The sequence below is a fragment of the Protopterus annectens genome, chromosome 3.part0 (assembly GCF_019279795.1).
Source record: "Protopterus annectens isolate FY-2018-M chromosome 3.part0, PAN1.0, whole genome shotgun sequence".
NCBI classification, from domain to species: domain Eukaryota; kingdom Metazoa; phylum Chordata; order Ceratodontiformes; family Protopteridae; genus Protopterus; species Protopterus annectens.
In genome coordinates, this window is record NC_056731.1 from 877,299,809 (window position 1) to 877,371,897 (window position 72,089).

Genomic DNA, 72,089 nt, shown 5'->3' on the forward strand with positions numbered 1-72,089 from the left:
TCACCCAGGATCATAGGTTCATAGGTTCATTGGTTGGTACTAGGCTATCAGCCCTAGGGCCTATGCAAGCCTAGCCATAACAATTCCCTGGATATTTCTTCCCACAATATTTACTTCTCCAGGCTCCTGTCTAGCAGGGCGACTGACATGATCCCTGGGGTGAATTTCCTATCTCCCATCCAATCATCAAGGTTCCTTTTGAAGAGGGCCAAAGAGGTGCTCTGTTTGATATGTATGGGCAGTCTATTCCAGAGTATGGGGAGTCTCTGGGTCAGGAACCTATCCCTCCAGCATGTTTTGTTCATTGTGATGACAAGGTTTAGATCCCTGGAGCATGTGGCTCTGAGGGATTGGGATTTCTTTAAGTGGAGCATGTCCAACAGCTCAGGGTTTGACATGGCCTTGCATGTTAAGCAGAGATCACCTCTGAGTAGACAATATGCCACAGAGTATAGCTGGAGTTTTTTTAGACGGTCAGTATATGGCATCTGCTTTAGGCCTGTGATTCTTTTAGTGAGGTATTTCTGTGGCCTTTCAAGCTGTTGCAGATGTCTTGTGAGATACATACCAAATGGGGCATTATACTCTATAATGGGTCTAATGAGGGATGAGTACAGTGGGACAATGACCTCCTTTTTTCTGGATGAAAAGCCCTTAGTGATGAGGTGTGCCACATAGTAGGATTTCCTGACTGTTGTGGCAATGTGGTTATTGAAAGTGAGACCACTGTCCACCTGTGTCCCTAAGTCTCTCATCACACTTTCAATGTTTAGTGTCCTGCCACCTATGTGGTAATTCATGGGTACATGTTTTTTTCCAAAGGGGATAACTATACATTTCTTGGCATTAAGCTTGAGCCCATGGCTCTGGCACCAGGCATCTGTTTCTGTAAGGCCCTTTTGCAGAATATCCACATAATTTGGGGATTCAATAATGGCTCCCAGTTTGCAGTCATCTGCAAACTTTGTTAGCCAGAGTCCATTAGTGTTGGCCTGTACTTCAGAGAAGTAGATGCCAAACAAGAGTAGTCCCAGGACTGAACCCTGAGGTACTCCACTTGTCACTTGTCTGGACATAGGATCAGGGTAAAGGGTTGAATCCTAATAAAGTTGAACAGGTCCATATAGGCGGAATGGGCATCTTGAATCAGATTTGGGGGCCAGTAGTTAGCTATGATTTGAATAAGGGTCTTGCCAGTTGTTAACTACACCTGGAGTGTCTCCTGTGCGTCATACTGTTTGGCCAGCCTGGAGGTATGTATGTCTTTGATATATATTGAAACTCCACCTCCTTTGGCTTTACTGTCCACAGTTTGGGGTCTGAATGTATGATAGGATGAGTAACCATGTAAGACTGGGGTGCTCTCCACAGCTTTGGACCAGGTTTCTGTGACTGCACAGATGTCCGCATTTTTCATGGGTAAGAATGCTTGCAATGAGCGCAGATTCATGTTTAGACTCCTAGCACTTAGCAGCATGACCTTTAATTTGTGTTTTGTTGACATTTTTATGTTGGTAGTTTTAACCTCATCACTGCCAGGGCTGCTGGCACACACATTCATGATAATGCTCTGGGCATTGTACATGACCTGGCAGTTGATGGAGTTATCCTCCTTGCGGTTGACGTAGACTCTACCTTCCTCACCGGGTGGTGCTTTGATGTGCACATGAGTGCAGTCTATGGCACCGAGTACCTTAGCATAGTGTGCTACATGGTGGAAGAGATGCAGCCTGCACTCTCCTCAGGGGTGCAGAGTAAATAAATGTGCTCACTGACAAGTGTTTCCATGGCAGCCAAGAACTGGTGGAGAACATTGTATGTAGATGCCTGTGAGACCCGCATCATGTCCTCAGTTTGTCTTTGAAAAGTACCTGTAGCTAGTATTCTAAGGGCTACACATACCTTTGTTTCCACTGGGATGGTTTCCCCTCTGTTGGCTCTGGGTGTGAGTTGAGGGTAGCAAAGCTTGGTGAGTTCTTGTAGTATGTCCCTGTTCACCCTGTAACACTTTACAATCTCCAGCTCATGTAGCTCCTGAAATGTTACCCTGGACCTGAACACTCTTCTCCTTCTCAGTCTAGGCCTATTGTCAGCATCACCACTGACCTCAGTCTCTAACACATACAGATGTAGCAGAGCAGCAGCAGCCCCTAGCCTTCTGTCAGTTAAAATTCCTAAGTCTGTACTCCAATGGTGCAGAATATGTGGGAAAAATCAGATTGTAGGGTGTATGCATACTTCATAGTGGTGTGCTGCAGATGCAGTCTGTGTGATTGGCTAACTATGATTCATTCCATTGCCAGGTATATCACAGAGGAGTTTGAATGGCCTAGTGTCAGTGGAACAGGGCTTATCAGTAATTTATACATGATTGGATTTCCCAGGCTATTTCCTTTTTTTTTTTTGGAATGCCTTCTCTGCTAAGCATTGCGGCTTGGCACACAAACCCGTGGCACTGGTGTAAACACTGCTCAGAAGTCTGGACACATCCCATGGACAGGCATGCACAAACATTCACACATATGTACATAGCTTAAATCAGCTAAAACATGCACCCCACAGCTAAACAAACCTTAGCAGCACTAGACACACACCCCTGCTTAGCTGAGATGAGGGTACGCAAACAGGTGCTGCTGTACTCCAGTCCATTTAAGCATATACTATAGTGACACACCCACTTTAGATGTCAGCTACCTGTTCTACTAACCAACATTGCTCTGAGGCTACACGGGTTTTATCTGCAGACACAGTGGCGCATTTTTGCTATTCAGTAACCCTAGCTCATTTGCATACATATAGAGAAATACATACACCCACACACATGTACACATGTGCACACACACACACACACACACACACACACACACACACACACACACACACACACACACACACAAACACACACACATATGTACATATGAATACACACACACACACACACACACACACACACACACAGATATCTATATAAATATAAATATAGATATATACGCATGCATACACACACACACACACACACACACACACACACACACACACACACACACACACACACAGATATATATCTGTATCCCAGAATGTTGCAATTTCACTCCGCAAAACTAAATACTTGGCCATCATGCTGACCTTTGCACTTTCTCCATTGTAGTGCAATCTCAGAGTTGGTATATTTAAGTAGGGGGTGTGGGAGGTACAGCCCCCACTTCAGTTGATATAATTTGTAATGTTATCATTGGTGGTCAAGTGGTTAGTGTCCCGCAGTGAAATTGTGATGTTCCTGGAGTTCGGCATTCTGAAGATTCAACGTTGTGGTGTCCCTGATTTGAAAGTCAATGTTCTGGTGAGTCGATGTTTTAAAGTAGATCCATATGTGTGTATATGTGTGTGTGTGTGTGTGTGTGTGTGTGTGTGTGTGTGTGTGTGTGTGTGTGTGTGTGTGTGTGTGTGTGTGTGTGTGCACATGCACACACGCATGCACGCACAGATATATATATATATATATATATATATATATATATATATATATATATATATATATAAATACATACATATATGCACACACCCACATACACACAGATATATATATACATATATATATATATATATATATATATATATATATATATATATATATATATATATATATATATATGCACACATACACAGTGACTCTCTAATAATCAAGAAGCTTGAATCCTTACTACTGGCACTGGAGATGGACATTCACTTGGAATACAAATTAATACACTCAGTATTTCCAGATGCAGACCCCTCTGCTTCAAGCACAATTTCCCTTAAGAGCACACAGGAAATACAGTCAGCCCAGGGTCTAGATTTCTTCATGTCTGTCTCCCTCTAGGGCTCAAATAAGACTCCCCACAGACACAGCTGTAGAGTTAAGTCCTCAGCTGAGTGTCCAAGCCAAGTCCTCCAGCACACTCACTGTGAAACCAATTTTTTTTGTCCTTACTCCAAGTAGCTCACACACACCTGGGAAAGACTGTCACAGATTTACCCACTGTGCCCCCTTCTTCCAGATTATAAGGTAGTTATCACTGCCACCAGACACTAAAAATTCAGCTACCTAAGGCTCTTGCAAGGCTACACACTTATACTGAGTGAAATTGATATTAATACAAATAGTAATGATGACCAAACAGCCAGGCTTTCAGGAATGGCCACAGTGTTACCAATAGATATAAGTACTCTCAAATGTTAAAATATTCTCTAAAGGACCAGCCACAATGAAACGTTTGAATATATTTAATAATAAATAATAAAAAGAACATGAAAATACGAAATATCATTTTACACTAAACACCAGAGTTTCAGCCCCAGGAAAATTTAAAAATAACACAGCTGGAAAGAGTCACACAGTTATAGAAAAACAACACTTATCTATTCCTCACTATATTTTCCTGACTGATCTAGAGAATTACTGTTCCTTCTTACTTAACAGAGCAAGGCAAGATAAGTAGGTGAGGGATCCTTCTATGTCATGTTCCAAGAAACAGACTTCCCTGAAACTTCTGTCTCGCTTAATATTAAAACTTTTGTATAGAATGACATGACATACATTTGGTCATGCGACTTCTGCTTCCCATGTAACCCCCCTGCCAGGATTTAGCACCTACATGTCAATAATAGACACACAAGAGCAGTGCTCAGATCTGATGCAGCTTCTGGAAGTTATAAACAATTACAAACTTCTACTCCTCCTACAGAGACTAACAAACCATGCCTCTTACAGACAGTGCATCTCTGGCTTCATTCAAAACTGTGAGATAAAATCTTTATGACATAGGCCCAGTAATTTAATTTCTTACTATTTTCCAAAGTTAGCTGGAGCTGAGCTTAATCTCTTCTCTTCCAGTATCTTCTGTTAACATATATATATTTGATTCAGTACCAATACAGTCAAGACTCACTGTTGGTACATTTTTTTTAACACAAGCAACTTTACAAATCCATTTTCAGCACAAGCATATGTACAAATCAGTTTGATATTCAAATAACATATAATTCTTTGCTAAATTACAGCTAGCTGTGCTGGCATATGTTACACATCCACTGCCCTACTTCTCCTGCCATAGCTGGCAATACCTGACATCATCACATACACACACACACACACACACACACACACACACACACACACACACACACACACATATACATACATATATATATATATATATATATATATATATACATACATACATACATACAAGCATATGCACACACCTATATATATGGATCTACTTCACTTACCCAAAATACCATACTGCTGACATTCATAAGACCAAGCCCACAACAATGGCATTGCATATGCCTGAACATTCAGAACACCAAATCCCATTTAATCAACATTTTTCCCTTGTACGGAAGTAGCCCCTTCTTATATTTGCTGTTCAAGGCAAGAGATACTGGTTTATGCTCCTCACAGCAATAAATAAAGGTCTGCACCTTTAAGAATTTGTACTCCATACTGACACCAAGATGGCAGAACCGTGTGAGGATGCTCCTGGAGTTATCGGAAACACTTATCAGACTGTATCATCCCAATAAAGTAAGGAGCTTTCAGTTATAGATGGGTACTTATATCATCTGGAGAGATGCAGAAACTTCAGACATTACTGGGGATGCAAATATAAATCTATGCAAAGGTGTAAAGGGAGAGCCGTCATAACTGTAATGCCTGACAGAGATAAGTTGGAGAGGTCAGTTGCACATCACCATCCAGGAGACCCTGGGGAAGTGGAAAGATACATGGTGTGTCATGATTTAAAAATAAAGGCTGCATACACCAGGGACACACCATACTTACTTGTTGAGTATGCATTAACATCTACCTCTTTAGACACAATACACAATATTCCAAACAGGAAGGCACTGTTGCAGCAGATAGGATATGTCAGGAGGAAAAGGGCATGAGGGATGGTGATGAGGAGCTAACCTTACACAATACTGATTTCAATGACTATCTGCTGAAAACCAGAACTTTCATTAGCAAAAGACTGTCCGATACCACTACTGATACTACAGTAGTGGTATTTACTACTATCAATAATTTATACGACCTGGGTTGGGCCACTATATGGCTGATGGATGGCACCTTCTTTAGCAAAGGGGAGATCATTAGGCAGTTATATAGTGTCCATGGATTAGTGAAGTATGGCAGTCATAGCAAGGTTGTTCCATTGTTGTTCTCCCTGATGTCCAAGAAATACCTAAAGTCTTACAATTACATGTGGCACTGCATATTCCATTTTTTGTCTGAACATGGATTTCAAGTGGTTGTACGATATGTATTGTGTGATGTTGAGGTGGCTGTGGTGAAGAGTGTGAGACTGAATGTACCTGGTGCCCAATCTAAAGGCTGTCTGTTCCATTTCAGGCAGAACTTGTGGAGAAACGTTCAGGCTTTAAGTTTATACTCCCTGTATAACAGTAATCCCTCATTTCAGTTGGCAGTTAAAAGCTTAGCTGTGCTAGCTTTTGTTAAGGAATGTGAGGTGCATGCTGCATTCCAATTACTTAAAGAAATGCTTCCTGTACAAGGGATGGCCCTTTTGAAATACTTTGTGGACTGGTACATGTATGGTAAACAATGAAAATTTAATACACATACCTCGTCAGGTGTCAGTTTCCCAACACTATTCCCCGTCTCCTTTTGGAATGTGTCTGACCTGAATGAGGTGTTCCTGCCATGTACACAAAAGTCCATTTTAGCGTTGCATAGGAGACTTAAATGTTTGTTAGGTAGCAGAGGTATGGACTTATCTGTCTTATTGACAGCTCTGGTTAGGGAACAGGATCATGTGGATGAACTTAGGGCACGAATGGCTACAGGATTTCCCCCCTCACTGAAAAAGAGAAAGCTTATTCTAAGGCATCAACAGTTTGAGACAGTGCTGACTAATAAGGAGTCATATTCTCCCTTACAATTTGTCAAAGCAATTGCTAAATTACTAAAAATGTATTGAACCAGTTTATCTGACTTTAAAGAATGATTTTTAAGTTATATATTACTGGGGTACCATGGGTGCTGCATTGAATCACAGGATATTTGTGTTTCCTGGGAGATGGATGGGAGAGTACACGGAAGCGGCGCTGATGTGGTGCACTATAACTGATATTACAGTGCTGATTTTGGAAGAGACCACGCTATGGAACAACTGCTGCTGTTTAATGTATGTAGTTCTGCTTGTAGAGTGATACTGTGACCTATTATACATTGCTGTTGTTATGCTGAAGGATAATAAGTTATGCCAGGAAATGTCTGTTTCATGGCTATGTCAGTATTATGGTATTGCCGTACAAAATGCATACCACAGAGACGGAGTTGAGTGTTGTGCACAGAATAGGAGGAACTTTTGAATTTTGGTTGGAGGCCACATATATGTTCACTAATGGCACTGGGAAGAACGATAAGTCAAATGTCGGTATTTTGATTGTCGGTGTTGTGGAAGTCGTTTTTTTGAGTGTCGGTGTCCTGAACGTTCAGGCATATGCAATGTTGTCATTGTGGGCTCTGTCTTATGAATGATGGCATTATGGTATTTTGGGAAAGTGAAGTAGATGCATATACATATATATATATATATATATATATATATATATATATATATATATATATATACATATACACACACACAAATATATATATATATATATATATATATATATATATATATATGTGTGTGTGTGTGTGTGTGTGTATATATATATATATATATATATATATATATATATATATATATATATATATATATATATATATATACATAGATCACCATCATTATCATTAGCCCCCTTTTTCCCATTTTTCTACATGGGGTTAGGGTATCATGTTAACTGTCGCCAACTATCTCGATTCAGTGCCACACTCCTGCCCTCTTCAACACTCATGCCTGACTGTCCCAAATCTTCTTTCACACAATCTGTCCACCTCTTTGCTGGATGTCCTTGCTTCCTCTTACCTTCTTCCTGTCTGTCCCAAATCTTCCTCACCAGATTGTCTTCTGCTTTTCTACACGTGTCCAAACCACCGTAATCTGTTCTCTTTGATCTTTTCTGCAATTGGAGCTACTTAGGCTTCTGCTCTTATGTCCTAATTTCTTCATCTGTCCCACAGTGTGCATCTTATCACCTTTCTCAGGCACTTCATTTCTATCACCTCTAGCTTCTTTAACTGTTCTGCCTTTACTGCCCAGGTTTCTGTACCAAACAATAGTACTGGTCATACCTGTCTTGTACACCTTACTTTTCAACTTCTTTGGCATTCTTCTGTCATAGACTACAACTGATACTCTATGCCAGTTGGCTGCAGCCCCTCTGATTCTAGCTTTGACCTGTTCATTCAGACTACTCTTCTCCTCAACTACTCCTCCCAGATACTTGAAGCTGTTTACTTGTTCCACCATCTTCCCTTCTATCTCTATTCTCAGCTTCTTCTGATTTCCCCAATTTGCTGCCATTACTACCATCTTATCTGTGCTTAGTTTCATCTCATGTGCCTTCGGAATTTGCATTCCAATCTCCTATCCTTTGCTGAATTTCTAGCTCAGAGTCTGCCTGTACTGCCACATCTTCTGCATACAACATCTTTGTTGATTTAACCCTCCAACCTGTTTGCTAATGTATCCCATCACCAGTATGAACAGCAGTGGGCTCAGAGCTGAACCCTGATCTACACCCACAGCCACTAGGAATCCCTCTGTGAGGCTGAACACTGTTTGTACATGAGTCATTGGGTCCTTGTACATAGCCTGCACTAATTCTACCAATGTTTCTGGGACTTCAAATCACCACAGTACTGCCCAGATCAGCTTTCTTGGGACCTTGTCATATGCTTTCTCAAGTCTAGGAATGCCCAGTTGGACTCTCTCCTCATCTCTAGCTTCTTCTCAAATATCTCTTAATGCAAACATCGGGTCAATTGTGCTGCATCCTGATCTGAATCCAAACTGCTCATCTCCCATCTTACATTCTACTACTCTGCGCATCTGTTCATCGATCACCCTCTCCAGAACTTTCATGCAATGTGATAGATGTTTGATGCCTCTGTACTGCCCACAATTGTGGATGTCCCCTTTGTTCTTGTACACTGGCAAGAGTATGCTTATTCTCCAGTCATATGCGATACTCCTTTCTCTCCACACTGCTATTAGTGCCCTCAGGAACCATTTCTCCCCTATCTCACCCAGCATCTTTATCATATCTGCTGTGACCTCATCTGAGCCTGCTGCTTTCCCTGACTTCATCTTCCTTAGTGCTGTTCTTACTTCTTCTAGGGTGGGCTCCTCTTCTTCTCTCATTGTAGGCTGTTTCTGGGGCAGTACAGCTGCTGTGGGGTTTTTGTCATTCAGAAGCTGCTGGAAATACTCCTTCCATCTGCCTTTGATGTCCTGTGGACTAGTGAGCAGGTTGTTGCTGGCATCCCTTGTGAAGGGTGTCTGACTATCTTCTTTATACACACACACACACACACACACACACACACACACACACACACACACACACACACACACACACACACACACACACACACATAAATAGATATAGTCAACTCATTTCCTCCCCCACTCATTGTAACTATCGTAAAAGACGTGGTTTAATTCTCAGCTGGAGATTAGTGTCTGATTCCACTAAGTATATCTCCAGTGGCACCTTTGATTCCGTTTGTGACCACCACCCTGTATATGCAAACAGACTCAGTACCCACCACGTTAAACAACACTTACTTAGAACTTCATGTAACTTCACTAATTTTTAACCCTGATACATTTCATAGAATCTTAAGTTCCTTTAGATGGTGTAAACTGAAAAATGTTCCACTCGATGAAACTGTTTACACATGTAACGCAATTTTCCTGAAAACCTTTAATAGTCTGTTTCCAACTAGAACAAAATGGGTAAAGAATAACCATATTCCTTGGTTATCTACCCATAGCAGGCACCTAATTCATGAAAGAGATAGGGTTTAGAAAGAATGGTTAAAACATAGATGTCTCCAAAACCTACAACACTTTAAAGTATTATGTAACTCTACTAAAAAAGAAAGAGATTAACACTGACAATAAAATCTACTACAGTAACCCCTTATTAAATCAGTGTTCTAACCCCAAAAAAGTATGGTCTTCTAATAATAATATACTCCATCCTGGAAGAAATACCATTTTTAATCCTGCCTCAAATAACACTGCCTCTGAAACAGCTTCTCAATTAACACACATTTTGTAGAAAGCATTAAAGCCCTTACTAAAGATTTTCCACCTAACAATTCTATCATGCCCTCTCAGACAGCACTCACCCCATTTCACTATAAATCCCATCCAGACCTCCTACAACAAATTGCTACTCCTTAAACTAAAACCTTGTTCCCCTTCACCAGACCATCTCCCAGCAAAATACCTCAAGCTATCTGCCAGTTCCATAGCCTATCCTGTGTCTATCCTAATTAATAGATCAATCATGGCATCATATGTTCCTTCTCTATGGAAAAAAAAATTCTTCATCCCCTTCATAAAGGAGAAACCTCCAGTTTCAGACCTATTGCCATATTATCTCCTTTGTCAAAGCCTCTGCAGAACTGCATTCACAAACAGCTGCTTGAACACATCCTTCAAACATCCTTCAAAAGGTCCTGACCACCACACAGTGTGTGTTTAGAGCCACCCCTAGCACTACCGTGCCCTTACTAATTTTCCCAGATATTATTAACAAAGCTATAGACAAAGGCAAACTCATTTCCCCTGTATTCCTTGATATCTCTAAAGCTTTTGAGCTAGTCTCTCACCAAAAACTCCCGTCAACTGTCTTCCCTAAGACTATCACAATCCATACTACTCTAATTTAACAACTAATTAACCGAAAGATACCAGTCTGTTAAATGCCCTTTCCACTGTCCCTCACTTCTTGTCAATACTGTTATGCCACAGGGCTCCATTCTTATCCATCTACCCTTCAATATATTCACTAACAGTCTATATAAATCCTCTCTGCAAACTTCCTTCATAAAATGTGCTGATGATTCAATATGCTGTTGGACAAACTCCATTTAAAGAAATCCCAATCCCTCAGAGCCACACATTCCAGGGATCTAAACATTGTCATCACAATGAACAAAACATGCTGGAGGGATAGGTTCCTGACCCAGAGACACCCCATACTCTGGAATAGACTGCCCATACATATCAAGCAGAGCGCCTCCTTGGCCCTCTTCAAATACCAGACTGAGTATGTTTGCACCCCTAGTGGGTGTATGTACTATCTTGTACAAGGTGTTTGTGTTTACAAGTCCAGGAATCTCTGGGCCTGTAAGCTTGGGGTCACATAAGTGTAGATCAGAGTGTAATGTGCGTGTGCTATATCTTTAAGAAGCATGTGAAACTGTGCATGCACATATAAATTACAGACACATGCAATCCCTATTGCCATTTTGTAGAAGCAGCCAGAGAGTAAGTATGTATGCATGATCGCAGTTGTTAGTTTGTATATATGTTGCTTAAGTTATAGTCAGTAAGTCTCTATAGTGATGTGTTTGTATAAAATAAAGCTGTTTAAACAGAACCCATGAAGACTCGTTTATTCATGTCCTGACATGAAAGCGCATGGTGTCAGAACCGGGATGGAAGAGCGAAGAATATTTGGAGCCATGAGATGTAAAGATGACAACGAAGGTAAAACCAAGAGAAAAGAGTACAGATACAACCAGAAAGAATCAAAGGTAAAGAGAAATAGTACAACTTGTTTACTCGATGTGAAAGAAGGCAAAAAGGGGCATTACAAGAGCTCAAACCCCATTATCAGGCAAGCAGAAAGTACAAAAAATTTTGTTAACTAAAGAAAATTTTTAAGATAAAAGTATCTGATGAAACAACTAACAGTAAAGCAAAAAATGAGCATGTTTAAAGCAAAACGATTGTGTTTAAGGCAGAATTGGGTATGTTTAGAGTAAAACAACCATAAGAAAAGTATATTGGGCATAAAAAGGGCTTAAAAGAGCAACATTAATATAATAAAAGAAAAGGGCACGTTAAGCAAAAATAAAGCAAGGTGACTGTTTGTGTTTCGACAAAGTGCTGTGTTTGGGCATAACTACGACTTCGTCTTGCATCAAGGGCGTAATTAAAGTTATTTGAAGTATCTCAGAGTGTGTAAAAGTGCTTACAGTATGTGCTTATTACTATGCATGTATTTCAAAGAGTTTGTTGTGTGCAAAGTGGAACTAGTTCATGCAATTCAAAGCATAGTTATTTGAAGAAAAGTTCTTGTGCTGGGTGTGTCCATTCGCAAAGTGCCACGATTACAGAGTGCTTCTTGTACTGTAAAGAGTTGCCTATCAAAGTACCACCATTTTGGGGACATTTCAATGTGCTACATGCAGTTGTTTGCAAAGTACAATTACTTTGAAAGCTATTGAGTTTTGGGCAACAGATGCTCAATTTATTCACATTGTACAGTTGCTTGATATGTTTCTTGCATTGATAAGAAGTGTTTTTTACAAAAAACTACAAGAGTATTATAGTGCTCGTGAATTACTCAGTTGCATCGTAAAGTTCTTGAATGTTTCTTTAAGTGATGACTTTGACAAATGATGGCATTTGACTTTAGCATTTCTGCCTTTATCGATAAAATTCCAAGCAATTACTTTAGCATTTCTGCCTTTACTAATGCTGAGAGTGTAGCAAGTGATGATAAATGACTTTAGCATTTCTGTCTTTACCAATCAAAGATTCCGTAAAATATCGAAAAGCCCAAGAGATTATTTTGCAAAGCTCCGTAAAGCATCAAACAGTCTGAAGAGTTATTTTGCAAAGCTCCATAAGGCATCAGTCTGAGAAATTATTTTGCAAAATACAGTAAAGCATTGAGAAGTCTGAGAAGTTATTTTGCAAAATACAGTAAAGCATCGAAAAGTTCGGGAAGTTTATTTCACAAAATCCAGTTATTTGAAAGTACTATGACTGCATTCATTCACATGATCCGGATAAGTTTAACAAAAGAAAGTAAAAGTTCAGAGCACAAAGGCATTGAACAAGTACTGTGTATTGCCAGTTACTTATGCATGTGTGTGTGTGTGTGTGTGTGTGTGTGTGTGTGTGTGTGTGTGTGTGTGTGTGTGTGTGTGTGTGTGCGTGTGTGTGTGCGTGTGTGTGTGTGTGTGTGTGTGTGTGTGTGTGTGTGGCACGTGTGTGTGTGTGTGTGTGTGTGTGTGTGTGTGTGTGTGTGTGTGTGTGTGTGTGTGTGTGTGTGTGTGTGTGTGTGTCTGTATTTGTGCATAGTTGCAAGATCCTTCACTGGTATGTGTTAATATAGCAGACAGATTTTGAAAATCCCAACCACTTGTCTTTGATCATAATATTGTAGAGAACTGGAGAATATTTGAGCAAGAGTAAGATATTTTCATACAAGCAGCTTATGCAGATAGAGATGCATGTACCAGGGCATTAATTTTGCTAAACCTAGCAGGGTCTGAGGCCATAGAAAGAGACCGTTCATTTATACATGCACCATCAGTGTATGAAGGAGAAGGTGGAGACTGCCATACTGTTGTGCAAGCTGAATCAAGGGAGGACCCTGAGTGAAGCACATGTTTAGAGAAATGTGCAACCCCCAGATGAATATTACATTAGAGAGGCATTTGTTTTACACAAGAGACCAGAAACCAGGAAAAAACATTTGGAGCTTATATAACTGACGAGAAACAGAGCTAAAATGTGTCAGTTTGGTAATTTAAAAGATAAGCTGATAAAGGACAGACTTGTATGTGGTATTAGTTGTGCTGCTGTGAGAAAGATTTTGCTTCGTGACAGTGACTTAACATTAAGCAAGGCAATAGAGATTTGTCAGATCTGTGAGGTAACAGAAAGACATATAGTATGCTTGCAAGTGACAAAGGCATGGTTTCAGTGAGCTCCAGAGCAAACGTAGACAGTATGCAGCATGTGATAAACAAGAACAGGTGTAAGTACATGGCCGCTACAAGGTTTCCATAGAAGCCGCAAGGTTTTCTAGCAAGTTCCAGAAAAAGTGCAAGCTCAACCCCAAGCTCAGTGCAACATAAACATGAGTCAGCAAAACCCAAATCTAGCTTTATTGTTAACTGTCGCAATTGTGGTGCAAATCATGAGTCTAAAAGAGAGAAGTATTTAGCATTTCGTCAGCAACGTCACAAGTGTAAAAAATGGAACCATTTTCAAAAGTTTTGCAAAGCAAGTAAGCTTCACACAGTTGCAAAGAAAGATCACACAACAAAAGCAAGTTGATCAAGTAGAGCCAAATCAGTCAGCTTTCTATGTTGATGGTGGTAAACTTATTAACAAGGAGTGAAGTGCTTTTTATGGTCCAGATTAATGGAAAATCCACAGAGCTCAAAGTGGACACTGAGTCAAAGTGTAATGCTATATCAGCAGCCATTAATTTTTGGCTTTATGCGGTCAGTAGAGAAGGCATAGATGAGTAGGTGAGCAGGCACTGAGTAGAGCTGGAGTTTCTTTTAGTCGAGCTGCATAGGACATCTGTTTGTAGCCCATGGTATACAACTGAGCCCTCCCGGAGCTGAGCCACGTGCTACTGGATTTGGGTTTGGATTAGATGGTTGATTCTCTGACATGGACCATGTGGGTTCTATCTCTGGGTTACATCCATCTGCCATCTTTCTTGTGATAGTTGGGTTGAAAACTAAGGTTAAGATTATTTATTGGGGGTATTTGTGTCGAATTGAGGCTTGAAGGCGGAGGTCAGTAAGGTAGGGTGGACACTCCCCTCATCTTTGGCTTTGGCTTTAACTGTTTCAAAGAAATCAACTAGGTTTTAAGGCAAGATCTCTCTGCTTACACAGCCCCGAAGGTAGGGTCAGTGTCTGGAGGCTCCCAATATCTCTATTTATGAGTTCCCATGATAATACGGCCCATAGGCTTACAGACAGACTGACGCCATTCTTTGGGGTACATTATCCTGTAGTAGCTAAGTTTGAACAGTGACTTAATGTGTGAGGGGTTTTCTTCTTCTTGGAGATCATCAAAGACAGCCTGGGACACCGTCGGTCCCATAGATGCTGTATTTTGACTGGTCTTTTTGGAGGAGTGAGTCTTGGTTTGTTTTATTTGGATACGATCCATGCATTTCTCTGCAGGTGCTCTGTAGAATGCATTTGTAAAAGGCTTTGAGGAATTCAGTCACCTCAGTCTGAGAAAGTTGGCTTTTGCTTTTGAGTAATTTCAGTGATTTCCTTGGCTGGGGTGGGTGGTGGGACATTTGTTCCATTTCCATTCAGTTAGGTTATAAATTCAAACACCGTGGGTAGGGTGTTTTGGGGTGAGTAGTTTTCCCAGTCAAAATTAGGGGGTAGTTGAAGTCACCCAGTATCATAGTGTTTGGAGAGACCTTCATATTCTCCAGTGTTCTCAGGAATGCCACTGACAGACACTGGATTTTGAATGACACTAATGCTTAGCCAATTGTTGAAACTGATCATTTTTTTTTTATACTGTGGGGCATCATTTGAGTGAGGGCAAGATGCTACTCAAGGTCATACCAGCCTGGGCTACATGGTCAGAGAGCTCCTCTGCTCTCTGTCTCTTTGTATCAGGAGGTCAGTGTCGTCAGGTCATTCACACCAGCATGGACGACAGGCAGCACAGTGACCTTCTCCCTTGTTCAGTGGTGAGCGCGGGACATCAGTGTTCTGGATGATAGAGTCCCCTATAACAAGTGTATTTGGTGTGTTCACTTGAGCAGGAAGAACCACTCAGGAGTCTAATACTTATGAGAAGTCAAGGAGGGTGTAGTGCTTTAGTTAGTTAGTGTTTCCTTATAAGAGCTGAGCAAGTGCAGGGCTTTAGAAAGAGAATAGAGTGATTACTTTGAGAGTTTGAACAGTTCAGCCTGGAATAGTTTAAACCTGTTTAGGCGGCACTGCCCGACGCTGCTCAGTGTGCAAAACTGCGCAAAAAGAGAGTTGTAGGGTTTTAAGAGACACATTTGCAAGCATGAGAATTAATGAACAACTTAATGTAATCAGCAGTGTGAGACTTGTTTCTTATGGAGGTGAAGAAATTCAAACTGAAGGTTCAGTGATACTTTCAGGTTATCTGGCCAAGAACTGCTACAATTTGTTATTCTATGTAGTCTGACAACCAGTGCAATCTTTATTGGGTCTCAAAGATCGTTTAAGAATGAATATGCTTTCTTTTGCTAAAGAAGTTCATCATGTGTGTGCAGTTCCAAGTTTCAATTTTTCTGAAGCCATTTTCTCAGAATATGCTGATGTTTTTGATGACAAATTGGGCAAACTTCCAGTTGTGTATTCCATAAAGTTAGACCCAGAGATCACTCCAGTAGTCAGACTAGCAAGAAGAGTTCCAATAACTCTTCAAGATAAAGTCAAAGCTCTGTTGGATAAGATGGTGCAGCAAGGTGTGATTTGTCCACAGAACCAACTGAATGAGTGTTGTCCATGGTAGCCACTCATAAGGAAGGCTCAGATGAAATCAGAATATGCATTGACCCAAGAGATTTGAAAAAGCATTAAAAGGACCATATCATCGAATGCACACAGTTAAAGAAGTTGCAGCTCTAATACCGAATGCCACAGTTTTTTCTGTTTTGGATGCAAAGAGTTCATTTTGGCAAGTGATGCTTGACCGCAAATCCTCATTTCTAACTACTTTTGGTACTCCATTTGGCAGATACAGATTCCTAAGGATACCATTTTGAATAAATTCTGCAAGTGAAGTTTTTCAGTGTACAGTGGAACAAATTTTTTCAGGTTATCCTTGTGCCATAATAGTAGATGATCTATTAGTTGGAACAAATGGTGAAGCAGAGCATGACAGAAACCTCAAGAAATCTCTAGACAGTGCATGTGAAGTAAACTTAAAGCTCCATCCTTTGATGTGCAAATTTAGACTTCCAGAAGTTACGTACGTAGGACATTTGTTTACAAGTGCAGGCTTGAGACCTGACCCGACCAAGCAAGCAACTATTCTAGAGATGTCAGCACCAGACGATTTACAAGGTTTACAGCATTTTCTGGGCATGGTCAACTATTTAGGAAAATTTATACCAGATTTCATTGAGTTGACAGCACCTTTAAGAGAGCTAACATGCAAAAATGTTGCATGGTCCTGGTTGGAACATCATCAGTAGGCATTTGATGACCTTAAGCAGAAAATTGCCACTCCACCTATGTTAAGATATTATGATGTGAATAAACCAGTTGTTCTTTCCTGTGATGCTTCAAAATTTGATCTTGGTGGAGTTATTCTTCAAAAGGGCAGACAAGTAGCCTATGCATCTAGGACATTAACTCAGACTGAAATGCAGTATGCTCAAATTGAGAAAGAGCTTTTGGCGATTGAATTTGCAAGTTCCAAGTTTCATGATTATATTTATGGTCGAGCTATTCAGGTTGAAACAGATCATCAACCTCTAGTTACTATTCTAAAGAAGTCTACGCATTCTGTTCCAGCAAGATTACAAAGAATGATGCTCAAATTGCAAAAATACAATTTCAAAATGGTCTACACAAAAGGCAGATTGCTTTATCTGGCTAATACCTTATCCAGATCACCTAGAAGTACAACAGAACAGCTTGATGCTGAGACTTTTGATTTTGACATGATGTCAGTGCATAATTTTTTCACCAATAGACTTGATGAGTTAAGAGATCACACTGACTGATCCAATTTCACAAAAGCTTAATCACTACATTAATGTCAGATGGCCGTCAAAGCAATTGAATGTCTCACGTGAGGTGCAAGTGTATTTTCCTTACAGAGATGAATTGCTGATGGAAGATGGCATTATTTTCAAAGGTCCTAAACTTGTTGTTCCTGCTACCTTACAACAAGAATATATTCAGATTTTGCATTGTGGTCACCCAGGTTTATCATCCACTAAGAGAAGAGCAAGAAACTTAGTATTTTGGCCTTCATTATCAGAAGATGTTGATAGAGTTTGTTCTTCTTGTTTTGTATGCAATACTACTAAACCACATTTGCAAAGAGAACTGCTTCATCTAAGTCCAATTCTTGAACTACCTTGGTCTACAGTAGCAACCAATATCTCCGAGTGGAACAATCAACATTACTTTGTTTTTGTAGACTCTTATTCAGATTGGTTTGAGATTGATCTGCTGCCAAGCATAACATCAACTGCTGTTATTACTAAGTTGAAATGCCATTTCTCAGTTCATGGTAGTCCACACAAAGTTCTTTCTGACAATGGTACTCAATTCACTAGCCAGTTGGTTCAGAAATTTGCAAAGGAATGGGACTTAGTACATGTTATTAGTAGTCCTGAATATCTTCAATCCAGTACTCTTTGAACGTGCAGTGCAGAGTGCAAAACAATTACTTGAAAAGTCAAAGCATGATAATACCAACGTATTCTTGAATGTGCTTAATCTCAGAAACATACCTCGTGATGATATTCTTGGCTAACCTGCTCAAAGACTTCTTTCCAGCCAAATCAGAACTACGCTACCTATTTCATCAAGTTTGTTGCAGCCTAAACCTAAGAACAATAAAACCATCAAGGCTCAATTATTTAAGAAAAGCAATATCCAGAAATCTAGTTATGACAGATTGTGAAGATTGCTTCATCCATTGGGGGAAGGAGAGATGATACAAATCTAGATGACAAAAGGTTTTGATCGAATAGGACAGATTACAGGCATCTGTGCCAAGCTGAGATCCTATTTGGTAGACTCCGAGGGTGTGGAGTGTAGGAGGAATCACATATATCTTCTTCTTGTATCAGAATCATCATCATTGTAGTCACAACATTGTATCTGTGATGCAAACTCTAAATCAAAGAATGAGTCAGACATTGTTTCTAGACCAGAATGTGTTCAAAAGTCTGATTCTGTTCCAGAAAGTGATTTGGACATTCCACGGATCAACTATTTTGCAGAAACTGTCCCAGTTGCTAAATCTAATTCCCAGTTTTAGGTCACATGATATGGATGAGTTTCTAAGCCTAGTGTGAAATGTGCAGCAATGTGGACTTGATTGTGTATATATACATATATATATATATATATATATATATATATATATATATATATGTGTGTGTGTGTGTGTGTGTGTGTGTGTGTGTGTGTGTGTGTCTGTGTGTGTGTGTGTGTGTGTGTGTGTGTGTATACACTTAGTATTGTATAATGCATGTCTACAGATTACTTGTGATTTCTGCATGCCAAATAATCTCATGACAATTGCATGATCTATATCTCAAAGAGGGAGGATGTAGATCAGAGTGTAATGTGTGTGTCCTATATCTTTAAGAACCATGCGAGGCTGTGTGCACATATAAATTACAGACACATGCAATCCCTAGTGCCATTTTGTAGAAGCAGCCAGAGAGTGAGGATGCATGATTGCAGTTGTTAGTTTGTATATATGTTACTTAAGTTAATGATCGCAGTTGTTAGTTTGTATATATGTTACTTAAGTTATAGTCAGTAAGTCTCTATAGTGATGTGTTTGTATAAAATAAAGCTGCTTAAATAGAACTCACAAAGACCCGTTTATTCTTATCCTAACATGAAAGCAACAGTAAGTATCCCAGTTTATAGAGAAGTAGGTGAAGTTGCCCATGATTATGGTATTGAGTTGAATGGCAAGGGTCTCCATTAAGTCCAAGTATGATTTGTATGTTACTTTGGTCATAGAGAGTGAACTATAGCTTGGAAGGATATAAGACTTTGCCCATGGAAATCTGGGCATAAAGAAACTGAAGTCTGTCATCCTGTTTGACTAGGCTTGAGGTGAGTTTGTTGCTGATACTGATTGGGACACCTCCAACTTTGGTCCCTGCCTGTGCAGTGGCTTGCCTGAATGTGTGGAAGACATTGTAGCACTGCACTACCAGGGTGCTCATAACACCCTTAAACCATGTCTCAGTAACTGGACAGACATGGAGTTTCTTGTTTAGACTCCTAACATTGAGCACTAACACCCACTGCATTGCCTTGGGTTTTCTTTTTTTTTTTTGCTACATCAGAAGGCTTGTCATTTTGGCATTTCCTAAAAAAGGCACTATGGAGGAGGACAATTTTTTAGCCAATATTCAAAAGTCTAGAGGGGAGATGTGCAGACCATTCTTGGCAAAGTAATGTGATCTTATGGCCATATCCTGCCATGCTGACAAATATTCTGTTCCCTTGGAATGATTCCAGAAACTAAGTCAAGTTTTGAAGTCAATCATCTTTTGTTCATAATGTAACATCATCCTTGGTGAAGGTAGAAGGGTGCTCAATGGTAGGCATATGCCAGCCTGGGACACATAGTCTGAGGGCTCCATAGTGTCTCTCTTCATATAGTCCAGGGAGGAAAATCTCAGGTCATTTACACAAACACGGACTTGAGTGTGTGGGTGATGTGGCAGATCCTGCCACTTGATAGACAGCTGACCATGATTTTCTCCTTATTCAGCCTGGTGGGTGAGACATCAATATGTCTCACAATGGGTCCGCTTCTAAATCTTGAAAGCTCATAATCTTGAAATTCAAAATACTGAGTCCAAAATCTTGAAAGTTCAAAATACTGTTGTTGTGTCTTTCGGCTTTTCCCGGTTAGGGGTCGCCACAGCGGAACCCCGGCCGCTAATGATTGGCACTAGATTTTTACGTGCCGAGTTGCCAGCCCTGATGCACAACCTTCAACGAAGGTACACCCATTCACGTATGTCTGCACTCAGAAGACGCTCTAGCTGAGAATCGAACAGGACAACGTCTTACTGTGAGGCGACAATGCTACCGCAGCACCACCACCACAGTCTGAAAGTTCAAAATACTGAAAACTCAAAATACTGAGTTTCATAATAAAACAGAGTACACCAACACTTACAATATTCCAACACAACTACATAGCAAAACATATTACTCTTCTCCAATCTGTGCCCCCCACACCCCCTGCTGCTTAAATATATCAACTCCGAGATCGCACTCCACAGAAGAAAATGGGAAACATTCCATCACGTGCTTCATAAGTGCCTGTGGTAACCTTAGTCGTGTTCCCTTTTAATTTCCTATACAACAACATAACTCATCTTACTGTAGTAAAGTGCGATCTCAGAGTTGATATATTTAAGTAGCAGGGGGTGTGGAGGGCTTGATCCCTGCTAATAGTTGGAGTAAACTAATATGCTTTGTCTTTTATTTGTTTCTCTATGTACTTTTGGTGGAGTATAGTAAGTGTTAGTATCCTGTAGTTTTTTCAATATTATGAAATTAGGTATTTTGAGTTTTCAGTATTTTGAACTTTCAAGATTTTGGATTCAGTATTTTGAATTTCAAGATTATGAGCTTTCAAGATTTAGAAGTGAACCCCTCACAATGCAGTCTCCTTTGATTAAAACATTGGATAGTGTGCTGGCTTGCCTTGTTGGTGTGGCCATATGTTTTGTACTGAGTGTTGTTTTGGTAGAGTGCTTTTGGGAGTTACTGAGGATTTTTTTTTGAGGGACAAATGTGTAGGAGGTCTTTGAGATTTATAAGGGTTACTTTTAAGTGCCTCAGCATACATTGGCCTACATGTTGTGTCAATACTATGTGGTGTATGTAATGTTCATAATACCAACAACCAGATTTTTATTTTGAGTACTTTTGTGTGAGAGCCTTGCCTATAGTGCCATTGTGTAATTGCATCTCTGACATACTGTATCAATTTCTCGCCAGCTGAGAAACTGTAAAAGTGTCTATCCATGGTGTTTTTAGGTGAACTACAAAGGTGTGGTACAGCAGGCTAAATTGAGCGATATGAAGGAAGCATACAAACAAGTTGCTCTTTGCTCAACTAAGTAGTGGGTAAAGTTACAGGAGACATTTTATAGGAAAATTTTAGTTTTTAAGTTGCCTGCATCTATGCAATATACCGATAAACACCAGTGTATGATGGGCAGTGGAATTTATAGCATCAAACAAAAATGACTAAACCAATTAAAAAGCCCTCAGACCATTGACATGATCTCATATTAAGCATTCTTATTTGTTTTCTGACTTAGAGAGACCAAACTCCCTTTCTACTGCAACTAGAATTGCAGTCCAAGTCTTCTTAATCTAAAAACACCCTTTAGTGAGCCAAAGTAAAAGTTAGTGACTATCTATAACAAGTAATTCTCATTGTAAGCTTCCCTATGTGCTTCCCAATGTGAACAGACCAGGATATCTTTCTACAGCCACTAGAACTGCAGGCCCAGTGTAAAAACAGACTTCACTTAGCCAAAACTGAAAAGGTATCAGAAACAAAATCAAATAATTAGCTATGAGTAATTCTTACTTGAAGTCTCCCAGTATGTTTCCCAACTTGGAAAAACAGACAACCTTTTTACTGCCAGTAGAAATGCAGTTCCAGCCTACTTAATGTAAAACACACTTTAATTGGCCAAAAGTGAAAAGGTATCAGAAACAAATCAAACAACTAGCTACATCAAGTAATTCTCAATTAAGCCCGATATCCCAACTCAGACTGAACAGATTACCATTCTAATGCCACAAGAATTGCAGTCCCAGCCTTCTTAATGTAAAAACATACTTAACTCAGCCAAAGTGAAAAGGTACCGGAAACAAATCCAACAACTAGTTACATATAATTACAAGGTGATTCAAATATGGACAACCCAGCAATGAGGAACACATACTTTGAGGCAATTTCAAATCGCATTAACAGTATAAGGGAAGGGTTTTCTCAGTTTCATCTGTCTGTACCTAGTAAGATGAGCAGAAGAAATACGACTGAAAGGTGTGTCTAGGGCCAGATATGCAGAAGATGAAATTGGGAGGAGTTTCCAAAGCCAGATGTAAAGTAGAGGCAGGCAACTCAAAAGCCTCCAAGTTTAAAACCTTAGAAAAGGGTGGGCGAGTGCAGAATACCAAAACTGATACAAATGGTAAGATAAGTGCAGTATTTTAAATGTAATTTAAATGTACTTCCCTAGATACAAAATATAGTTCAAATGCTTTGTTTCCAAACTTTCAAGAGTCCTAAGACTAAGATGGCTGACTGCTCTTGTAATATAAGATGCCAGGAAGCCAGGTTTAATTCCCACAATTTCTAGTTACAACTCACATATCTGGCCAAAGCTGGCTTTTTGTTTTATATTTGAGAAGTGACTAAAACACAGAATTAGATAAGCAATGTTGATAATCCACTTATGATTATAGAGAAATAACAATGGATACTGGAAAATGAAAATCAATTTACAGCTGTAGCTTCGAATTCAGAAGAGGGATAGAAATAATCAACTGCTCTTCCTGTTAAAAGTGTCATTTCTTCTGCTTTCATAATGCATTGACTATTTTATTCCAGCTTGCTTTTGCTCCATTTTCTGTTTTATTGTACTTCATCAAATTCATTAAATCTTGTGTTGGTAATCCACCTCCTTCTAATTCTGTTACAATAATTTCCTCAGTTCCAATAATTTCAGTCATCTCTCGATCAGCTTCTTCCAAAACACAATCTACTCCATATCTCATGGCATCCTCCATCATGGATTCTCACAAGCAAGTCAGCAGCTATCTTCTGGTGCCACCTAATGGCTGTGATACAAACCAACAAGACAAAAGTGTTAGGGAAGTTTCCAGGTGCTCTGGCAAAATTTCACCACATTGGGTCTCCCCTGAAAAGAGTGCAGTGGCTTAGTGGTATTAATGATTCTTCTTAGAGTGTTTTAATTTCTGTAGAAGCATTTTTACGTTAACAAAAAGTGTAGCATCTGAATTTATTTCTTTATGCCTACACTTAAAGACATGGCTAACTATAAAACAAAAATGCAATAACACTGTTTTGTGAGCATGATGTTATTTAGCCCAGTGTTGTCTTCAAATATAAAAATGTTCAATAGACAAATGTCTTCTAGTTGTTTTATAAATCTGCAAGTAAATGCAAAAATGTTTTCTGTCATTGAAACAAATCTAATTCCAGAATAAAAAATAACAGTTGTACAATTGCAATTTTTTTTCTATTTTCATTAGCCCCATTGTATAGCCACTCTCTCTGTCTGTCTAGCTGTCTCAAACACAGCCATGTGTGCACTCACGCACACACACACACACACACACACACACACACACACACACACACACACACACACACACACACGCATAAATATACTCACAAACATGAATGCACATGCATATATATATGCATATGTGTTTATGCTTTTACTTTTGTTGCTAACTGCAATGCCACTCCCTTTTTATTTCCATATTTTATGTGTTCAGTCCTTATATCTCACATTCATTCCTTTTGTTTTTCTTAATGTTTAAATGTTTTTGTCATATAAGAAATGTCCTCCTAAATGGCTGCTCATTTCTCAGTGTGGCTCTTGCTTTTCATTCTACAGTTCTTAACAGCATTTTATTCATTTACACAGAATTTGACTTTTGTAACATCTGACTGTTTTTCACATTAAATTTACTTTTGAATTCAGTTTAATCCAGAGTTTGGAGACCGATCTGTTGCAGAGCCTCAAATGGGCCTTATGCCTCACTGGCTTTTCTGTGAGTATGTCTACAGTATATTTAGTTGTATTTAATGTTAGGTTGATAAACGAATTGCTGTTACAGTCAGTATCTGTAAACTATTGCAACTGTTTGCTAATGCCATATTTAGGGCTGTCAATGCTGGAATTTCATATTACCACAGTCTGGTACATCTGAACCTTATATTTTACTGTAACGGAACCACACAGTTTTAAATTTGTATTTATGTCTTGCCTATAACCTAGGTTATCCCTTAAAATGATTCCCAGACCAATTTACTTAATCTGTTAACAAACAAATAATTAATTGTTATTGAAATACTGTTTTAATCTATGATTTTAACATTGCTAATATTGCAAATGACACCATGGCACTGACTTTTTCACTGGGACTAGGACAGGCATCCAGTGGATCATGAATCAAGTGCTTTTTGGACAGTATGTCAAAACATCACATTGCTGAAGGTAGGTCACTAGGATCTCCTCTACCCTTACATGTCAGTGACCTCCTTTCCCAGAACTGATTATGCTAGTTGCATGGAGAAAATCCAACAATGGCCTCACATAGAAAAAAACGCACATACACACCTAGTTTGTTAATTCCATCAGTCATACATTTAACTTTTTATCTAATGTGCATTTAGAAAGTGCCTAATGGCCACGTCTTAGATCCCTTACTAAATCTTCACTGCTCAGGAGAGATCTGGTCATTCAAGTAAAACTATTATTGCCTGCCTTCTAAGTTCAGCATTTGCTCTTTGGCTGTAAGGCCTAAGATGCAGCTGTACCCAAATCAACCAGAGTGGTCACTATGTTGGATCAGGTTACACCTTTAACCCTTTCCCCCTTCATGTCTTTCGGAGGTGCTGACTACTTGGGATATTTCTACCAAGTTTTGCTGCTGTCAACCAATGTATTTATTGCATTTATGAGACATTTGTTTTCTCTCATAACATATAAATCTGCTATGAAATGTTTGCTTAATTAAACCAGTTATTGCTATGATTTATTATGGCCATTGCTCATATCATTTATATTGGCTGCCTCACACACCTTTTTATTCTGACACTTCACTTCTTTATATTTTATACATTGTTGCTTGAACTCTGTTGTGGTAAAATACTTGCTCAAAATGTTAAGAGATCTCTTCCTTTTATTGTCTTCTCTTGCTCTAATTGTCTAATTTATTTGAAAATGTCAGGAGGTGGCAGGAGACAGTCAAATGACAAACATACATGTAGTTATGAGTACTTCTGACAAATTCCTATTTTAAGACTTAGACATCATGGGGTGAAATTAGCTGAAGACTGTTACTCTCCTTACTTTGTGCACGTACTCAGGGATTCTAAAATTCAGTCCTGTGAAGAGTTATGCTGGAATTCCAAGCCTGTCATCCTCAAAGTGTCAGGGTTGTGCAGTTGCATGTTAATCTGCAATCAGCCATAAATATTTGTCATCATGATATGACCTGATACCAACTCTAATAGCCATTTGGAAGCCTCTATTGTACTGGTTTGGCTTTCTTTGAGACTCAACTGCATGAAAAACTGCATTGCTTGTGGTGCTGTTTCAGATCATCGCTCAGATATGAAGAAGTTCCAAGAGGTTTTCAGACCCACTGAATACATTTAAGAAACACCTTCCCTTATCTGTCATCAGCACAGAGATGAATATTTTTAGGAATTCACTGATTCTGGGTTGACTCACTGCTGAGTGATCCCAGAAAGCTCATCTTAGATGACTGTAATATCTAGAATGATAGAATAAAGTTTATTTTATTTAAGGAATTCCTCTATTGCTTATGTTGTGTAATGATTTTATCTCTGTACCACACAAGAAAGGTCATGCTGTTAGCTCAAAGTCATAGAGATATGAAGCCTTAACTATAACCTGGCCAACCTGGATTTAATTGGTGACCCAGATGTTAGAAGAGACAGCTAGGAAGGGAGCAGAAATACAAAGTGGATCCTGCTCAGCTATCCTAAGAGGTGGGCTGAAGGCATGTGACTAAGAATGCATAGTCTGCCTACAGTTTCTGGTGGAAGCCAGAAGATGGATGGAGTATGTATATACCATCAAGGGGATAGGATAATGGCTACCACTTGTAGAAATGGATAACATGGCCTCTAACAGCACCACTGCATGCCCATGTTCTACGACCTTGGGATCCTGATGACATGCAAAGGGAATTGTAACATGCAAAATAAGATCACCTGATGGCTACATGGATGACAGCCATACCTCAATCAGCCTTCCACTAGGGAATAAATGGGCAGATTCACACTGACTGGCAGAATGGTTGACAGGCCTGCCCCCCCCCAAAAAAAAGAAATAAAAAATACCACATCCTTGACATGGTCATCAGACACAAGTGGAGATCATAGGCAGTGCTAAGGGGACACCCTCCTGTTAAAGTGTGTGCCCCACTGAGTGCCCCAGTTCCTGGAATACTAAAAGTCTCTTGCCCAGCTGAGTGCATGCAAGCAGGGTTAAAACTTTCTGCCCGAGCACACAAACAAGACTGAGTCTTTCCATAAGTGTTCTTACTTTTGAAAAGATTCCAGGATGTCTTTTACTGCATTTTAAACAGCACTCAGGGGAAGTACTCTGAGACATCTTTTATTACATTTTTAATCATCAAACAGGAGATTTTTTTACTACATTTTAAGCAGCAGATGGGGGACTGTGTGTGTGTTTTTATGTGTGTGTGTAGGGTGGTCCCTTTTGGAGCCCCCCCAATTATTTTTGGCTTTATCCAAAATTCTTTAGCAAAGAAATTAACAATTATTTTGGTTTGATCCTTGTAAACTGTGTTGCTATCTTGCAAACGGTTGTGGATTACAGTGACTAAATACTATCAGATATGTGAGTTTCAGACTTTGTATCCTTCAGAAAATGCTTGATAATGCAAAGCTTGTTACTCTAACAACTTTCTAAATATGTAAGAGAAATATTGTTGTTTGTTTTTCGACTTTTCCTGGTAAGGGGTCGCCACAGCAGAACTCCGGTCACTAATGCCATTTATTAGAGTTTTATACTTCTTATTGTTCAAAAATGCATAACAGTACAAAACATATTATTATATTAACTTTTTAAGTGAAATATAGTATTTAAAAACTGTTCCTGATTTTATCTACCAAACCTCCATTACTTTTTACTTTGCCCAGAATTCTTTACCAAATACTTTGACAGATATGGTGCTACCCCAAAATATTTAGATCTAATTTATTTCTGTTGATGACATTTCAGCAAACCAGAAATAAAGTACTAGGCTCTCCAGGTTGCTGCATTTGCTTGGTACTATTTGTTTTCTTTATCAGGGCTGTTTTCCTTGGAGGGGGATGGAAAACTGACATCCTCATTTGCAGTCTCAGTGGTGAATAGATACCACATTTTCCTTTGTTGCAGAAGACTGTGGGTTCTCTTCCTGTGTAAAGTACTTGGATTAATTGTTTCCAATACTGACACTGCCATGCAGCATAAGAGAGGTGAGGCACTCCTAGAGTTGCCATCCTTTGGATGAGATGTTAATCCAAAGCCTCATCTGCCTAAGTTGCTGGTAGTTCAAGTAGATGTAAAAGATCTCACACAATAATCAAAAATAGTAGGGGTCCTTTATTTATATACAAAAAGACTCTTATTTATAATATATTTACAAATATTTACAGATATATAAATGTACAGATATACAAATCTGTTTACAAATATTCATAATTTCCTTTATAATCATACAAAATTTTCATTCATATTAGACCCCCTCTCCTTTTTCCATAACCACCATCTGTTTTTACTTAATATTGTTGCCAAAATCCATTTACCATTAAACATAATTTAATTTATTCTTTCATTCCCTATAACCCGCCTGACATTAACTTTTTATCTATTCTTTGAACATATTCTTTACTTCTGTTCTTATAATATCCATATTTAATTATACTCATGTTTATTTTACCCACTTCTTTTATATCTTAAAAAAATTTTCTTTACATAGTTTTCCCCATAACTTTTTTACTCTATTACATTTCAAAAACACATGTTCTGTAGTTTCTTCTTCTTGACAATGTAAACCTATTATATAACTTTTCTTTTTCTATTGTATATTTGATTTTACTGGCAATTTATCTATTATCAGTCACCACAAAAAATCTTGACATTCTACTTTCTGATTAAACCATTTACTTATTTTTATAACTTTAATTTTTCCATCTGTCAGATTTTCCCATAGTTTTACATAGCAATATTTTATCATGACATTATCATTCTATACTTTTCTTTTTCTGTATCATAATTTTTTATTTAAAACAAAAATATTTTTTATTGGTAACATTATATTTCTTCATTTATACACTCTTTTTTTTACCATACCCCAAATCTATCATACTTATATTTATACAATTTTACTACTAATCTCTCTTTTTAATTTATCCACTTTAACACTTTGTACAAATATAATAAACAGCATATAACACTGTGTAAATTAACGCTAAACCTCCTTCCTCTTTACTTACACACAAAATTTCTCTTTTTACTGGGTATAACCTAAAAACACATACAAATGAAAAAAATTATCAGCAATAATTCCCTTTCAATTACTGATAGCAACATAAATGCACTTGCTAAGTATGCTATTTTCCATCAGTACTGAATTTATCAAGTAAGCCTTTTCCTGAATGATAATTTATATGCTCTCCAGTAAATACAGGTTTGTTTTATTTCTTCCCTTGTTATTTCCATTAAATTCTTCTCAGTCCTCTCTAATAATGGCACCAGTATATCTCTAGACCCCTCCACTAGGCTCCTGGGAGTTGAAATAGATAACAACCTATCCTTTGATTCTCACATAAATAACACTATTAAACAAGTCAACAGAAAACTAGGCTCACTTTATAGAATCAAACCATTCCTTACTCCACTGGCCAGAACCTCCATTGCCCACTCCCATCTGGTTTCAACCCTCCTTTATGCCTCACCTATTTATACAAACCTCTCCAAATCTAACCTCAAGAAACTGTCTAGTGCCTATAATAGTATCACCAGATTTGCCTCTGGTTCTACTTACAGAACTCACCATTGCAAAAACCTAAAGGAATTAGGATGGCTAGAATTGCAAAAGCTGATCTTGTTTCATCAACTCTCCTTAGCCCAAAAAATTCTGTACAAGCCCACTAATACCCCTATACTCACTTCCCTTATAACTCCATACTGCAACCTCAAAAGCCTACGTTCCTCTAACAAACACCTCATAGCAACTTGAAAAGCCAACAGCTTGGCAGGTAGCTCCTTGTTCTCTAATACTATTGGAAAGTCCTGGAACTCTCTTCCTGACAATCTCTCTTCCATCTCCTCTCCTCACTGTTTTAAAACCCAGCTCAAAACTTTCCTTAGAACCCGCTGGCTCTGCCCTAGCATAAACCCTGACTAACATTTCCAACTATTTCTACTACTTTACCTTTTCTGCCTACTAATTTTTTTTTTTTAGTCCACAGGTAAATTGACTGTTAGTATGTTAATGTCCTAACTTTTGCACCTGACAGAACTTGATACTTTAAATGCTCATTAACTAAAGCATTACTCTCTGTAATTCTGTTTATAAATAAAAGTATTTTTGGAGCCTTTCCCCCCGGGCCTCCACTGAAAATGGATTCAATATCCAGTTGGACCAGCCCGGTCAACAAATGTAAAATAAAAATAAAAAATAAATAAAATAAAAAATAAATTCTACTTACATCTTTATTCCTACATTTTATACCTAACATAGAAATTTCATTCATTGTAAAATATATACCCCCTATCTTTACTACATCATCTAAACCTTTACTTTTCTCTTTATTTAAATCCATCCCTATCACTTGCAGAGACTCATTTGTGCAAATTATTGCTTCTTTTATCGAAGATTTTTTTTTGCAGTTATTATAATGTCATCTGCATATGTTACCAGAATTGGAATTCTTAACACTTCAGGTGTTATATACCCCACTTCCTTCATTTTGTAATTTATTTTGCATACTATCACATTCATAACTAATGCTAAGAGCATCCCTGTTTTACACCACTCTTCATGTGTACCTCTTGGCTTAACCAGCCATTTACGAGTATTTTCACTTTCTTATTACTATACGCTATCATGCATAATTTCCTAACTTTCTCATTTATGTTGCATTCTTTCATTATTACCCATAAGATTTTTATTTATTTATTTATTCATTTATTTGCATTTGTTTACTTGGATGGTCCACTGGGCCAAAAAGTGTCCATTTTCAGTGGAGGCCCGGGGTGAAAAGCTCCATAGTGATTTAAGCAAACAAAAACAACCAACAACAAACAAATGTACCAAATACAGCAAATACAACAACAAGAGCTGACAATGAAATAGGTTTTTAACAAATTAAAATTAGGCAATGAGACAAAGACTATCTACTGATTCTACTAGTATAAGTAATTGCAGCAAAGGATTACTAAAATTATATACCAGTCGCTGTAAATGTAAATCCAGTAAAAACCACCAATGCTGAGCAGGAAAAAAACCTTTATATCAACACACAAAGCTTTCAGGTAATAAACCCTTTCTCAATGCTCAAAGGATTACTAGTCAGGAGATAGGAAGGATTAAGGAGGTAGGTAGGATGGAGAAGGTGTGAAGAGGAGGTGGTAGTGGGAGAAAGAAAAAGTTAAGTTATGGAGTGTGAGGAACTGGCACATGAGCATAACCACTGTGAGGACAGATGTTGTTTTAAGGATTTTTTTTTAAGAGAGATGCGCTGCTAGTGGATCTTGGAGTTTGTGGGAGAGTTCCATAATTTAACAGTGGAGATGGACTGGTGCATTTGGCCAGCAGAGAGGTTAGGTTTGTTGATTTCCAAAAGCATTTGATTCTCAGAGTGGAGGGGTCTGTTTGGGTGATAGGATTTAAATAGAGATGAAAGGGCAGGGCAGCTGGCAGGGTTGAATATTAGTTTATGGGCTGCTGTTAGTTGTATGTATGTGAGATGATGGGGACGTTCTAGCCAGTTTAGTATGTAAAGAGAGGCACAGTTGTGGGATGAATTTTTTCTGTTAGTGACAAATTTTGCAATTTTGGTATAGCAGGAGTTGAGCTTGGATTTTAGACTGGCTTGTATGTTAGTAAAGAGATTGTGTTAAATGCCTTATTAAGGTATCCTATCATGATTTTCATTTCTTTTTTTCTATTCATAATATCATCTACAATTTTTCTAGCCATCGTTAATAATGATTTTTTTTCTGCAAAACATTTTTATTTTGTTTTCATGATAAACATATGCAAATGTACATATAACAAATTCAATAAAACAATAACAAAACTATTTACAATATTTACATTCATCCATGATAAACAATCATTTTATCCATGAGAAGTTATCAGTATTTGTTCAAAAGGTTTTCCAATTTTTGCCATGTATTTTGTATGATTAATGTTATGAGTTCTATAACAAATGGTTTGCAGTTCTTTTTTACAAACAACTTTAGCCAAATTAATAAATTCTTTAAATATCAAATCTTGTTTACTTTTCCAGTTCAAAGTAATAACTTTTCTGGCAATTGCAAGAATTGACCAGAGTAACTTAATCTGAGATTTAGGTATTGCATTAGGTATAGGAACATTGAATAGGATTAGTGAGTTAGAAATATGACAGTTATCAGACCATAAAGCCTTTAAAAAATATCTGAAGTCTTTCCAGTATTGAACAACGTTTCTACATTCAATGAACATGTGAACCCAGTTGGCCTCTAGTGATTCATCACATTTCCAACATTTACTTTCACTGTTTTTGAGTATAAGATTTATTTTTATGAGTAGTATAGAAACTCCTATTTATAAATTTCCATATATACAATCTCCAATATAATGAAGAAGAGGTACCATACGTAGATTTCAATAACAGTTTTTTGGATTCATCAGAAATTTGTTCTCCATAAATCTTTACATAGTAATTCCAAAAATCTGAGTCAAACTTTAGAGTGTCTTCTCTTAGTATCTTATAGATAAGTGAGATACTTAATTTTTGATCATCTGTCTTTTCAAGACACCTAATAAAAAGCTGGATCAAACTAGGTATAGATTCAATCTCTACGTTGATTGATACTCTCATTTTGTTTTCTATAAACTGTCGTAATGAGCGTATAAACAACCAGCTGTCTTGACTATTATCAAAACTACATAGAAGAGAGTTTAGTGGTTTAATACTCTTATTTTCAGTAAACTGATACCAGAATATCAAGTTATTTTTCTTTAATTTTTGCATTGCATTGATGTTGAAAGAATCTAGGCAATTAGGGGAGTATGCTATAGGGAATATAAGAAATAGGAATTGTTTAATGTTGTACTTACAATCAATTATATTTTTAAAGTTATTAAATATTTGATTAATGCCATAAGAAAAATTATCAAACTTCTTATTAAATAAACAAAATTCACGTAAAAGCCAATGAACTCTACTTATTCCGTATGGTTCCTTAAACTGATTTTCTGTAGTTCTGACATCAGTTATATGAATCTTATGTATTATTTTCCAGCCAGATATATAGGTAGGTGAGATTCAATGTAATATTACATTAATTATAACTGATTTGGAATAAAGATCTAATCTAGGGAATGCTATCACATTACTGTTCCAAGCCCTAATGTGCCATTTACATGCAATCCTAGGTTTTAAGGGGAACCATAAAAATGTTAGTAGCATGGAATCTAATTTTTTAAATAAGGTTTTGGGAGGGGTAGTATCAATGACTTTATCTAAAACAAAATTTTAGGTAAAATTATCATTTTAATTAAAAAGAGCCTATCATCCATTGTGAAGAACATTTTATTCCATCTTTTGATTAGTTCACTAATGGTGGTTATGAAATTATTGTAGTTTAGTTTAACAGACTCTTTCCATGTACTCTTTATACTGACATCCAAATATTCTAATACATCATTCTCCCAATTAAACAGGCTATTCTCTTTTAGGTTTTAGTTGATCTTTTTATTAATTAGCAATGTTTTGGATTTATTATGATTAAATTTAAGCCCTGAAATTCTTTCAAACTTGCTTAAGGTATTTATAACATCATGCAAAGAACCATCAATATCACCCAATGTTAACAACATATCATCAGCAAATAATTGTATCTTAGGACAATATACCTTATTAACTTGAAAGCCTGTTATATTTTGCTTGTTTCTAATATATGTAGCAAAGGGTTCCTTTGAAAGAGCAAACAACAATGGTGACAAAAGACAGTCTTGTCTAGTTCCCTTGAGGATTTCTAGTGGTGAGGGTAGACATGATCCGATTTTCACTTAAGCTTGTGCCCCACTCTAAATTTTCATTAATAAGGTGACAAAATCTGAGGAGAATTCAAAACCAATCAGAATTTTTTGTAGATAAGACCAACTAATAGAACCAAAAGCCTTTTCTATGTCTAGGTTGAAAATAATTAGTGTTTTTTGTGAATCCTGGTAACTACTCTGTCCTGGTGTTCCATGCACCTCCTGCTTCTCTCTTGCTTAAATATATCTGCTGAATTTTTTACTGAAAATATTACTCTGCTGCTTTGCCTCTCCCTCGGGACTCTACTCTATGATCTGAAGCTGTGGTGGTCTACTACCTGTCCCACCATCTTCCTCTACAGAACTGCAGTAGCTTTAAAATCTGTAGTTATTTTTTCATTAAAGTATCTTATTTGTTGATCTGAGTGAGTAGTGTGCACGGACACTAAGACCTGCCATAGAACCCCCTTTTTTTCTTTGCAACTGACTTAAAATTAACAGCATCCCTTAATTGACAGTCGACTCTGACTTTCCTCCTGATTTACTGTTAGCTACTCCCCATAAAATTTGCAGTGGTGTTGCCAGTCACAGTTAATATAATCGCACTTTAACCTGTACCTTACCTACTTTAGTTCACTATTTCAGTTCTTTGCTGAGTTTCTTACCTTGTAGAGAGGGATCTGTGTGCAATTCAAAGTCTCACCACCAGTGCTCTTCTGTCCCACCCCCACCCATCACCTGATCAGAGCTTTCAAAAGCACTTATCCCAGCTGCTTGGGAGCTATTTTGTGAATCCTGGTAACTCTTCTGTCCCACCCCCCACCCATCACCTGATCAGAGCTTTTAAAAACACTTCTCCCACCTGCTTGGGAGCCGTTTTGTGAATCCTGGTAACTGCACTGTCATGGCGTTCCATGCACCTACTGCTTCTCTCTGTAAGTACTGAAATTCACTTGTTGAATCTAATTTACTTAATATAACTGCAATATCATCTAGTTTTTGACTTGTAACAGAAGCTACTTGTGTACTGTTTATGCGGTGACCCTGCAGAAGACTCCTAGTGATATATTAACTTGTTGCCTGATATTTCTGCTACTGTAAAGCTGCTGTAATGTATTTGTGAGCCATTTTAACCTAAAATGAGTTTGGAAGTATGCCAACAAGTTACCATCTTTTACTAATGATTGTATGGGAAGATATGAATCATTTATATCTATAACAAGAGCTATATGATGCTGAAACACTATTGAACTAGATACTAAGAAATATAATAACTGTCTAACACATTACCTAACTACTGTTAGGCATTTCTGCTGAGCTACTCTGTATCTGGGACTACATAGGTGTGTTTTAAATATTCCTTAACGTACCATTGATAATAGAGAGCTAAATACTGTTTTCATTTCTGCTATTGCATGACTAGCCTTAGTCTGTGTAGTTGTTACCCAGTATTTTCTGCTCTGCTTAATACTGCCCACTCCCCATTTGCAGAGGTTCTACTCACCTCCCCCCTAACCCCTATTTCTCTACTCTCTTTTACAGTGCTTAAATATACCTGCTGCATGTTTTTACTGAAAATATTACTCTGCTGCTTTGCCTCTCCCTCGGGACTGTAGTCTGCGATCTGAATTTGCGGTGGTCTACTACCTGCCCTACCATCTTCCACTACAGAGCTAGTTATTAAAACCTGTAGGTGTTTTTTTTCCATTAAAGTATCTTATTTGTTGCTCTGAGTGAGTAGTGTGCACGGACGCTAAGGCCTACCATAGAACCTCCCCCTTTTTTCTTTGCAACTGACTTAAAATTAACAACATCCCTTAATTAACAGTCAACCCTGACTTTCCTCCTGATTTACTGTTAGTTAGCCCATAAAAGTTGTAGTAGTGTTGCCAGTCACAGTTAAATATAATCTCACTTTTACCAGTACCTTACATACTTTAGTTCACTGTTTCAGTTCTTTGCTGAGTCCCTTACCTTGTGGAGTTGATTCAGCCCACTCTGTTCGCTCCCCACTCTCCCCCCTTATCCCACTTGCCCTGCCTATACCCACATTTATTCATAACCACAATCACCTGACTTCCCTAACACCTCCCACCAACCTATCACACCATCCTCCAACCACTCCCCTCTCTCTTTCCTTTCACCACCTGCTAATTAATTTGTTCTGTGGTGCTCTGCCACATCACACTATCCTTTCTCCCTGTAATATCTCCCAAACCAGATAACTTAACTCCACATATACTAGCCCTTTAACTATCACCATGCTTGCACCTTCTGTTTTCTTTTGCAGTTCTCCTCTCTCTGGACGACCATCTAACGTCATACCACTCCACTATCACTCACCACAATCACGTAAACTCCTCCACACTAACCTTTTCAAACACTCACCAGCATAATTGCATATACATTTTGCCTACCATCTTCAACCACACCCCCTTTGATCTCACCAAGCTCACCTACAAAGAAACTAATTATAAAAAAAACTACCCAGCTTACTCATACATAATATGATCACCAGTTACCTACTCACACTGACCACTGTTACTAACCAACTTGCACTCAGTGGCGATATCCACCCTAACCTAGGCCCCTCCACTACTACACCAACTGCCACAAACATGCATGGGCCTAATATCCCTTGCAAGCAAAAAAAACCCTGACCTATTAATACTCAGTATAAACATCCACAGCATCATGAATAAAACTGAAGAGCTACATGCCTCTATATCCTTCTATAACCCTGACATTGTACTCCTAACTGAGACCTGGCTCAAGCCCCACATCAAAGATACCACCATAGCCCCTCCTGGCTACAACATCCTTAGATGTCATTAAATAGCTAAAAGAGGTGGGGGTATTGCCTTACTTTACAGGTACAACCTTACTCTCCAACAAATATGTAAAGATATCCCCACTTTCAGCTATGCAGAAACCCTGTTTGCAAATATAAAATTAAACCAGCAGAAACAACTCAACATTATAGGTGTCTACTTACCACAAGGCAACAATATTACCACTCTAGAGTCCATTTTACATTGGACTTTCACCACTTTCCCTCAGGGGACACTTGTCCTCGGGGACTTCAGCATTGATTGGGCCTCTATTACAGCATCCCCTCAAATGTACCACTTAAACCTATTTAACTTCACACAACTTATCCAAACCCCCACCCGTATAGACAAATCCACCAAAAAAGAATCCATATTAGACTGGATCCTAACCAACAAGCCTTCATCTGCCAATATATCTGGTACATTACCAGACTCCCTCAGTGATCACCTACCCACATTCATACTAAGATAGCACACAAAAGCCATAAACCCCCATCTTACTTTCTATTCGTAGTTCCAAAAATTTCCTACCAGACCAATTTATCAACACCTTAAAAAAATAAATTGGTCACTACCATTAGATAAAGCTATGGAGTAATTTAATACTACCTTTTTAGGTATCTTTAATCTTTAATCTTATGGCCCCACATTGTATAACTTGTACTAAAACCAACCTAGCCCCCTGGATCTCAAAGGAGACAAGATCCCTACTCAAACAATGAGACATAGCTTGGGCAGACTATCCTACCAACAAAACAAGTACAAATCGACAATACTTCCTAAAGCTCAGAAACAAAGCAAAATAACAAATACGTAATGACAAAAAAAGTTATTATATCCAGCTACAAAACACTCACTACAACAATCCACAAAAATTATGGTCCACAATCAATCAAATTCTCCAACCAGGCAAAATCACCTCTGCTAACCCTAACATTGAAGGTGATAACAATGATATTGCAACCCAGTTTAATGACTATTTCACCTCCTCCATCCAAAAGTTATTCAGCAATTTCCCCACTACTACTACAAATACCCCCAAAATACAAAACTGTTGCCAGAAGACCAATGCCCAATTCTCTTTTAAACCAGTTCCATCTGACCTAATTCGTAAACACCTTGCCAAACTGAAACCCACCATTCTCGCTGCTGATAAACTCCCCGCTGATTACCTCAGGATTGCCACCTCTGCCATAGCCTACCCTATTTCCATACTCATCAATAGATCCATAGTTGAACACACCGTCCCCTCTCTCTGGAAAATTTCTTACATCATTCCCCTACACAGAGCTGGTTCCTTGTCGCATAGCTATACTATCTCCCCTATCAAAAATCTTAGAAAAATGTGTACACACCCAACTACTGAATCATCTTCTTCAATATAACCTGCTAGCAAATTCCCAACATGGATTTCGGCCAAACCATAGTACCACCTCTGCCCTTATATCCTTTACTGACCTCGTCAACCAGCAAAGAAATCTCGGTAACTTAGTATCTGTTGTCTTCCTAGACCTGTCAAAGACATTTAACAAGGTATCCCACTGCAAATTACTATTGACTCTCTCTGAGCTTAATCTGGATAACTCCTCTCTACTGTGGTTTAAAAATTATCTGTCCCTATGGCAACAAGCTGTTAAATGGCTTAACTGTCTCTCCCCTCTCCTCCCAGTGGGGCAAGGTGATCTGCAAGGATCTATTCTTGGTCCCTTACTATTTTTCATCTTTACCAATAACCTCCCATCGGCTACCCAACAAACTAATATAGTACAGTATACTGATGACACCACCCTTTTTTGCTCAGCGCCCTCTCTACAATTATTCCAAGATAAAACTCAGGAAGCCTTCGCTACTATAGAAAAATGGCTAAATTCCTCCCAACTCATACTAAACCCATTTAAGACCCAACTCATAATCTTCCACCCATCCAAAACTTTCACCCCTACCTTGTCACTCTCAATAACATCCCCTAACAATACCCTTATCACACCAATAACTCAAGCCAAGCTACTAGGTGTAACTATTCACCAAAACCTAAATTTTGATAAACATATAACACTAACAATTGCCAAAGTTCATAAAAAACTAGGTTCACTCTACTGCTGCAAGAGCTTCCTCACATAGGAATCCTGAATCACTATCTCTCGTATCCATCTACTCTCCACCTTACTATACACTTCCTCAGTTCTAACTAACTTAAACAAATCTGACTTTCTAAAACTATCTACCTGCTACAATAAAATCTCAAAATTTGCAACCAATCCTAAGTTTCGTTCTCACCATTGCTTCTCCCCAAGATAACTAGGATGGTTAGAACTCCCTAACCTATTAAAATACAATCAACTTTTCCTGACCCATCAACTGCTATACCAACCAAATAAAATACCTGCCTCTCTGATCTGCTCACCTTCCATACTACTGTGCATCAACTAAGATCTTCCAATACCACCCTACTGACTGTTGCCAATTGCTTACATAGCTCAGGCCAATCTCTTTATTCCTATGCTGTTGCTAAGGTCTGGGACTCTCTACCCCCTGACATTAGATGTCTAAATAGTAAACATGCTTTCAAATCCCTACTAAAAGATCTCCTATTCAAAACTTGGATATGTTCCTGTACAGATCCATATTAGTTTCCCCTTTTCCTGACTTTCATCATCCCTAGATCACAAGTATACTCTGTAGTTTCACTTAATGCAGGTGTTTAGGCCACCTTTATAGTTATGATTTCTAGTTTTTGATTCTGTTTATGGAAACATTTTGAATTTATGTTCAAGCAATTGTATATTTGTTGTATAATATCTTGTTTAATTTTCTCAATATTCTAACCACTGTATGCTGCATCATTTGTAAAACTCTGATTTTACTCCTTTTATATATTCTATGCTCTTTGTACAAAATAGGTATGTTTATATGATTTTTTACTATGTATCTGGAGCTTTTCTCCCCGGGCCTCCGCTGAAAATGGTCACCTTGTGTCCAGTCGGACTATCCCGGCAAACAAATGGAAAATAAAATAAAATAAATAAAATAATTTGCATGCTATGTCTATTAATGATAGTAATTTAATAATGTTATCTTGCACTTTTCTATGAAGAATGAACACTGATCATTATGTATTAGATTAGGTAACATTTTCTTTATCCTATTAGCCAATATTGTCATGAAAATTTTATAATCAGTGTTTAGTAATGAAATTGGCCTATATGAATCACAAGATTTGGGGTCCTAACCTTGTTTTAAAATGGGGAAGATAATTGAAAATTTCCACGATGGGGGTGTTATACATTTTTGCTTAACCATAGAAAAGGCACTCATCATTTTCTTTATTATATATTCAGAAAAATCTTGTATAGTTCAGGAATTACTCCATCCAGTCCTGGAGCTTTATTATCTTTTAATTTTTTTATTTGCTCTTTCACTTCTCTTAGTGCTATTTGTTTATTTAATGTGTTATTTTGTTGCATTGACACCTTAGTAGTTATATTTTCTTAAATAAAATTATTTATTTCATTATCTGTCTCCAAAAGTGGTGTGTTATTATTTATATCTTTACAGTAGTTTTTGAACACTTCTACTATGCCCATTAAGTTAGATGTACTCTTAAATGAACTACCACTTTTAGATTTAATCTCACTAATAAGATTTTGTTTTTTTTTTTTGGATCTTACTGCTATTTTATGTAGATATTTAGGATTTACAGCATAAGATTGTAATCTCAATTTTTCCAGGTTTATGGCTGCATTATGATTCAGAACTTCTAAGTATTTTTTATTTAACTTAGTCATTTTGTTATGTGCTACTTTGTTATTTGGTTTTGTGTCTATTTTTATCTTGTCTATGTTTTTTTGTAAGTCTAAAAGTTCTTTGTCCCACTCTCTCCTTTTTTTAAGGTACCAAGATTTTATTCTACCATATATATAAACGTCAAAGGTGCCCCATAGTATAGTATCAGTCATTTCACCATTATCATTTGTTTCCATAAACATGTCTGTTTCTTTCATAATCCATTCCCTAAAGTCTTTTAATTTAGTTATGTAAGCAGGAATTTTCTGAAGAAATCTTAAATCATCTGCATGCATAGTTAATATAAAGTTTATAGTATTATGATCTGAAAGTGGACAAGTTATTATAGATACGTCACTTATTTCTGAGTATATATTATTTGATACAAATACCTTATCAGTGTTTGTTTTTGTACCAAACCAATATGAATAGTGAATACAGAATAAGGAATAATGTTCTCTTAGACCATGTATATCTTTAAGGTTCATCTGGTTTGTAAAGTCGATTAACTTCTTGGCTTGAGATGTTAGTTTTATTTTACCATTTTTAGAAGTATCATTGCCTGATAATAGGCAGTTAAAATCACCTGTTGCTTTAATTTCCCCTTTTGCATTTTAAAGTAATCAGGTCCAGATATTTATCAACATATTTAGTACTTAGTCCTGGTATCCAGCATGTATAAATCAAATTATAATACTTCCTATTGATTTCCAAAATAACCATGCTTAGCATCCCATCTTTATCTGAAATTGTAGCTATAATTCTTGGCATAGTATAAGTATTTCCATAGAATAAGAGCGCCCCTTCTCTTAGTCTTAAAACATGAATCAGCCAGAATGGTATAGCCATTAAATGAGTATTTTGTAGGCCTTTTTTTAATGGATGGGTTTCCTGTAAAGGTTTCCTGTAAAAAGATGATCTGGGATTTATACATTTTGATATATTTAAGCAAACCAGCTCTTTTGACATTATTGTTCAAACCATTAATATTTAATGATAAACATTTGTAAGCCATTGACTATAATGTACATGTTGTTACTTACTGAAATACCTTTCTTCTGTGTTGACTTGAAATCTACTGAAAACTTACTTATCATGGATGCATAACGTGTATTAAGCACTACTTTCAAAAACCCAAAACTATTTACAAACACATACATGAAACATAAAGTTACTGGTTTAGATAAAAACTTAACTAAACCATCCATCCACCACCTCTCCAACACCAAAAGACACACATTATCCATCACTGCTTAGAATATAATATAAAAACCAAAAAGAAAAGCATTATGACAGCAACTAAAGAAATCTGAGTCCATGAAATATACCTTAAAATAAGAGTGTCCAGTATAACTGAAGCTATATGAATATGTCACATATAATATAATAATAAAACCTCTGATAAGTAGATATGTCAGAAATACACATCAGATCAAAGTATGTATAAGCATTAGAAGCTGAAGGTTAAGAAGATTGTCAATATTTCCAAGACTTTTCAAGAAACATCAGATGTTTTAACCATTTTGTCAGTCATCTAACATTTTTCATGTAAGGATCTGTTGAATATATATATATAACACTTATTACAAAAAAGCCTCACAACCCTCTGTTTAGTTACTAAAGGTTTAGTTATGTAATATAAGTCTGATGTTAATATGCATAATGAGTTTTCTGATGCAGCTCCTAGTTCAATTGATGTCATTTAGTTACTAAACATGTCATTGAATCTGCAGAATGTATGCAGCTATAAAAGAACATAGGTATTTTCAAAGGAGTTAAACACTTTTATGAGAACTAATTATTTACCATTTAAAGTATCTAAGTGAAGGATAACAGAATTTCAAGAGAAAAGAATTCTAATTATACCATGCGATGTTCGGAAAAGCCGATAAACGTGCACGCTGATTGGCTAATCCAACCAGCGTGCACATAGTAAATCGTACAACAAATAACGGAAGAAGTCCGGTCGCTAAAATATCATGCTGCAGCGACAGCAAATAAACATAACCAAATGTAACACCAAAAACACCTAACAATTCCACCTAATCACACAAAACTAACCAATTCCCTTATTACAGTCCTCAGTCCCTCACCTCGAACACTAATAAAATAAAATGTCATGCAGTCGCAAATACACCACACACACTACATAACCACCACTTATAATACAATAAAAGCAAGCATTCTGATAAAACCATTCACTCAGCTATATTCCCTACAATAGCTATACACAAACAACTCCAAAAATGTACACACTAAAAGTAAACACAGCACACATCCCTCGCAAAGTCAAAACACACACCATACCTAACTTCCACATCAGCATACACCTTCTAAAAGCGCATACAACACCACCATCTAGTGACCAATTAGTAAAACTACATATTTAAAAAAAATTAATACAAATTAAAACTACACCACATTTCTAACATACCTATAAGTACTAAAACATAACTACACGTTATAAAGTTCTACACTGCTTAAACTATATTGTACCAAGCACCACCTAGCCCTTTTGATTACATCCCTTCAAAAACCTGCATGAGCCCTGTTAAACAGAAACACTACAAACTCAGACAGGAAAAAACACCCAAACAAGAGACACCATAGATAGAAAATAATAAAAAAAATGGAAGTAAACTTTGAACTAATAAGTGACAGTGAAATAGAAGAAATATTTAAGAACATACCACAAACCACAATGAAACCATCAACAAGCAAGGAAATTCTCCAACCACAAGAACAGGAATTACTACAGCATAACACGGCCCTTATAGAAGACAACAGTGTGACAAGCCATACTCTTCAGAAAGGTAAAAAAACATTAAAAGCCTATTCCACTCAGAAACGTAAAAGACATGCAGAAAAAACTCTTAAACAAATAGAAACACTAGAATTAGAAAAAGAAGAATTAAGTACAAGAAAACAAACATAGTGGGCTATAAACATATTTCAAAACTGGAAAAAACAAAAAAACTACAACATAGATTTCACACTATTACACCAGAAAAATTAAACACAATACTTAGAGAATTCTATGCTACAGTACGAAACACAAAAGGAGAAGAATACGTAATAAGTGCATTTGTAACCTTACGTGCAGGACTAAACAGATATATAAACAACCCACCATTAAATAGAAAGATTAACATCATAACAGATATATCTCTAACAAAGGCAAATAACGTATTTAAGTCAGTAATTAAAAATTACAGAAGACAAGGAAAAGATACAGCAGAACACCACCAGCCACTTACAATGCAAGAAATAACACAACTGAGAAACAGCCAAACACTTTCCCCAAACACAGGAGACGGACTAGTAAGAAAAGTATGGTTTGATATACAGTTACACTTTGCACGACGTGGGAATGAAGGAGTACGATACCTCACAGAAGACAGTTTTACAATAAACAAATATACAGATGGCACAGAATATGTAACAAAAAATTTCAACGAACATACAAAAAACCACAAAGAACATTATGATGTTACAAAACATTTGCTAAGAGGATTCATGTTCGAAAACCGCACAGACCCTTTATGTCCTGTAAAAAGTTTCAAAAAATACTTACAAAAAAGGCCACCTAATACAAAACAACTGTTCCTCCACCCAAAAAAATATCCACAACATGTACTTGACAAAATGGATACATGGTACACAACACAACCAATGGGAAAAAACTATCTTGCAAACATGTTACCACAAATCTGCAAACAAGCAAACCTATCGAGATACACAAACCACTCCTTAAGAGCAACAGCAGTAACATTACTGTCACAATCAGGGATGGAAGCAAGACAAATAATGACTGTGACAGGACATAAAAGTGAAAAATCACTAAGATCGTATTATCAACCTTCAGTAGATGAATTTAAAACATGGGGAAAAATAATATCTGGAACACAAGAAACACCAAAAAATCCAATACATGAAGACAATATCAATAACACAACAGACAATGGACCAAGAAAAAAAAAATGAAAGTCCATAACACAGAACATCCATACCTGGAAAATGAATCAGAAAAACCACAAGACAAACAACAGATTATAAACTATGGAACAATAAACGTCTACAACACAGAAACCCAACAAAATAAGTAAGTAAACTCTAAATTTATACTAAAACCATATATATAAATAAATATATATATATATATATATATATATATATATATATATATATAGATAGATAGATAGGATGCAATATATAAACATAAAATTAACTATAAACACAATTTCTCATTACAGATACTACACTAAGAAGAACTCAAGCCAACATATGAACATAGACAACCATCAAGACAGAACCAATACAGAAATATAAAAGAAACTACAACAAGAAGACATACCAAAAGCTTTAAAACTATTAAGACATACCAAAAGCTTTACAACTATATCTACTAATATAATTATTTCCTAACATTTCCTGAAAAATTAAAAAATAACATGTATTTAAATTAAAACAGAAATAAACAATAAACACAAACTGAAAGTGTGGACTATTTTATCTCACAAAAAGTGGAAGAATACAAAGAAAAGCAAACAAAAACCTAAATAACAACAATACAAAGATAATACAAAACAAACTAACACCATAGTATAATAGCAATAGCCCACTTCTGGGTGTGGGTAATGCTGAATTTACCCACGGTTGTCTTTGTTTGGTCCTTCGGGCTTCACCCTCGGGACCAAACCACGCCAACCGTGGGTAAATCCAACATTACCCACACCCAGGCGTGGGTTATTGCTATAATACAGGCAATTAACAAGCTCAAAAGGTCAAGTGATGTCATCACTGTTGTTTCCTCAAGCTGCAGTTTCATAAACTTGTTAAAAAGAATCTAAATAGGTTTATGCACAGCAGGGTTTGTCTCTAGTGAGGAAAAAAGCATTTTTGGTGGGAAATCAAATCGTGAAGCTTTTAGAGTTTACAGAAAACAAAAAAAAAAACACTCAAGCTGCCTTGTCAGTGCATGTCATGAATCTCCACAACACCAGGCTCCTTGTAAAGCATCGACATCATGAAAAAAATTAACCCTTTCATATAAAAATAGCTATTTAGATGTAACAATAGCTGCCTCAAATCAGAAATCATTTTATAACATTTCATACATTTACCCACCAATTAACCAGACCAGAGAAAAAAATAACCTGACATGGTCGACAGTTCATATGGTCGACAGTTCATTTGGTCGACAGTTCATTTGATCGACAAGCATTTTAGGTGGGGCTTCCCACACCCCTAATGTGGGGCTGTGCCCCACACCCCTAACTATATATATCAACTCCAGGGTCGCACAACATTGAGGAAGGGGGCAAATCTGCTTGTCGACCAAATGAACTGTCGACCAAATGAGTGTCAATCATATGAACTGTTGACCATGTCAGGTAGACCCATATATATATATATATATATATATATATATATATATATATATATATATATAAATATAAAACTTATATTTAGCTATCTTTAAAAAAACATTAATGCATTAATGTACTGTATTAATGTTTATATGTGTCTAAACAAAGAGTCTAAAACATCTAGTTAGAAACATTAATCAGAAACAAGTTGCCCCACCACTGACCCACTAGAAAAATGCACTTTGGTATTAAGTCAAATTATACTATTACTGAAGAATTCGAAGACATATATCATTTATATTTATTTAAAAGGGAAAAGTATGTAAAGTACTTATAGTGGGGAAAAGAGAGAAAAGGAACATTAGTAACAAAAAGGAATAGGAAGAAAGAAGAGAGGTAGAGAAAGAGAGAGAATGTTATTTTAATACTTAGTACTAAATGTAATTAGAAGAAGTAGATATAGAAAGGAAAAGAGAAAGTTAATAATAAAGATGATTCACATTACTTTATAGTATAGAGATTTTCCGGAATCAAATATATTATGATTCATAAAACAAAGCATTTAAAATTAGAAGGAATGTATTAATTTGTCCTTTAGTTTCTTAGTTTTGTTTTCTCCTTCCTTCACAGACCATTCATTTCTTGTTGCCTGTCTCTTCAAACTCTGGGATGACCATTCCATTTCTTCTATGCCCGACAGTATTTTCTTCTTTTGGATAAATTGTACTGCTTCTTGTAGGGAATCAAAGATCTTCACTCCTTCTGGCAAGGTGATTTTTATTCTTGCAGGAAAAAGAATTTGACCTTTAATATTGGCTTTTTTCAAGGGCTTAATTAGAGGAACACACTCCTTTCTTCTGGATATGACTGTAGAGGTGTAGTCAGTGTCAAAACGAATAACTTCTTCACCCATCTTGATAGGGGAATTAGTCCAAGCTGATTTCAGCACTAAGTCATTGTCTTGTTTGGAAAGAAATATAACTATTATAGACCTGGGGTTAGATGAACTAGAGACGAAGCTGGATTTGCCAGGACCGATGAGCCCTCTCAATTCCAAAAGAGAGGGATTCAGGCATGCTTAGTGCTGATGAAAACCACTTGTTGAGAAATTGAATAATGTTAGCATCCTCTTCTTTCTCAGGAATTCCATATATTCTTATGTTATTCCTCCTCAATCTACTTTCAAGGTCTTCCAGTTCCTCAGTCAGCCTGGTGTTTTGTTTCAGAAGAAATTCATTGTGATGTTCATTTTCTGTCACTCTAGTATCCAGGTCAGTTACTGTTTCCTCTAAGGCAAGAATCTGTTCAGATTGTTTTCTTACTATTCCATTTAGAAGTTCCAGTTGTTTACTGCATTCTTGTTTGATAATATCCATTTTGTTTTCAAATTTGTTCATTTTTAGTGACAGTTCTTGGATGTTTGTTATTATAAGATGTAGTTCTTTCTTTAATGCACTCTCCTGGTGTGGGTTCTTAGAGTTGCTCATGTTGAGATCTCCAGTAGAAAACATCTTCACAGGAATAATTAAAAAATTCTCTTGACTATTAATTTTTAGAAAATAATAAAGAGTCTGGGTTAATCTATCTTTTAGTATACTTTTAGTTAGATTTTTCTAAAAATTAAAGTATATTTCCTGTCAGGATATTAAAATCTAAGCAGAGCTATGGATTTCTACTGCTATCAGACTGGCATCTTGGCCACGCCCCCTCATTAATAATGCTTGATAACCCTTCCCCTTTATATGATATATACTATCTTCCATAATAGTTTTTATTTTAGTTTCAAGTCTTTTTTATATTATTTTCATAAGGATCTTATAATCATTACTATTCAATATTATCAATCTCCAGTTTAATTGTCTTCTGTCAACCTTCTTCCACTATATAATACATAAAACCTGAATTTAACCATTCATTCAAAATCTTTAAAAGTATTTTTTGCCATGTCCTTAAATTTGTTTACATTTCATCCATTATTTCATCTGGTCAAAAAAAAAAAGTAGTGGAAGCTCTCCAATGTCCTGCCCAAATTCCCCTAGTCAGTTTTAATGCCACCTGCAGTTTCCCATAAAAATAGGCCAAAGGCCAAGTGGAACTAACCCAGTCAACAAAAGGTATAATAAAATCAATAAATAAATACATTGTGCTTGCCACAATATCTCGGTTATTTCATTATATCTTTGTACTTTGACTACTTTAGTGCATCAGAATAATTAAGTGGTTATGATTATTATATCTAAATGGAACTGTCACTGTAAATTGATCTTGGAAATTTTACCAAGAATCCATTTCAAGTCCCTTTTATACGAGTTATGCTAAACATAAGGAAACCATTTTTTAACTTCCGTGTAGATAGAATCACAGTAGTGTGAGTCACAGGCATCTTGTAGAGTTTCTGGAACCTATTACTGATTTTTACCTTTTGCTTGAATTACTCTGTTTTGTGGTTGCAGAGCAGCTCTGACCTCTTTAACTGTAGTTGTAAATGCTCAGCAATATAAACTAGTTGAACTGCATGTTTTAATGCTTCCAATTTTTATCCCAAGTGTAGATAGACCCTGTCTCACATTCTTCCTCAGGTGTCCAAACTATCATTATAACCTAGAGCTGTTAAACCTGACCACAGCTGCTTTACTTCAAGGAACTTTAACAGACATTTAAACTACTTTGCTATTCACCAATGTCTGCAATTGAAAGATGTGTGTTTCGTCTTGAATATTGCCAAATTGTGCAATATTTGGTAAAAATGTTTTCCTGACAGTGCAGCACAGAATAAAATAAGTTCAACTTTCTGTTCTTCAGTTTGTACTAATGATATTTCTTCTCTTTCTACTGAGGCACAGATGGTTTTGTGCATAACATTTTCCCACCTTAGTTGCATTGGTAGCTACACCCTTCACTTATTACACTGTAGCATACCAAAGTTCCAGTCAATCCAAATTCCTTGAGCATAACAAATTAGTATATTTTTTGTTTAATTTATCAAAATCATTTGGGTTTCTAATGCCATGATGGGAATGGACCCCATTCCTAAGTCAAGGTATGATTAAAGTTTGTGAAATTAGTACTGTTTCAATCTTTGATGTTAGCCAAAAGTGCTTTTCACAGCACCCAAAATGTAACAAGAACCAACTTCTTCTGTAATTCATATGGAGTTACATGTATCAGTAACATATCTCAATACAACTGTAAATTTTTTTTATGAGACCCATTGCTACTACTACTATTGGAACTGTCTGGGTATTCTTCTTTCACATTGCTATAATTTCTGCCTGCAGATCCTGGTATTTTATGACTTTGTGTCTCTCTGTAAGTAAGACATTATCATCACTGGGTGAAGTAATTTCAATGACCAATGCTACTTTTTTCTTCTTTTCATTGGCTACAATACCTAGTTTTCTTGCATCTATTTTCTGAACTGTTGGTAATTGGTGATCCCATATTTTATAAACTTCATCATTCTCTATAATGTCTTGTAGCTCATGTTTTCAATGTTTCTCAGCTATTTCAATATTTTGTTTGCACAATCCCCAGCACAACAGTCTTATGCATTATTATGCCTTTTAGTTTACACACCCTCTGCCATAGTGTCTCACACCTAGCAACAAGATGTGACTGTTTCCAGTTCTGTTTCACAGAGCTTGCATTTGTCTGTTTTTTCAACATGCTCAATGGACTTTGTAAAGTCCACTATTCTCGGCTGCCAATATTAACCTTTCATCTTTTAGTTTACATTCACCTCTCCTTAACCATTCTTGCATCATATCCTGATCAACATGAGGCTGTTCCTGGAGTTTTCTGTACTATCACAATATGTATGCCTTTTCCACATTTCTTACCTTCTCATCTGTTCCTTTTCCTTATAATCTTTCTTTTGTTTTTGGTATATTCAGTTGCTTCCTGATTTTTGTCTACTTCTGGTTTGATATCCATTTCTGATTGATACCAATATGTTTCTGCTAAACTAAGCAAGGAAGGAATGTTGGCACTCAAAATATCAAATACCCAAAAGTAAAAAAAAAAAGATCAAAAACACAGGAAAGAAGTGACTCTCGAAAATCAATCTTTTCCTTAAAATTTATTTTTGCGAGGGGGGGCAAGCTCCACCTTGCATCCCCCCACACCCCTGAACTTATATATATATATATATATATATATATATATATATATATATATATATATATATATATATATATATACCACTCTAAGATCACAACACCTTGGAGAAATGGTAATATTCCAAGAAATGGCATCATGGACATAGTATATGTAAGTCTGTTCTTTCAGCCACTCAGTCTTTGCTTTTCAGGACTCACTGTAGCAGGTCTCAGCATTTCAAATGGTTGCTGTGAAGTCTTCTTAGACTTCTTCTCCTCATGTTTTAAAATGTTCACTCTGTTTTGATCTGGTGAGGTCATTAGATATTTATGCAGTCCCCCAATTGCAGATCTATACATGTAATCAATTTTGAGGAGTCCATACCTCCTTCAGAATAAGGAATATATAATCTTGGGATCCACTAATTTTTATATATCATTTGATAAGCGTGAAGAATTTTTTTTATTTTTCTGTCCAGCTGATCCAATATCTTTTGGGGCCAGTCAATCACAGCAAATCTGTAAGTTATAGCAGGAAGAGCAAATTGGTTTAAAGCTTGGATTTTATTCATATCATGTCAGGGTGGTTTTCAATATTAGTTTTAATCTTCTGAAGTATTCCTTACTGAGTTTTATTAGCATTTGTTCATGTTATATTTCTGATCTTTCATTATTTCCAAATATGTATATACTCCTTCCTGCTCAAGTTCCTTTATATCACATTCCTGTCCCAGATTGATATTTTCTTGGTGCTGCAGCTTTCCAATTTTAAATGTTGCTTTCACACATTTATCAAGTCCAAATGTCATTTTTATATCATCTGGAAATGTTTTAACCATTTGCAGTTGTGCTTTCTACTCCCATTGTGATGAACTATGCAGTTTTAAGTTGTCCATAATAAGAAGACGAGAAGGGTTTACACTTGGATGCTTTCTGGAGCCAAATTGCAACCATGGCCTAATCTGTTAAGTAGACAGATGAATGGGTCAAGGGCACAACAAAAGAGCAGTGGTAACAAAGAATCACCCTGAATACCCCCCCTCCCTTTGAATTTTTATCCCTGGGATAATAATTTGTCCTTTATCATGGCTTAGCTGTAAAGTGGTTTGCCACTGTTTTTCATCAATGTAATATAATTGATCAATGTAGGCTGTATCTTATACATCTGCAAGCACTCCTTTATCCATGAATGTGGGATGCTGTTAAATTCTTTTTTGCAATCTCTCCATGCCATACTTAGATTTTTCCCCTTTTTGCAATTCTCCATTATGACTTTATTTAGCAACATGACCCTTTGTCCCATATGACTTTTTTTTTATTTTACCATTTTGCTCTGTTGCCCTGATTGAGTTTTCTTCTAAATGGCTATAAATTCAGTATATAGTTTGTACATCATAGGTTCATAGGTTCATACTAGGCTATCTGCCCTGGGGCAATTATAAGCCTAGCCCGATTCTGTATGGCTTACGCCACCCCTTGATTTGAGTATACTGTGCCCTTTTTAAGGTTTAGTTTACTGTGCCTCTGTCTAATAGTGACACGGGAGTAATCCCTGGGACAAACCTACGATCCCCCATCCACTTATCGAGAGTCTTCTTGAAGAGATTCAGTGAGGTGCTCTGCCTCACATGAACTGGAATTCTATTCCAGAGCGAAGGGAGCCTCTGGGTTATGAACCTGTCCCTCCAGCAAGTTCTATTTATTTCTATGCTGAGGTTCAAGTTCCTCGAGCATGTGGCTCTAAGGGATTTAGATTTACTGAGGTGGAGCATGTCCATTAATTCTGGATTTGACATAGCTTTGTATGTCAGGCATAGATCGCCTCGAAGTAGGCGGTATGCAACTGAGTAGAGCTGGAGTTTTTTTAACCGAGCAGCATATGGCATCTGTTTGAGACCCTTGATCCTCTTGGTGAGATACTTTTGGGGTCTTTCTAATTGCTGCAGGTGTCGGGTAAGGTACATCCCAAAAGGGGCATTGTATTCTATGATGGGCCTGATGAGGGATGAATAAAGGGGCACGATTACCTCTCTTGATCTAGATGTGAAACCCTTTGTGATGACGTGGGCTATGTAGAAGGTCTTTCTAACCACTTTGTCAATGTGATTTTCAAAGGAGAGATTGCTATCAACTTGGGTCCCCAGGTCCCTAATAACTTTCTCTGTACTTAATGGGTTTCCGCCTATGTGGTAATTTGTGGGCACATTGTTTTTGCCAAAGGGTATGACTATACATTTTTTGGCATTTAGCTTTAATCCATGGCGCTGGCACCAGTTATCTGTCTCTGTGAGACCTTTTTGAAGGATGTTTGTGTCAGCTTGGCGCCCAGTTTGCAGTCATCTGTGAACTTGGTGAGCCATAGTCCTCCCACGTTTGCCTGTACCTCGGAAAAGTATATACCGAACAAGAGTAGTCCCAGGACAGAACCCTGTGGGATGCCACTTGTGAACGGTTTCGAGTCTGACATGGCTCCAGCAACTCTCACTCTGTGGGTTCTGTCTTTGAGCCAGTTTGTGACCCATCTTGTGACATAGGGGTTTATATTTAAGCTGGATAGCTTATCTATGATACCCGAGTGGGGTATTGTGTCAAATGCCTTTGCAAGGTCCAGATAGGCTGTGTGGACTACCTTCCCTTCATCTATGGCTTTGGTGACTGTTTCAAAGACGTCAACCAGGTTCAAAAGGCAGGATCTGCCCTTGACAAAGCCGAACTGGGTAGGATCTAGTGTCTGTAGGTCCCCAATGTCTTTGTTTATGAGCTCCATGATGATCCTCTCCATAGCCTTGCAGACTAAGCTAGTCAGGCTTATGGGGCGATAGTTTCCAGGGTCCGTAGAGGCTCCACCTTTGTGGAGTGGGACCACTGTTGCTGTACGCCATTCTGTGGGCACATATCCTGTAGTGAGGCTGAGATTGTATAGCTGTTTTATTTGAGGGATTAGTTCTTCTTGTAGTTCATGTAGGATGCAACCTGGGACACCATCTGGTCCCATGGAAGCAGTATTTTTTGCTTTGGAGAGGGCAGCCTTCACCTGAGCATCTGAGATGTTTGGGAGACAGCCCTCTGCTGGGATAGATACTTGCTCTTTTGGGGGGGAGGGGGTGGAGAAGTTTGCACTGAACCTGTCTGCCAGGATATTGGCGATGTCTGTGGGTTCAGTGTATTTTTTGTCATTTAGAATCAACTCAGAACAAGTCTGGGAGTTGCATCCCAGGTTTCTAACATAACTGAAAAAAGCCTTATGATTGTCTTTGGTGTCCTGTGCAATTTTTCTCTCGAAGCTGGCCTTGGAGGACTTTATGAGGGATCATAATTTTTTGCTAGTACTGATCATAGATGCCTTCCCTATTAGGGATTTTGCTCTATCATGTAGTAGCTTCCTCCTTCTGTTGTACAGTTTATTTATGGCAGGGGTCCACCAGACTGGATGCCTGCCTTTGGATGATTGGGTCTTGGTTTTGTTTGGGATAGCATGATCCATGCATTCCTGGAGATGTCCGTAGAATGCATTTATATAGGATTCTGCAGTTTGGGCTGTAGTTTCCACTGGCCCTGGGGCCTTGAATGATTCCACTTCGGTTTTGAGAAGTGAGAAGTTCGCTTTTGAGAAGTTTTTCACTGTGGTTTTCTGGGCTGGGGGTGGGGTCGGGATGTGGACATCCAGTGAAATTAATTTATGGTCTGATCTTACCAATAAGGGATATACTTCTGGTATGGAGCATAGAGTCCCCATGTTGGTAATGATCAGGTCTAGTATTTTGTCCCCTCTTGTGGGAGTGGTGACTAGTTGTTCCATAGCATTTGAGTTTATAATTTCCAGGAATCTTTGGGCTAAGGTGCTGGGGCTTGAGTAGTGCTCCCAGTCAATGTTTGGGTAGTTGAAGTCACCCAATATAATGGTGTTCAGAGAGATCTTCATGTTCTCCAATGTTTTCAGGAAAGCCGAATGGGATTCCTGACTTTGAGAGGGTGGTCTGTAGGATGCTATAAACTGAAAAGCAGTCTTGCCAACTGTTAGTTGCACATGGGTGGTCTCCGATGCCACCAACCTGGAGGTGTGGATATCCTTGATAAATATGGAAACTCCCCCTCCTTTTGTGGTTCGGTCCGGGTTTTGGGGCCGAAAAGCATGATATGAGGTATAGCCTGGTAGTGCTGGGGTGCTCTCTGGAGCCTTGAACCAGGTTTCTGTCACTGCACAGATATCGATGTTCTCCATACTGAGGAGAGCTTCGAGTGCGTGCATCTTGAGGTTAAGACTTCTGGCGTTTAGCAGCATTACCCTTAGTTTCTTGTTCCTTGTGCTGTCTATGGGGTGGGTTTGACTTTTGAGCCTTGCCTAAAAAGGCACTATGGGGTGGCAAGAGCCTTTGCCAATATCCGAAAGCCCAGTGGTGACAGGTGCAAGCCGTCCCTAGCGAAGCAACGTGGCTTGTCGAGCATGTCATCCCAGGCTGACAGACACTGGATCCCCTTTGAATGACACCAAAATTTTAGCCAATTGTTAAAATCGATCATTTTGTCTTTGTACTGTGGCATCATTCTAGGTGAGGGTAAGATGCTGCTCAAGGTCAGGGTCATACCAGCCTGGGCTACATGATCAGAGAGATCCTCTATGTCTCTTTTCATGTAGTCCAGGGAGGTACGTCTCAGGTCATTCACACCAGCATGTACAATGACTGAGTCATATTTGTATTTGCTTTGGAGTGACCTGAGTGCTTGCGTTATGTGTCGGATCCTAGCACCCAACAGGCAGCTCACCGTGACCTTCTCTTTATTCAGCCTGGTGAGCGGGACGTCAGTGTGTCTGACAATAGAGTCACCTATAACAAGAGTATCAGGTGTGTTATTCAGCCTTAGGGGCTGTGGCTGCTTGGCACACTGACTTTGTGGGTTATGTGTTGTGTGTGTTTTGTTTTGAGGTAGCGTTTGCTTGGATGTCTGCTTTGGAGGTCTCTGTTGCTTAGGTAGATTTTTATTTAGAGCCTCCGAGTATGTTTTTGTGTATTTATGTGTTTGGTTCGCTGATGTGGTGGGACTATGTGATACTGGAATGGTGTTGTGTGAGGTTACCTTCTCCTCCTGACTGGTTACACCAGTTTTGAGATGAGAGAGCTCAGCCTCCAGTTTGGCTAAATAGTTGCATCTCTCACATATATTTGAACCTGTTTGGAGGAGGAGAGGGTTGTCCGTGTACATGAGACAGTTGTAACATTGCCTCAAAATTCCCAGATTCACCAGCTGGACTGGAGAGGAAACCATTGACTGACCTTTGGACATGCTAGAGTAATAGGGAAACTGAATTTAAGATGGACCAATAGAGGACAGGGTAATCGTAGAGAGTATAAGAGTAAGTAGGCAAGTTATTGGTCTATACGTTTTAGGATAGCTGACAGGTTCCCTCTTTTTTTTTTTTTTTTTTTTTTTACTTCTTCTATCCATTCAGCATCTTTGTTTTGTTCTACAGGGTCTTCATAGGTATTTCTCAAAATATTTCTATTTCTTCAGTTTTTGGTGGTGTTTCTATTTCTTTTGTTTTGTTTGCCAATTCTCAATAAAACTTTCTGGGGTCATCAATGAATTTCTTATTTTGTACTTTTCCTTTATGTTTTTCTGTAGATCTTACAAGTTTTTGTGCCCATGCTGATATCTTTAGTTTATTATTTACAATAGTGTACAACAGATATTGGTCTGTTATGATACTGCACATTGCTTTTATCATGTCTATCTTTCTAAGTATATCTGTTGATCTGTCCCCTCTTCTATACTCTTCTAACAGTGACACTTTATGTCTTGGTTGCTTGTTTTCTCTGTTTGATGCTTCCATGATGGTACTTGATTTTTTTCCCTTTCTTTCCCTTATTGCTCTCTGCTTTTGAGGTAAAACATTATCTGTTATTAATTTAGATGCACAGTAATATATCCTATTTACTTCTGCTATATCACATTAATTTCTGTTAATAGTCTTGATTAATGTGCTCATCTCTTTCATCAGACTTCTAACATTTTGGGCCTTGTTTACTTTCTGTAATCTAGTTCTTTCACAGATCTTAATATGTCTATCCATCAATATTAAATCAAGTAACAATATAGCACTACAGAGAGAACACACCACAGCCACTGGGGAGAAAAAACATCTTCAGTGTAAGTGCTTTCGTGTCCTACCTGGAAACTTCTTCAGACATATTTAAAACACAATGCCACTCAGTTTAAATGCCTACAACATCTATTAATCATCCAATCACTTTCTTCTCACTTGGTTTTAAAATCACAATATATTCACATGTTCAAATCAAATATTGTTATTGCATTGAACATTATATTTAAAAATCTATTTGTCATCTTTCTAACAATATATATATGTATATTTATATATCAAACGTCGAAGTAAATTCCCATATTTAAAAAAAATATAATATAAAAACAATTGCATTCCTATCTCCATCTATCAAGAACATCCTCTTTCCTTAGTTAATTTTCTTCTAAACTGAAGGAACATTCTTTGCTCTGTTTTTCCTACAGATATTCTACAGAAAGTTCCAGAATGTCTTCCTCTGGCATACATATTCAGCTGCATCTTGTGTTAGCCATTGCTCTTTCATATGGGAACTCAATGGCTCTTCACTCCACAACATTGACTGTGAAAAGGTTGATACTTTTTCATGCTCCTCTTGCTGTGCAACTCCAGCTGAACTTTTGTACTGGTTTACTACTGAAGGCTCCAGAGCATCTTCGCATGGCAAGTGATCATTTACTTCCCATTCCGCCTGTTTCTCCTTCATTTGGGGACTCATTATTCCATCATGCTGTAACATTACCTGAGTTGGGTTTTCTACACTAAGTCCTTCACTTCACAGGTAATCCATAACTTCAGTTTCTATTTCTTTAACTTCTCCATTACAAATTTTTGAAATCTAGAAAAAGGAACCTTGAGCCATACTGGTGGAGACTATTGGACTGTTGATGGAACCAATACCTTTTGTTAATTAACTTAATGTTAAGTTCAGCTTCATCAGCTGTTAGGCCTGGTGATACAAGAATTAGACAATACTTCCTATTATGGGACATTATGACTTATACTCCCAGGGCACATTATTGTATCTTTTGTAATTTGTGATACTATATGTAAAATTTGGCATTCAAAATTATGAAGGAAGGTCTCAGACATGAAGATATTTGTCACCAGGTCTATGAGCTTTGCTTTCTGACTGTACCGTAGTGTATATAAGAAGGCTCCTTATCTAAAGTTCACAAACTGAAGAAGAGACTGTTGAAATTTTCTTGTTCTTGTGATTAGTCTTAGAGCACCTGTTATTGTCTCTTTTGTTATTTGTGATAGTATATGTAAAATATACTTCTGAAACTCACGTCATCCAACAATCAGAAGCATCAGTTTAAAGGGGAACAGCCTAATAAATGGCATAACCTACTATTCAGTTCAGAAGTTCAGAAGAGAACTTGTGCTTAGTGCACTAGGAAGTAGGGACATAACTTGAATGTAACAGATGTAACTGATTTTCTTAATGGGAGACAGAAAATGTGAGTAATTTTAAATGTATTTAATTCAAATGCTTTATTGTTATCATTATGGTCTGAGAAAGCCACCAGGATGGTGGTGAAAGCACTAACGTATACTTGAGAAATTAACTACATTTTTTTATCGCTGTACATCTTACAACTGTTTTCTTATATTTTTTTATTAAGAACTGTACCCACCGCATTTTACTTCATACGTTCTCTTAGAATATCTCCCTAGCTTTTTAATCAGTCTTACATATCTTGATGACGTCAGTGAAAGAGACATACATTTCTGTGGTCAAACTTGCAGATAATGTCTCTAGATCCCTCTACTCTGTTAGAAACATCATGGACAGAATTGCTGACTGTTAAAATTTGCAGTATTATCTTGATCGGGTCCGTCTTGTGTTTTATTCAGCACTTTGCCATCTGGTTGTTTCTCAATATAATTGAGGAACTCTCAGTGTATTCTCTTCTTTCAAATTAGAAAGAGGTCTAGAATTCTTGTTATAGTAGAATCTTAGAAAAGGCAGATTGTGTTTGTCTCTGTTGAACATTATTTTGATTTAAAGGGGTAACCAAAGATTTTGACTTTCAGAACTCAACAAATAAGCAGACATAGGAATCATTCATTGTAATTAAATACACAAAAGTAATTGAGCAGAAAATACACAACACCTTGCAGTGGAGTATTGTTATATTCCAGCCAAGGTAAATGAGAATCTACGTAAGTGCCTGTTAATTCATGACATCTTTATTAAATGCGTTACAGTCTGCAATCCTCTTTTGACTTGACTGTTAAGACCTTGCATAGTTGAAATTGGATGTAATGTGCTGGAATTCCCATTGCTTTGAAACACCTTTGAGACAGTAATTCAAGAATGCAGTTTTAGTGCATAGATCATATCTCTGTTCATAGCATCTGTTAACATCATGACCTCTGGAACCCTTAAATAATGGTCACTACAGATCACATCACATATCATCTTGGCACTGAACAAATGTGTCCAAGCTTAATCCACGGATTACCCAGATATGGATAAGGCAACATGCCTTGCCTTGAATAATTACAGTGATAAAAATGCATGTAACACAATTCTAAATTTCTTTCTGTCATCTGTACAAACATTTTGGCCAACATAACACATCATGAGCTTTTTCTTTATGCTTGCTAATGCCTAAAAGAGGCTCATGTATTCCTATTAACATTTATTTCATTAACTGATTTGATAGTATCAATCAAACCATCTGCATTAAACAGTACAACTTATAATTATTTTCCTACTTGAACTAAAAATCACACCACAGTTATATCTTTATGACAGTCTTTTGTTCTGGCTACTCCTTTATAGCAACATTTTCAAACATTTTAATTTGTGTGTCATTCTCAGTACATTTATGAAACTCTTAAAGTTTATCTTCTTTCATGGGTAGTTGTAACATAATTCAGTTAACTTCCAGTTCATCTCCAAGCAGACCTTCTGTCTGCTCTAGCAAGTACAGATGATTCCTCAGATCTGAAATAAGCATGTATTTTCTTTCTACTAACCCACTCTCAAGTCCTATTACACAACATCATTCTCAGCAACCTGGATGGTGCCTTGTGCAATGACGTCTTGACTGTACCCTATATGGCTATGATCACTTTCTTCTTGAACTTCTTTTACATAAATATATTGAAGGAATCTTTCACAGCTATATGTCAGGAACTCTATTTGTAACAATGCCTGTTCTGCCAATCCCTCAAGGTTTTTGTCCCACAAGCAACTGGTATATCTTCCTTCAAAATAATGTATCCATTTCCATTCTGGCTCACATTTAAATGTAATCTGACTAGATTACTCACATCATATGGTTTATAGGTTCCTACTAGTCTTACAACCAAAGACACCATTGAACGACTCAGTCATCTCACTGAATATTTCATTACTAGTGTTTTTGTCACTGTGAATAATTTAAAAACGTTTTTGCTCCTCTCTCCAGTACAATATCACAAAACTTTGAAAGATTCTGTATCATTCCTAGACATTTCATTAGTGCTTGTTTAAGCTTTGGTGGAATTATTTCTACCTCTGTTCTAACTTCGTGATTGTCTGGTTTCAAACCATCTGAGTTAAAACAAGGCCCGTGTATCTCAGTACTGTGCATGATTTTACATTTACGGTTGTCTGTCTTGAAGTAATGCTGTTTAATTTTATTCAGTAACTGAATCAAACCTTTTTGTGCTCCTCTCTGGACACACATCTTTTCAGTACATAAGTATATCATCAATAGCAACACCATATGTGATGTAAAATGTTTGTAAATGTGAACTTGTTAATATGGTTTGATTACTTTGATATGAATGTAAGTTTGCCTGTGTCACAAGTAAAAATTCAATAAAAGTGTTTTAAAAAATACATTAGCAACACCTTTGAGACAGTAAGTCAGTTTGGCAGCAACTCTCTGATATATGTCAGGTACTGATGAAGTACCAAATGAATATCTAAGGAATCCATATCTTCCCACTTGTATATTAAATGTATATAGCATGACACTTTCTTCAATTTAATTTTTCAGAATTTATGGCTAGCATAAATTTTAGATAAATGCTTTACATTTGGCATAGCAGAAACAACTTCTTGCTTTATATATTGTGGACAATGTTCTTTCTTTAAAGCTTTAGGATTTTGTAGATCTATTTATGTACACATTTTTGTCAGACTTCACTATAATAAATATACTACGCTCCCAGTCTGTAGACTTAAATTGACTCATAATCACCCATGTGCTCTCCATTCTGCTCAGAGGCTTTTCACTTCTACTCTTGAAGACTATTGGAACATATCTGGACTATGAGCAGCTGGCAGACTGGAAAAATATGTCAAAATATGATTGGCTTTTCTCAAGAAGCTTAAACCAGTAAATACATGTATTTATTTATTTGTTTGTTAGTTTGTTTGTATATCTATAATCTTTAATGTATTTATGAGTTCATTTCACATTATCAAACTTCTGACAAGTCCAATGACTAATTACAGAAACATGTGCTATTCCATTTATGTGAAAATTACTTCTCTGTATCATATTCTTATGCTCACAGGTAAGCTATTTCTCTCCCAATGATAATAAACAATGATCTCTATGTCAGCAGTTTTCCAATAAATGGCTTTAATTTACTCTCCTGTAATTTCAGTACTTCAAACATTTCAGCAAATATTACATTGCACTCTGCACCTATATTAAGTTTAAATACCACACTTTTGTTATTCTTGAGCTGTTGTGCTCATTCTTTGACTGGTCTCTTTTTAGAATTATCTGTGTCACATTCTCACAAGTATTTACTCTTTGAATAATACATAGTTGCATAGTGTTTGTCCACCACATGCATTTTTCTTGGTTGTAGATTTGTTTCTCACCTTTTAGGCTCTTTAGCAAAATGATTTAATTTGCCACAGTTTCTATGCAGCTGATTAATTGCACAATATTTATTTTTTATCATGCCTAGAACCACATTCCATGCAGATTCAGTTACTAAGTGTGCATTCTTTAAGTTCCTCATGTATGGTTTCCAAAGGCAGAGTGCATATATTAGTTACCTATTACATACTTTATAAATATGTTTCTTGTTTGTTAAGTGGGTAAGGGCCTAGATCATTTTCAGTCACAACCTAAGTCAAATGTCATCCCAGGGATTAAGAAAGGTCAGAAATCTATATAAAATATATGCACAATGACCTCCCAGACTCATTAAGAATGTATGTGGCCAGAGAGGTATGTTCCTGATGAGCAGCTTCTTACCCTACTAGAGACCTGAAGGAAGATCATATTGTACCAAGTTGTGGCTGCAATCAAATATGAGCAACATTAATACTCATACATTGAACATAACCCCAGGTTACTCAGAGCAAACCAGCATGCACAGTTATTTATATAACTTGTTTGCCGATCTGTTTTTTAACCCAAGGGTCCAGATATGCAGATAAGATACTTTGGGTAGGCTGTAAAATAATTATGGTTAAGGTTGAAAGGTAGTGAAGCTAGTAGGGCCTCATAAACATGTATAGAACATAGACAAGACTACAAAAGGAGGTGTTTCATAATCATGGATGTGGAACATTACAGAAAGGTTGGTATAACACACACACACACACACACACACACACACACACACACACACACACATATCAGTCTCAAATAATTGGAAGTTAAAAAAATGTAATAAATGCACATGATGGGCAGGATGGGTCGGATAGATAAAAGTCACAAATTATAAACATCAAAACCAGTTATGATATCAGCAGAGTGTAATCACTATACCTATTCTATAATCCAAATATCATGAAGAAAACACTCAAAAACCCTGAAGGGCTTGAAGTCTCAACTATCTTTACTTACACTCTAGAAAGCATTTCATTTACAGACTGATCCATGGAAGCAGTAACATTGAAGGTGTCCATGAAGAATATATTAATTGATTCATTGTTACGCATTTTCAAACTGAAAGCATAAAACACAAAAAGCATTCAACCCTGCACAGTGATGAACCCTGAATCACAAATGGCTTCATTTACAGACTGAGCCATGGAAGCAGTCCTACTAATGATGTCAATGAAGTACATAGCAGGTGATTGTTACACATTTGCAGAATGGAAGTATAGAAGACACAAAAAGACATTCCACCATGTGCGGACTTGAACCTTCATCTGTCTTTACTTACACACTATGAAGCACTTCATTTACAGGCTAAGCCATGAAAGCAGTAAACTGTCAGCTTTATCCTATGTTGGATATGCAGACTGCCATGCAATGACACTCAGCTCCACTTGGTTCATTTCTATGTTCAATATCAGCTTAGACTACTATGCATAGGAAATTACAGTGTTTGTACTTAATCATTTCTATATGATGAGCAGTGTCACTTATTATTGGTTGCACATGGGCATTGATGATGTTCTTCATGACCCATTATACAGTATGATCACAAAAGGTAGGGGAATACCAGGTTGAGGGAGAGGATGGGCTATTCATGGCTGCAGTCTCTGTAAGTTGAGATGCAGTGAGAGATTACTTGCCACCAAGAGTTTCATCACCACTGAGTGTGTCTCAGATAGTAGAGACAGTGCTTGGCAGGGACACAAAAAAATCACTGGAGGAGATTCTCCAGCTGAGGAGCATCTAACTTCCTGTCTATGATCTCCTCCACAATGTCTGCTAGCTGCTGATAGTGTCAAAGATGTCACCTTAACTCACACTAATACCGCTAGGTATAACTGTACCAGCATCCATTGCAGAGGTACCTGAAGGTGAGGCAGGAAGTGTAGAGGTGACTATGGAAGGTGGGGATGAAATGTGCTGGATGCTTCTGGGGGTGGTGATACTGCTGTTGCTGCTGCTATCTGTGGGAGGGGCTGACAGGCCTTGCTGGTAGAATGGGTGCAGGTCATTGTGCTGTTGCATATAATAGTAAAAGAAATGTAGAGAAACAAGACAATAAACAAAATAAATGCATGTAAGAGAGAGGATAGTGACAAGTGAGGGTAGAGAAGTACAAATAAAATGAAAAACTGAAGCCTCTACATAAGTTGGGTATGATACAGCTAAACATAAAATAATTCACAGTGTGGCAAGGTTGTTCATATATACAACTAAGAGGGAAACCTGAACCAGCAGCCATCACTACCTGTAGTCTAACAGAGAAATAATGTGACTAGCTACTTAGATCAACATGTGTTTGTAGTCCAAGATGCAATAATGATGTCTAAGACAAATGTACATATGCAAATAGAACATGCTGCTCAGACATAAATTTCACTAATAGGTTATATGCAAAGGAAACAACTTTTTTCCATACTGAAACATGTCCACCCAACTAATAATAATTGTCATATTTGTCTGCTTTGCCTAAAGCTGCAGTTATAATAATGAGACAGAAAAATAAACCTTAAATATTTTCATGGTAATACAACTGGGTTGAATGAACCCCCAGGCATCATCACAATGTAGAAGTACAGCCTTAGCATTATGACCCACTTATCCACTTATACAAGAGGATGCAGGCACAAACACACTAATAACATTGAACAGTCATACACTACCTTTGAACTATGGCAGTAATGACAGAAGTGGCACTAGTTATCTAACTTATACATTTTTGGAATGAATCTCTTCAACTGTTACTATTAAAAGCAAGGCAATATAAACTATGCATGTTGGGAGGGTGGTTTAATAGCTAAGGTGTTTGCCTTACAAACACAAGGTGCAGGGTTTGAGTCTCACAAGGGATAATTGGCTAGGCTTAAAATGGCTTCCAAGGGCAGTTAGCTTAGTACTAAACTATGATCCTATGAGTCACCCTGGCACTCTGTTACCTGCACCAGTCTTCTCCTGTGCAGCTAACAATTCCTGTTGATATCTTTATTTGCCATAGACATAAAATGATCACTATGTAATATTTATGGATGACATGCAGTATCAGTTTAAATGTGAGGCCAATGTAAGGTCTACTTACAGTACATAGATACTGCCTGCCGCTAAGCTTCATCCTCCCTTTGATGTAGGAGGTTAGGACTGTAGCACCTCATGTCACTGGAATGATAACGGCACTCTTCCACCTTGCATGGGAATCAATTTGCTCAGGTGTCAGCCTTGGCTAAACCATTCCAGGTGTATACTGAGGCCTTTCATGGCTCTCCTTCAAGAGCCTCTGACACTAATCCTGATAAGGGAGAAAAAGAAAGAGAAATATTTTTTGCTTCTCTACACATCACCTCTGCACTCTAAAAGGAGCACCAACCTCTCTTTCACCTGCCATGATGAATCACTTTTCAGAAACTCGGGGAAAATGGTAGCAAATCAGTGCACAGATCAGTTCTGGAATCTTCCATCTGTCACACACCAATGCGGACTGATTGGCACCTCATTTGCATGATGCATGGTTTACTTGAAAACATAGGTACTGTGTTTCTATCACTCACAATGGCACATTAAGATGTGAAACATGGCAGTCCTCAATCCATGTGTATCCTGTCAAGAAATCAGGCTCTACGCTGACTCTATGTACAGGTGCTTAAATATGGAATGCAGTACACACACTGTGAAAGCATAGCTTGGACTGCACATGTGCAGTGCTGCCCACAGGGACCCAGACATGTGCACAGTATCAAGAAGACTTCTACACAATGGTTAGCAGGTGTGTTTTTCACTCAGATTGAGCAATTCAGAAGCAATAATGAGCTCAGCCCTAATCATCATACTCAGCATGACCAGACAGGTGAATATATATACAATATAAGCATGATGAGAAACAGATAATCTCAATGTTCTACAGAAGAAACATCTGGAGCTTAGAGTTTGATTCCTACATAAGGTAAATTTGGAAAGAACCTTTCTTTAGCAAAAATAAACTTTTTGTATAAGTTAATCGCTTCTTCTTACAACTCCATTCATTGGTAGTACAGCTGCCTTTAAGTGCTATTGAACATATTGATAATAATACATGTAAGTTTATTATAACTTTTAAATGTGTTACCCAACAAGTTAGCATATTGGGGAGGGGGCCGACTGAACTGGTACAGAAATTACTGGGCTGCAGGATTGTTAACCTTGATAGGAGACATAGCCAACAGCTCATACTCCAAGTATTTCTCGATATAAAATTTTAGTTTTGTATGCATCGCACATATCCCAGTAGCCCACAGTTTTTGTAACAGTGATAGGAGCAGTCATGCCCCTTGGTCATTAGCAATTCTCTGATTATTTTGTGATGAACATGTGCTCAGTAAACCTAGATGCATGGCATTACCTAAAGAGTGTGGATACAGATATATAACTGCCAGGCACAGAACAACATGCAACATAGCCACGGAGGATAATAGTGGTATTAAGATTTGTAAGGGCCACGCAGGAACAAGGCTGTTAGTTCCACTATTTTCCATACCAACAGAGCAATGTCTAAATAACAGGACAAGCAGAAACAGTGCAATACATTTGCTGAGACTTATTATCCACAGCAACCAATAGAATAGTAGAAAAAAAGTGTAAATGAGCTTTGCGGTAAAAAACAAAGAAATATGATAAAACAACAGCCTGGAACTTAATGCCAGTGAAGATGAAAAGTAATTTATTCAGTAATGTGTAACAAAACGTTTGAGTATTCACCCTTTATCAATGTAAAATACATAACTTAACAATGTGTCACTTAAAAAGAATTTTAAATTCATCACATGACTTAACCTACCAATAAAATCTTAACATCAGTTGATAAACATAACTAGGACTTAAAGATGCAGCCTAACAATAATATAAGCATTGAAATCAAATGCTTTCTAAAAAACAATTTCACATATTATTTAGTTATTTTTATAATCTCTTGTTATGACATCCTAGCCGTCAGAGAATTTTTATGTATGAACAATAACTTTGATGCTAGAAAAATTGAAACTATTTGCTATTTGCTGGATTTAGTTTTAATCAGTAATGTATTTCTATTTGAAAATGAGATTTATCATCCAATTCCTGGTGTAGCCATGGGTACCACAGTACAGAATGTGTGTCGGACACAAGAAATTTGACCTCCGCATCCCCCACATAGATCAAAGACACAGCCTTTATGCTTATGGAAACCTAGGCTACCCAGGCATCACAGAGAAAATAGGTTTTTGCATAGTCTATCAATCAAGGAAGTATGCTGGCCCCAGTAAATAGATGTCTGAATCTGCCCCAGCACTCATAGGTAGAGTACTCCACATGGTAGGTTGGTAATGGTACTTGCAGTAGACATGATTCTGGTCCTCCCCCAAAGTTGGTATGCCAGTGGCTACAATGCCAATGTATGTGCAGGGCCATCATTGAGGCACAGGCTAATATAATGACAGTCATGGCAGAGATAATGAGGATAATCCAGGATGTGAGTGATTACCTGTAGGAATGCATGTTATATATGTGTGATTCCTTGGATAGACTGAATCACACTTTGGAAAATGCAGTGTCATCTCTGGTTTGCCTGCCAAGGATGAGGAGGCACCCACAGAGTCTGTCATTTGCTACATCAGCAGATGTTAGCCAACAATGCCATGGGCAACTGAGATCTCACTTTAACATTGTTAGCACTTTCAAGCCAACATTTTTGGAGAAGGTGTCTACTCCCAGGAGAGGCTGCCCCCATGGATGTGGCCATCATCATGTGGGCGCATCTCATAACAGATGCTGCCCAAGGTCAAAGACAACACCAGCATCTAGCCAGGGTCTTTGTACATCCAGTGCAACTCCTGGTAGAGCCACATCTCATGGGCATAGGTACGCACTGCATGCTGAACCCTCTGCTATGAATGCCCTGGACATATCCAGTAGATAAAACTGAAGGGCTGCAACTACTGATGAGGCTGTATCCCTGCAGATGCACACTCACACCAGTGCAACCCCCAATACATGTCAGACCTACACAGACACCAGCACTTCTCAACATTAAAAGCCAAACCACCGGTAGTACCTTTTCACATAAAAGTGCTTTTTATTTTCATATTCCTTAGCATTCACACTCATACACTTCTTTGTAAGACAGACACTCCTATTCTCACTTGTCCACCTGTACAAATGATGACAGCTGTGCCCTCCCCATTGCACATTGTTATTTGGGTTGCCTACATCTGATGCATAGTGGGGCCAGCCTATGCATGGGTAAGTACAGCCTTATGTTGGTTTTGTGTGTATCATTTTTATTGTAGTGTACCTGTTTAACTGCTGCATACTCTGTTCTAAAGCTATGTACAAGTTGTTGCCTCAGTGCCATGGCATGCTAAGCCTTCCTCACTTTGTAATGATCATCTCCTGCTGCTGCCTCAGCCTTTGACTTCTCATCTGACTCAGCCTCATACTGAAGAAATCCAGAGCATGATTTCAGCAGCCCAGACACATGTTCAATAATGTTTCTTGTTTGCAATTGTGCATGGTTGTACCCATGGTCTGTTTGATTTTGCAGATTTCAAATGGGTGTAATGAGCCATGGTTCCAGGGAATAGCCAGCATCACCAACAAGATGCCCCTTTGGAAAGTACTGAGTGGAATCCCTATCAACACAGTACCAGTTTACAATGCTGTCTCACTGTCATGGAGTCCATGAAATGTTAACCATGGTCAGATCACCTGTGCCTCTGGGGTAACAGGACACACCACTGTCCATAGCAGCAGATGCACATTTATTAATCCTGTGGTTACCCCTTACATTACTTAATGATTAACTCTATCTGAACATGAGCATTTGACTGAGTTCCATTTCAAACATTAGATATAGGTACAGTTGCACACTGCCTGCCAAATTATTAGCCATACTGGATTTCACGCTTACTGGACTAGTGATGGAACCTTTAGTATAACTCTCAGTTAAACACTGACATGGGTGGTTCTGCCCATTACCATTCTATCAGCTGAATTATTTTTACATTTCCTCAGAAATGTTTTAGCTTCATTACAATATCTGATATCATTTTCCAACTTGGTATTCTTACTTTGTAAATATTCATTTTCCTGAACCTTAATTTATTTCATTGACTGCTTTAACAAAAACATAGGTTACATACAGGCAATTCTTCTTTCAACTTATAATGTAGAATATTTATTTCATATTGCATTTTTTTGTTTTTTGAGATTATCTCTATCAATTAAAATTAGCTGGCACATCTATCTATCAACAAACATATTATCTTTATTATCCGCCAAAATGAATGGTGAAGTGCAACTTGTAAATGCTCCAAATGCCACTGGTGTTACATTGAAATCAAGACATTTCTTTGATGTAATAATATTAAAATATGTATTATTTTTAATAATTATTTTTAAAACTTGTTACAAACTTTTCATGTTAAATAGTATAGTAGCAGATGACACAGATTGTAAAGAAGAGAACAGTTCCAAATTACAAACATCATACTCACCATAAAAAAGTTCTCTTATCTCAGACTGCTGCTTTCATCATTTTTCTGGAAGATACAAAACCAATATTTCCATTACTAGAAACTTCAGACTTCTGAACAGGATTGCCAGTTTGGCACTGGCAATAATTATCCCATAAATAAACAAGAGGCAGAAAGAACTCCAGTAGGTAACAGATTCAAGAGAAAGAGCTTATACAGAGCTTATACAACCCACCTCCTACTTTAGTGGATTTCGAAAGAATATGTACAAAGGAAATCTATGAAGCCTATTATTTGCATAAAAATAAAACTTTTAACCTCACAGGAGATGAAGCCTTAGAACTGAAAATACTAAGGGATTCAGATCAATATAGGGTGATGAGACCTGATAAAGGGGGGTGGGTGGTTTTGGTGGAAAAAAAAGATTATGTGAATGATACAGCAAACATACTCCATGACACAGATCGCTATGAAATAGTTTCCAGAGGTGAAATAGACATAGCTCATAAAAAGCTAATGCTGTTCCTGGAAGATAGTTTAATGCAGGGTGTAATTAATGAACAAACTTTTAGATTTTTGTTTAATGACCACACATACATCCCCACTGCCTTCAGAATTCTGAAAGTGCATAAAAATGTTTTTCACCCACCATACCGCCTTATCATAACAGCACACAAGAGCTCTACCTACTCAGTGGGAAGTCTTTATTGACCGTTTATTGAAAGATACATTAATTCCTATTAAATATGTGTTAACAGATTCATGGGACTTCCTTGGATGAATTAAACAAGAATATTTCTTAGAATCTAAGGGATTTTCTACCATAGATGTAGTAGACTTGTTTGGCTCCATACCACATGAAATAGGTTTGGAATTATTTTCAGAGGCTTTATTAGGACATATTACATTCAGGGGGCCTCTTTTCAGTTTTATTATTGATGCTATGGAGACTATTTTACAGCACAACAACTTTACCTTTGAAAGTGAATTTTTCAGGCAGCTAAAAGGCGTTGCCATGGAGTCAAGCCGTGGCCCAATGTATGCCAACTTAGTGGTAGCAGCATGGGAAAGGAGATACATTTTCAACTCAGGGTTTGAAGAAGGGTGCTTTGTTTACTTTCGTTACCCGAATGATATTTTTCTTTTATGGAAAAGGGAAGAAAAAAATTGTAAAAAAAAACTTTTGTGAATACATAAACAACATTTGTGAATATTTCAAGTTCACTTACAATTTCCATGCTACAGAAATTAACTACCTGGATGTCACTATTAAAAAGAACTATGAAACACAAGGGTTTGCATCCAAGGTTTTTCGCAAGTCCACATATTCAAACATTTTTTTGGCATTTGAAAGTAACCACCCATATTGCATCAAAAGAAACCTAGTTAGAGGCCAGATGATCTGAGGAACCAGAATGTGCTCCACTATTACAGATTTTAAATCAGAACTAGGAAATTTGAGTTCTATGTTTCTGGCCTGAAGGTACCCCCTAAAAATGATCTACGATTTGGCTGACGAAATTCTGAGGGGGTGGGGAAACAAATTAGTTCCACTTTTAGGTCAAGATACAACCAAAAATGGGGTGGGGAGACCTAACAAAAATAACAAAAAAAGAATATACCAACACAATGGTTACACAGTTTGGAACTTTTGATGGAAAAGTCAAGGATATTTTGACTCACAACTGGTTAATATGCCAATGTAACCAAGAGTTAAGTAACAAACTGGGAGAAAAAACATTATTTACAACTAAGGTGGGACATAACTTAAAACTTTTGTTTGGAATCCCATCCATCAACAACTCACCCAAGGAGTTGTGGTTTATGCAAGTATTGTCCCTACATTTACACAGGTAAGGAATTAATGGTAGGTGACCCCCAGAGAAAGATTTATTTGAAAAAAAGGGAACTGTGATAGCAGTGGGTTAGTATATATAGTTATTTGTCAAGACTGTTACATGTTCTACATGGGGAAAACAGAGAGATCCCTACATAAAAGAATATATGAACATTTATATGCTTTTGAGACACACAATGCTAACAATGCACTTTATAAGCACACACTCTCTTGTGGGTTAGGCAAGGATTTTGTTTTGGTATCTTGGAAATTATTAAGAAAGATATTAGAGGGGGGACTGGTCAAATAACATATATAGACGTGAGTATAAATGGCAGATTTTGTTAAATGCCACCCACCCTTCAGGTCTGAATGACCATGTTCCCCTTGGACCTATACTTAAAGAAAGAGTGACTAAACTATGAACTGTGAAAATTTTTATAGAAATTTTTGAACAATATACGTTTGCTTTGTATTCATATTAATAATTATTTAATATTTATTAACAATAACTATTTCATTTATAATGGTAACAACTAATACATTGTGATTTTAGAATGACTAATGGAATGTTTCAAAAGTTCATGAACACTTTTAATCAATAATAGAATTATTTAAGTACTTAATTGCTGTTAATTAATTCAAGGATAAAAGCACTTTGTGACTGGATGTTAACTGTTTTGATAAAGTCCTGTAATGTGGTGGACGAAAGCGCTTGACTCATTTTGTGGCTGTGAATAAATGGAAGAATTTTACTTTGGACTCTTCTTTTTGTATCAGGTCTGGTTCCACGAGGTGTGCTGGTTTATACAGTTTTTGTTTCTCCTCAGAGAATGCTTTTCCTGTGTATCCCATAAATAACTTGAAACATCTAAACTATCAAAGCTGTTTCTGCTAGAAGACATACTATGACTAAGAGAAAATCCATCAAATAAATATGACAAAGGCAGCAAAAAGGAAAAGGTATATTAAAACTAAAACTGTTGTGCTTAAATAAAGTCTTCAAGGGGAATAAATACAACTGAATTAAGGCAATATTTAAAACACTGCAAAAATCATCAAAAATTAAACTACTTTCCAGTTAATTAATTAAATACTTTCACCCAAACTCCTTATTTATGCCATTTGACTTAAGATTTTTGCATTTCATAATACTGATACACTCCTTATATAATACATTTCTTGCACTGACATCCCACCAATACATTTTGGTGTAACATAACAAAATTATAGCAGCAAAATAATCAGTCCTGCTATTATAACATTAAAATGAAATGTTCACCTGAAGAATTTTATTTTCTATTATGTTTAATGTCCCTCAAATGTTTACGCAACCTGTCTCATACCTTTCAACTGTCCAGATTTTCTCAGAATGTCCAGATTTCTGCCTCATATTTTGGTCTGTTCCTCATAAATTTAGTGATTTTTCTGTATTTTTACACAAATCACTGAGGACTGAATTCACTAAATAATGACAGGCATTTGAGTTTCACTTTCAGACCTCTTATCCTTCAGAAAATGCATAACAGAAGAACTTTTCTTCTAGCAACTTTCTAAGTTTATAAGAGCAATATTTTAAAAATGTCCTTATTTTGAGGGCTTTGTTCCCCTATTATTTTTGACTTTGTCCAGATTTTTTATGCTAAAAGGTTGAGAGCTATGACCTGTCCTTATTTTTACTATTAGTTTCACCTATATAATATGGTCATGACAGCATCTGAGAGCATAAACTACCCCAATTACATCACATGTAAAGTTATCCTGTACCAAAAAATCACTCCATTAATAGTAGAACATATATTAATTATACAAAATAATTCACTGTCCAAAGTAACTGGTTGTAATAAAACATTTAGAACAGGATTATGAACATAATAACGGCATGTGAAAATTCCTACAAAATTCATATCATTCTTAAACGCTAACCAAATAACATTTTTGTCAGCAGTACATTAAGGTGTAAAAAGACTAATACATCTTAATAACATTGACAAATGTT